The following is a 53533-nucleotide window of genomic DNA, read 5'->3' on the forward strand; positions in this document are numbered from 1 at the left end:
AAATCATGAGATTCTATTAATTTAAAAAACATTAAATCAATAGAAATTTCAAATCTACAAATTAATTAACAATTAATCAATTAGTTAATAATTAATTAATATTTTATTTAAATCTTATTTAATGAATATCTCTCCAATACCTTATAGTTTTATATTAATTTAATCAATCAAATTTAATTAAATAATATTAAATTAAAATATTAATTAATAACTAAATTAAATATCTTATATTTAACCTAAGTTAAATCTGAATCATATTCAAATGTAAATTTCTCTCGTAACCAATAATTTTAATATGAATCCAATTCACATTAAATTAATATTTGAACTCATTCAACTATTTTATCTCTCATAAATTAATTTTGAATCATATCCAAAATTAAATTTATACAATAAAGTTGGATAAACTTTATATTATAATGTATTATTATACATTATACTAATTCCTAAAGTAAATTTAAACATTTCAAATTATAACCATTATAAATAAATCTTATTACCCTTTACGAGCTAGGAAGGGGACTTAATGAACCTACAGATAAGAAGCTACAACGATATGAGATTAACTGTGTGTAGACTCCACTAAAACTCACAGTTGAACTCTTCTCACTCTAGATATATTTATGTGGCCACGGAGATGGACGATTAACAGTAAGTTGGTCTTTTACGAGTGTTCGTAATACCAGTTAGGTCAAATTACCGTATTAACCCTAGGTTACCTCTAATCCTTAAATACTAGTGCTCCTCTAATGAACAACCTGTTTACGATCCTACCAATAAATAAAAACCCTCTCGTGTCATAGAGAGGGTACGACATTTTGTTCAAGTCTTGGAGAAACCATTTAAGGAAACACTCATCTACTTACCTAAAGTAGGAAAAGAGTGAATTCCATCTTGTGTAATTATGTTTCCAGCTCCTCACTCGGTCTTGTCCCTAAAATGATAAACTTATTGAGTAAGTGATCTGGCCACTTTCACCCGTACAAATCAAAGGACAATCCATCACAAATAGAAGTTCATAATACACTCATAGGATTAAGACTAAGTTACCTAGGTCATCCTTGTGAAATAGAAACCTAACTAGTTAACGAGAGTTACGTCTAGTGGTTACTATTTTGTAGTCCGATTTTATGCAAACTCATTGCATAGGATATCCTCACTCGCATGTCAACTACACGAACGTGTTGGATCATTGCGTTTGTATTAAATACAAAGTGAGTAACATCCATAGTGTTACCAGGATAAGGTACCCATCCCTATCCTTATACTATAAACTCTTTAAGCTGATCTTGAATATTGATCCTTGTATGTCTCTACATACTGTTCAAGACTCATTAAACAACTTAGGATATTAGTTTATTGATTTGGGTTATATTTAAGACAAAACTAATAATATAATTAATAACAATTATTACAATAATAACACTTTATTAATATCGGTCAATAGATTATATTTACAATCTACGAGTTTGAGGACATAAATCCCAACAATATGTGGCATGTCACATCATCTCCAACTACCATTCTTGTCTTCTAGTGAATCTTCCTCGGATAATAACATAATTCCTCACCTAGAGATTTTGGTCGCCAAACAAGTTCCCATTGCGTAGCCTTTGCGCGAGATGTCTCCTGCGATTCACTAGTTTCTTCATTTCTAAACATCTTGCATTAAGACATAGAAATTGCGTAAAACAGACATGATGCTTATGTAAGATGTATTTCTAAGTATTTATGAATTTAGAATATAAGTTGCGCATTTTGGTCCTCTTCTTATGTGTTTTTGACCTCATTATTCTAATAAAAGAGGCTATAATAACGAGTGTTTATACACGTTATGATCTTCATTGGATATATGTTTTTAAAGATAGTTATGCAAAAGTCTCATGTCGGGAGTACTATTGTTACAAGATTCAAATAAAAGATTCTGACAAATCAATTCTTTTACAATTTGGTCGCCTTTTACAACAATACATAGTTGATATTGCAGAAAAAGGTAAGTGTTACCATTGTGGCCAAAACGGGCACTGGTTAAGAAACTGCCCAAAATACCTTGCAGAAAAAAAGGCAGAGAAGGAAACACAAGGTAAATATGATTTACTAGTTGTAGAAACATGTTTAGTGGAATATGAAAATTCTACCTGGATACTAGATTCAGGAGCCACTAACCATATTTGCTTCTCATTTCAGGAAAATAGTTCTTGGAAAAAGCTTTCAGAAGGCGAGATCACTCTCAAGGTTGGAACAGGAGAGATGGTCTCAGCTTCAGCAGTGGGAGATTTAAAGTTGTTTTTTAGAGATAGATATGTCATACTTAAGAATGTCTTATATGTACCTCAAATGAAAAGAAATTTAATATCTATCTCTTGTATTTTGGAACAAATGTATAGAATATCTTTTGAAATTAATGAAGCGTTCGTTTTCTATAAAGGTATTCTAGTTTGTTCTGCTATACTTGAAGACAACTTATATAAGTTAAGACCAACTAGAGCAAATTTTGTCTTAAATACTGAAATATTCAGAACAGCTGAAACTCAGAATAAAAGACAAAAAGTTTCTTCTAATGCCTATTTATGGCACTTAAGACTTGGTCACATAAATCTCAATAGGATTGGGAGATTGGTTAAAAGTGGGCTTCTAAGTCGTTAGAAGATAACTCTTTACCTCCTTGTGAATCTTGTCTTGAAGGAAAAATGACCAAGAGATCTTTTACTGGAAAAGGTCTAAGAGCCAAAGGACCCTTAGAGCTCGTACATTCGGACCTTTGTGGACCAATGAATGTCAAAGCTCGAGGTGGATATGAATATTTCATTAGCTTCATTGATGATTATTCAAGGTATGGTCATATTTACCTAATACATCATAAGTCTAATAGTCTTGAAAAGTTCAAAGAATATAAGGCTGAAGTAGAAAACGAATTAGGTAAAACAATAAAAATACTTCGATCAGATCGAGGTGGAGAGTATATGGACTTACGATTCCGAGACTATTTAATAGAAAATGGAATCCAGTCACAACTCTCTGCACCTAGTACACCTCAACAGAACGGTGTATCAGAAAGAAGAAACCGGACCTTGTTAGACATGGTTCGCTCTATGATAAGTTTTTCTCAGATGTCAGATTTTTTTTGGGATATGCTTTAGAAACAGCTGCTTATATTTTGAATAATGTTCCCTCTAAAAGTGTTTCAGAAACACCCTATGAGCTATGGAAAGGGCGTAAAGGCAGTTTACGTCATTTTAGAATTTGGGGTTGTCCAGCACACGTGTTGGTACAAAATCCAAAGAAATTGGAACATCGTTCAAAATTATGCTTTTTATAGGTTATCCAAAAGAATCAAGAGGTGGTTTGTTTTATGATCCTCAAGAAAATAAAATATTTGTGTCAACAAATGCCACATTCTTAGAGGAAGACCACATCAGGGATCATCAACCTCGTAGTAAACTAGTATTAAAAGAAATTTCCAAAAGTGCTATAGATAAACCTAGTTCATCCACTAAGGTAGTTGATAAGACTAGGAAATCTGGACAATCACATCCTTCTCAACAGTTGAGAGAGCCTCGACGTAGTGGGAGGGTTGTTCATCAGCCTGATCGCTATTTGGGTTTAATTGAAACTCAAGTCGTCATACCTGACGATGGCATAGAGGATCCATTAACCTATAAACAGGCAATGAAAGATGTAGATCGTGACCAATGGATCAAAGCCATGGACCTCGAAATGGAGTCTATGTACTTTAATTCTGTCTGGACTCTAGTAGATCAACCAAATGACGTAAAACCTATTGGTTGTAAATGGATCTACAAGAGAAAACGAGACCATGCCGGTAAAGTACAGACTTTCAAGGCTCGACTTGTGGCAAAGGGTTATACCCAGAGAGAGGGAGTAGACTATGAGGAAACTTTCTCTCCTGTTGCCATGTTAAAGTCAATTAGAATACTCTTATCCATCGCCACTTTTTATGATTATGAAATTTGGCAGATGGATGTCAAGACAGCTTTTTTGAATGGTAATCTTGAAGAGAGTATCTATATGTCTCAACCAGAGGGGTTTATAGAACAAGATCAAGAACAAAAGGTTTGTAAGCTTAAAAAATCCATTTATGGATTAAAACAAGCTTCTAGATCCTGGAATATAAGATTTGATACTGCGATCAAATCTTATGGCTTTGAACAAAATGTTGACGAGCCTTGTGTTTACAAAAAGGTCGTCAATTCCATTATAGCATTTTTAGTCTTATATGTAGATGATATTCTACTTATTGGAAATGACGTAGGATATCTTACTGATATCAAGAAATGGCTAGCTATGCAATTTCAAATGAAAGATCTGGGAGATGCACAATACGTTCTCGGAATCCAAATTGTTCGAAACCGTAAGAACAAAACACTAGCCATGTCTCAAGCATCTTACATAGACAAAATGTTGTCTAGATATAAAATGCAGAATTCCAAAAAGGGTCTGCTGCCGTACAGATATGGAATTCATTTGTCAAAGGAACAATGTCCTAAGACACCTCAAGAAGTTGAGGATATGAGAAATATTCCCTATGCTTCCGCTGTTGGAAGTTTAATGTATGCAATGTTATGTACTAGACCTGACATTTGCTACTCAGTAGGGATGGTCAGTAGGTATCAATCCAATCCTGGACGTGATCACTGGACAGCCGTTAAAAACATTCTAAAATATCTTCGAAGAACAAAAGACTACATGCTCATGTATGGTACAAAGGATCTGATCCTTACTGGATACACTGATTCAGATTTCCAAACTGATAAAGATGCTAGAAAGTCTACATCAGGATCAGTATTTACTCTAAATGGAGGAGCAGTAGTTTGGAGAAGCATAAAGCAAACTTGTATAGCTGATTCCACAATGGAAGCTGAATACGTAGCGGCTTGTGAAGCAGCAAAAGAAGCAGTATGGCTAAGAAAATTCTTGACAGATTTGGAAGTCGTTCCAAATATGCATCTACCAATCACTTTATACTGTGACAACAGTGGTGCAGTTGCAAATTCAAGAGAACCTAGAAGCCATAAAAGAGGAAAGCATATTGAACGCAAGTACCATCTTATCAGGGAAATTGTACATCGTGGTGACGTTGTAGTAACCCAGATTTCTTCTCAGCAAAACATTGCTGATCCTTTTACAAAAGCCTCACGGCTAAAGTGTTTGAGGGTCACCTACACAGTTTAGGTCTACGATGTTTGTAAACTAGGACAAGTGGGAGACTTATTGGCCATGTGCCCTAGTTTTATATTCTCTCACACCACATCTCTCATACCACTAGGAATTTTAGTCCAAGTGGGAGTTTGTTGGAAATTTTTGTCCTAAAACTCGTAGTTTGTAAATCATATTCTGTTCAATAAAGTTGTTTATTGAGAAATTAAATATTATAATCTTAAATCCAATAAATCAAGTTTCAAGGCTATTTTTGAATAAACTTGAACTTTATGTGTAAACATAAACGTGGATCAAGTTCGAGTATATAGCCTAAATAGTCTATAGTATATGAAATAAAGGTTGGGCGCCTTATTTAGAGAAACTATGGATGCGGCCCACTTTGTAGTACAAACGAGGTGATCCTAATCGTTCATGTAGAGACATGAAAGTGGGGGCATCCTATGTAAAATGTTTACATAAGACTGAACCATGAATTAGTCATTTTTACGTTATAACACCGTTTACTGTTTAAAACTGACTATCTCAATTATTGATGACCTAGGTAACTTAGTCTTAATCCTGAGTTAACTATGAACTCCTGTTCACACGAGATTATCCTTAGATCTGCATAGGTGAGGGCAGCTCATCAGCGTTGGCCCAATAAGCCTCCCATTTCAGGGGTAAGATCGGGTGGATAGCTGGGAACATAGGGTACAAGATGGAATTCACTCCTACCCGCTTTAGGGTTAGTAGATAGGTTGCTCTCTTAAGCACTGAATCCAAGTCTTGAACAAGGGGCCCCACCCTCTCATTGGCCCGAGAGGGATTAAGTTTATAGGTTGAACCTTAAACCAATTGTTCAATAGTGGATTAGTGGGACTTAAGGAGCAAGATGTAATCTTGGGGGTAAAACGGTATTTTGACCCAGCCAAGGTTACGAGCAACCTGTGAAGGATTAACTTACTGATTATGGTTTTATCAAATGGACACAAATATATCTATAGTGAGGGGAGTGCAACTACGGGACTTTAGTGGAATGACCCGTTAGTTAACGAATGTTGATTAACTCGGTTTAAAAGAGTTTAGCTAGTTAATCTTGAATCGTTGGAGCCCATGATCTATAGGTCCATTAGGTTCCTCTGCTAGCTCATATGGATTAAACTTAGAACAGTGTGATGAAATAAGTCGAATTGTTCGAATTGGGAGAAGAAAGGGAAACCGACAATATATAGTGATATAGTCGTCGGTCTTCTAATTAGAAATAGAGCTTTATGTTTTACATACTATAAGTATGAATGCGGATTCATACTAAGAAGCTCGATGGAATTGGTCAAAAATAGTAAAAAGTCAAAATGTTGACTTTTGACTTTGAAAAGTCAAACTTTGACCGGCCTTATATTCAAATGTGATTTGAATTTTGGAAAAATGAATGCGGATTCATGCTCGGGAGGTTGGAATTAGTCAAGACGGACAAAATGGTAAAAAGTCAAAATATTGACTTTTGACTTAGAAAAGTCAAAGTTTGACTTTTGACTAGAAAATCTAATGACCATTTTACCCTTGGACTAAGTTAGTGGGAAAATCCAACATTTTGTTGGATAATCCCACTAACTCTTAGTGGGATATGTGGCTATATGAGATATAGACACCTAGCCCACTAAGTTCCACTAATTGTTAGTGGAACATTAGGTGTTGAGATTTGGCAATTGAATTGCATGCATTTTTGCATGTAATTAGGCTATAAATAGGTGTTTTCAAATGTTGAAGGACTTTTGCCTCTTTTATCATTTCACATCTCAACAAAAGAAAAAAAAACTTCCAATCTCATTTTATCTCCATTTACTTTCTACACCAAAATTGGGTCCCACAACCCGGTTCTTTGTCTAGAGGATAGTAGTTGAGTACTAGTGGTGGTCTCGGTAGAATTGGTAAGAAGTATCAAATTTTGAAAGCTTCAAAGGTAATATTTCTTAAAACCCTAATTTGATTAGTTTAGGTTACATGTTAATTGTGGCAATTAGGGTAGAAATTCGATTTTTTTCCGCTGTGCATGACTTAGTTCTATCACCCCTAACTTGTAACATCATTTCTATTCTTTATATTTTTGTATTTTTTACATTGTATGTTGTTTATATTGTATAATGGTCAAAGGCCTACATTCTTTAATACAATGTATACTTATACCATTTTTTACCCATCCACGTCTTTGCTATTCACTTGTCTTTATGTTATTTGTAGTTCAGGTTTGTGATTAGTTATTGACAAGAAGCCTTGCTTATAACTCTTATCACGTTTAGCTGAGCTATGTTTATCATTTAACCAGTGTATATCGTCAACTACACAAAAGGACAAGTAGTAGGGATAAAGCTACCCTATGCAAAGAGGTGTTTGGAGACAAACCGCATCTTGGTGAGATAACTTCCATCATTTGTATCCCGACATTAGGCATGATAGGTTACTTCCCTTAAACATGGAGATTTATAAGTGTTATACGTGATTACTTTTAGATATGCCACGTTTAATTAGGCTTAGTCATTTGGATCCCGAAAGAAGACTAAGTGTGATGTTTAATGACTCCAAGAGGAGTGCGTTTTAATCATAAACTAATCAAGCAAGTTATATCGCGTCAAGGTTTTCATATAGCTTAGTTGCTTGATAGCACTAGACCTTCCTTCACCCATTCTTTCATACAAGTTAGTTCATCCACGCTTCAACCATGCATCCTCATTAAATCATCTTACAGATTCTCTAGGTGTACATTAGTAGGTATAGTCTTTCTTACATTCTTTTATACTATATATTTTATTTTTTTATACCACCTAATTGACAAGTAAACCCTAGAACTAAGCTTTGATATCAGTTTCCAAGTGTTCGACCGACCTAAATCACCCCAGAAAACTTATTATTTCGCTTACACTTGGACAAACAATAGAAAAACTTGTGTACAATGATGACTTAGATATATATGATGGAAGATATTGAGAGTATTTTGCATGCAATGATCATATCACTCGCATGATGAAGAGATTCATGAAGAGCATTTTGCATGCAATATAATGATCCTGAATCAATGTCATATCATATGGAATAAACTTAAAAGCACTATACCAACATAGGCAACATCACTATTTCTCATGACCCTATGTTGTCTAGAATTAAGAGTTATCACTAAGTCTGTGGAGTTGACCAACTAGGTCAAGTTGTAGGCATGGTTTAGTTGGATGGACTTGTACAAACCCACAAATCAAACATGCAAACAGACAAACTACAAACGAATCAAAATAGACTAGGTTGCGCAAGATCGACTCTCAACAAGCGTTGATCTTACCAGAATTGTGCAATATACTCCACCCTAAGTCTAAAAAAGTACTAAGCATAATGCTTCTCAGAAATTTAGACCCATCAAATGATCTTTGTAATGGGACAAGAATGGTGTGTCGAGACTTTGGAAAACATGTGATTTTTACTGAAATAGCAATGGGACAACATATTGGCAAACATGTCTTCATACCACATATACCTTTAAGTCTTACAAATGATGAAGGGTATCTATTCAAATTTAAGAGGAAACAGTTTCTAGTACGCTTTAGTTTTGTAATGATCATAACAAGGCATAAGGACAAACAATACCACATGTTGAAAATTACCTTCCACAAGATGTTTTTCTCACACGGACAATTATATGTTCCACTTTCCAGAGGCATCTCTAAGAAAATGACAAAAATTCTGTTGAACATAAATGTTGAAAATGTAACAAAAAAAAAATTGTATATAAAGTACTCATTTAAGCTTTATTATATGTCTTTAGTATTGTTATTTTTTAATTTAGCACTAAATACTATTTATTCATTTTAGCAAACATATATATTAACAAGGTTCTCACGTGCAATGCACGTTTTTAGTTATCTAGTGTACTTAAAAGACTTCCTAATATGCGTAAAGTCACTCCAAAGGACTTAAGAGAGACATAAATTCGATTTTGGAATGCAAAGTAAAGGTTTGGAATGTGCGAGATGTGTGCGAGATGATACATCTCGCACATTTTAAACTTTCACTATGAATTTTGAAATTAAATTTATGTCCCTCTTAAGCCTTTGGAGTGCTTTTACGAATGTTTAGGAAGCCTTTTAAGTATATATATATTATCTCACACACATCTCACACACATCTCACACATATTTAATTGTAAGGAAATTGTAACATATTTGAAGGACTTGTGTATTATCTCACACACATCAACAACATATTTTATGGTTCCTTTGGTCCTTCATGTTTTTTGCTCTTGTTTTTTTCCTGGTATATACTCACCAAGTGTGGTTGAAGAATCAAATAAAAAATTATAAAGTATACCTTTTGTGTTTGTATTAGAACTATCTGTGGTGACCTATCTAAAATGGGTCATGTGTTTATGAATCAGCTATTGGAAAAACAAAATTCTACTGTAAAAAAATGGTGCAGTTTTCAAATTGATTACAACCCAAATTAAGGCGGAAGCTGGCTTGGATAGGAGTTAGTTTTAGTTACTGATCTACTATAAAAAAAAAAACAGTACCAAATTTAAATGATTAAAGTCCCAAATTAATGCAGAATCTGTACATAAACTGGAATTTGAGGTCTATAAAAACATAAATTGGAACTTATATTCCATACAAAATTGGAAGCTGAAAATGAACTTATAAGTAAATTAATAATTAATGTATAATAGTAAAATATATTCTCCAGATCTGACTTATAAGCCCAAAAAATTTCAATGATATTCATTACAGATTCAACCCGACTTATGTACAGATTTTGCAACATATATGATATACAACTCCTAAAGATTTCACAAAATTGAATTCATAGTAGTGTTGGACTATAGTTGGAACACCGATTGTTTGCCCTAACACCAAATATCAAAGAATTAGTACTATCTCACAAATCTTGCATCAACTTATTACGCGATAGTTTACCCTCTTATGTGATCATTTAACTTTCTACCTTTAAACGATTGTTTACTTCTTATACGGTCGACTAATTTTTCATACGATTGATCGTTTAACAAAATACCTCTTCAAAACTGAAAACATGATAATGATTTTGAACAAATCATTTCAAATAAAGTGAAAATTATGCGGGAATAAGAATCTAGAATCTAAATTAATTATAATTATGTTTGGTTGTGAAGGAATTTTATCACGATCGTTAGCCCTACAACCTTCTACACGATCGTTTAGTTTTTCACATGATCGTTTAGCTTTCTATCTTCAAACGATCGTTTAACTTTCTACCTTCAAACGATCGTTTACTTAGCTTCTTACACGATCGGCTAACTTTTCATACGATTGTTTAACAAAAATTATTGCTAGTTTTAAGTATAAGTAGAACAGGAGAGCTTTCTTTTCATCTCAGACATATTTTTTTCATCTTCAAAGGCAAAAGCATGGCAAACCAACATACAGAAAATAGAAAAATTGTTATAATCAACAAACAATAAATCTAGTAAGCCATCCCATTTAACACAAAACCAGCATCCATGGACAAGCAAAATATATAAAATCCCTCACAAATAAAGAACAATAAAACAACTCCATAACCACGTGGATAGCCCGCCAAGACTTCAGTGATGACCAAGCCTAAACTACTGAAGCTAGAAATGAAAATTCTACAAATTACCAATAACTGCTTCTTTTAGAATTTTTAACAACATATGGTGTCCACAACAAATTATTCTATAACTGAACAATACCACCACAACCAATTAACATAACTTCCAAACATCATAATAAACAGATGAAAATGGTGGGGAAAGGGAATGAGGAGGTGTGGGGAAAGGGTAGGTAAAATGGTGGGTTTTTGTATGTAGAAGTTTGAACTGGAGTCATTGAAGATGAAAATGAGAAAACCTTGAAAAAGGTGGAAGGGGAAAATGAGTTTGAAATGGAGGTCACCGAAGATGGGAAACGAAAAGAACAAAGGATAAATTAATGAAAATGTGTAAAATGAGAAATTGCCTCACAGTTGCCGACGTTGCAAATGTTCACTGTTGATGTTTTAAGAAAATTTCGTTGAGGACAAAATTGACTAACAGTTTGTCTTAAAATTAAGTTTTTTTTTTTTTTTCAAACTCAATTGTAAAAGTTATTAATATCTCCAAAATTGCATATATTTTGCGATGCAGTTTTTACTTAGTGAAAAGTCCTCTTCTTGCTGCCTGCTTAACTAAAGTCTCCGTCCCTATCTCGGGCATTTCCCGCTAATGCAAAATATGCTTTAGGTCTGAACCAGTGGTGGGTTTGTTAACGCCATCGAAGAAGAAGGAGTATAGGGTCACCAACCGCCTTCAAGAAGGGAAAAGGCCTCTTTATGCTGTAGTTTTCAACTTCATCGACTCTCGATATTTCAATGTTTTTGCCACTGTTGGCGGCAATCGGGTCAGCCCTTCATTCATATCTTCTACATTTGTTTTCTTTCGATTTTGCAGTATTCAAGGGAAAATTCAAGAGTGACCCATCTTTTCTCTTTGAAGTTTTTGTTGCCTTTCGATTACTATTTCCTTCTTGGTGTCGGGTACTTCAGATCTTGTTTCTCTCTTGATGTCTTGCATTTCCAATTGTGATACTGCAAATCTGCTACTTCTATAATCCATTTATCATGATTCTTTAGTAAAAAATTGCCTTCACGGCTCCCCCCAAACTCTGGTGCTAATGCTATGAAATTGTCTCCATGAAAGTTTTGGTTGATGAATTTCAAACTTCGATGCTGTTTTTTTTTTTTTCTTTTTTTACATCCGTGGGTGTCCTGATCAGTTAGGCACTGAGTAATTTCAGGTGACTACCCGCCTGACCTTATAATTTGGTGCAGTTTTAGTGATGCTTAATACTCTTGCAGATTACAGTTTACCAATGTCTTGAAGGGGGTGTTATAGCGTGTTGCAATCTTACGTCGATGAAGATGTGAGTGACTGTGTTGTAGTTTAATCTCTGATCCGTTTATATTCTCAAGTTACATTGAGTTCTCCATGTACTTTGTAGATCAGAAGGATGAATCTTTTTACACTGTAAGCTGGGCTTACAACGTGGATGGCTCCCTTTTTTGTTGCTGGTGGAATCAATGGTATAATCCGTGTTATTGATGCTGGCAGTGAAAAATATATAAGGTATTGCTTTGGATCATAATCATCAGATTTTAGTATTTTCATTTTCCAACGAGAAGTTGGAATATAGTTTTACATACACTTAAAGAATGCATATGCATATCAGCATACGAATGAATGCCTTGTTAATTTAGTTATAGGAGATATCTTATTTTTCTCAGTTGTTATATGCATTTTAATGACAATAGTAATTATAGAAAAAGAGAGGGGGGGGGGTGTGTCAGGGGACCAGAAAAAAAAAATCGAAGAGGTTCCAGAGGTAGAGAAGAAATCCACTCACGGAGCAGCACAAACTGAGCATATTCAGAAAGTCAATAATTGAGATAGAGAAACAATTCACTCAATGAGCAGTATCCAATGCCAGTCTATATACATTAGGGAAGTGAATAATCCATCAAATTGCAAGCACCATCCAATTGGTAGCCAAGGGAAAGAGAGGATGGAAGGCTTATAAACATGAAAATGGTTGATGGTCATAAAAAAAAGTTGAAGTTGTCGAACATGATATTTGCTTATCTGTCAGCTAGGTGAACTTGCCATGGAGTTGAACGTGCATTGATTATTTGTAGTAGTTGTACATAAATTTAATTGTATGATTTACTCTCAGGTATTTAACTTGCTTCCATTCCAACTTTGATCTGCTCTTCTTTGCAGAGTTTTGTTGGTCATGGTGATTCAATAAATGAAATCAGGGACTCAGCCACTGAAGCCATCACTTGTGATCTCTGCAAGTAAAGTACGGTGCTGAATATGTTCTTAGATTTGTTTAGGATAAGATATATTTCTTACGATCTTTTCAAATTACCTTGATTAATGGTTTAATTGTCCAGGATGAGTCTGTTCGATTATGGAATGTTCATACAGGTATTTGCATTTTGGATTTGCTGGTGCAGGTGGTCATCGTAATGAGGTCTTAAGTGTGGTAAGGATTAGACTATATGCATTTTATCTCTTTTTAATTTTCTTAATTCCTACTTCGATCTTCCAATTCTGTGTTTTTTTTTCTTTTTGAAGAAATCTTCCAATTGTATGTTAAGTGAACTTTTTGCTTTGAAACCTAGGACATAAAGTGTACTGACGTTATATTTGCTTTAGGATTTTCATCCATCAGATATTTATCGCATTGCTAGCTGTGGAATGGACAACACTGAGTAAAAATTTGGTCAATGAAAGGTAGGGCATTGCCTGTTATGTATTTGTTTAAACCTATTGCCAATGTATATTCTATGAAGATTAAAGTATTGAGACTTGGTCTAATTTGAGTATTATTCATAGTTAACCCAATTGAACCTCAACATAATTTTATGGAATCCTCATTCTATCTTAGTAATCAATCTCGAGATATCTCTTTTCATGCCCTGTGGCATTTTTCCATTCAAATTCAGTGGTCATGAATTGTTCATTGTCCATGTTGTTCCACACTCTTGATTCCGAGCTTTTAATGTCCAAAGGCTAAGTTATGAGTTTTCATTGCATCAATTAAAATTTTTGTTTTTGTTTTATTTTTTATTTTTATTATGTCCAAAGGCTAAATTCCAGCTTCTGTTGACTAGCTCTTTATAATAATTTTTTCTCTCTATTAATGTTTGCTTCAGAGTTCTGGACATACGTGGAAAAATCTTTTACCTGGACAGATCTTCCATCAAAGTTTCCCACCAAGTATGTCCAATTTCCAGTAAGTATCACACCTCTTTATGTTTCAGATTGACATTTATCTTCTGAATCTAAATTTACTTTGTGAATTCAGGTGTTCATAGCATCAGTTCATTCAAATTATGTTGATTGCAGTAGGTGGCTTGGTGATTTTATTCTTTCAAAGGTGAACAAGCTTCTCTTTCCATTGATAATGTGTTTGACAGTTATTGGTTGATCATGAGAGTATGATGGGAATGGTTTTGCCATGGGTAAAGCACTACTGCCATACCCAAGCGTACATTTCTCTCAAGATCATCTTGTTTCATTTTTGGAAGTATTATAGAATTGATTTTGGATAAGGCTTAGATTACTCTATAAACTAGAAACCCCAACACATCCTGAATACGTTTTGCTTATTTGTTTAGTCAAAATCATATTTGTAATATAGGGAGTGCATATTTTGCAGTACCAATCAGAAAATATTTAACCTACCACGTTGGTGTGCACTCTTAGAAATTTCTGCACAAACACACACGTTTATGTATGTTTGTGATTGTTTGCCGTGGCCTCAACCTACCATTCCACAGAGATGCACATCCTCTAATGTCTACTTCGGGAGACATCTAGGATTTTCTAGTTTTCTACTAGAATAATGAATCTTAGGATTCTAAAACTTGGACACTCGACTCCCTGAACTGCAAGCCATAAGCCTGTGTGATTATTCCCTTGGCACCAAAAAGAAAGTGGATAAATTTTTTATCATGTTTTTTTTATAATTTTTAAAAACAAATTATCATCCGGAGTATAATAAGGACTATCTCTGTGCATTTCAGAGTGTTGACAATGAAATTGTGTTGTGGAACCTAAAATGAAGGAACAGTCACCTGGAGAGGTATGATCATCAACCTTATTTATTTCTGAAACATCAATTTATTATATTTCTTCCATTTGTGCTCAGCACGGCAATTTCTGTGGATCTAAGTTTACCAATGTTTTTTTTTGTTTAGGGTACTGTGGATATTCTTCAGAAGTACCCTGTTCCTGAATGTGATATTTGGTTTATCAAGTTTTCCTGTGATTTTCATTATAATGCAGCTGCTATAGGTAACTCCATCTCATGCTAGCGACCAATTCATGCCAAGCCTTTGCAACATAGTCCTTGTAAATCCTAACTACCAATTGATCAATTGAGATCTCACTGTTTCTATTCTTTGCACACCAGGAAACAGGGAAGGAAAAATTTTTGTTTGGGAACTTCAGTCAAGCCCCCAGTTCTCATCGCAAGGTTTGTTCAACATTTTATTATGTTTTTACAGTGGTTTCTTAATTATTCCTCTGACTCGAAGTTTTCTTGTTCATTTTCTCATCTAGGTTGTCTCATGCCCAGTCGAAGTCTCCTCGACAGACAGCCATGTCCTTTGATGGAAGGTTGGCAATTTGCGTGTTTATTATGAACCTCTCTCCATTTCCGTTGACATCAAACATGTAAAACTTAAAATGAATACATTGTTTTCATTGTTTCAGTATAATTTTGAGTTGCTGTGAAGATGGGACAATTTGGCGCTGGGATGCTATGACAACCACTTGAGCCATTTAGCGCATGTACAGATAACTTCATCAAATATTATTTTTCTTCTAATTAGTAATTAGTAATCAGTCATTTTCTTTCAGCATTACTATATCACATTATGGAAGCTAGAAACCCAACTAACCTGCTTATGAAATGAACAATTTGTAGTAAAACGTTATAGGTTGCTGAATGAGACAGAGGAACAGTTCAGTTTTTCTTGTCCTTTTCTTCTTCTATGTAGTTTAGGTTCATACTGGTAATTAGTCCATTTCTTCAGCTTATAGAGCTTACAAAGAACCAGTGAGGTAGTTCTTGCTTATCCCTTTTTATCTGAAACAAAACAAGCCGTGATAGCAATCTCACGTTATGGTCACAACTTTGGTTAGCAGTGAAAAGATGTTCCTATTAGAATTTTGATTTGAACAAGTGCATGACTTGTGATCAAATAAGTTGGATGCGTTTTGTAATTCTAGGTGATATTTGACATTATTCCTGCAACTTGTAGTTTATCTAAACATGTATACCTTGGATGTTGAAATTTGGAAAAAGAGACCAAAGTTGGAATTATTTGGCCAAAGAAAAAGGCTGAGAATCTGTACTAATCTTTTGAGGTTAGGAGTTGGGACTGCCAAAATAATCCCTTGCTAAGAATATAAGCATATATACAGATAAAGTTAGTCTAGTTCTTCTAAAATTTAAGTTCGATTGTGTCTATGTAATTGTTATTTATTTCATTATAGGTTTTTTTATTTACATTTACTTATTAAATATGATTAATGAAATTTAACAATGATGTGACTATGATAGTTTTTATTTTAACAAAATACATTTTTGGTACATGAGGTTTAAGGATCATATCTATTTGGTTTACGGAATTTAAAACAAGCACTTAGTTTTTTACCTTTGTAAAATACTTCGGATTTAATTTTAAATGAATGGAATGCTTATTAATCTAGATTGGAAGGTAATTGTACAATGACATGTTAATTTCTTTGATTAGTTGGCAAAAATAGATTATAAATTAATTTTAAAAAAGTTAAAATGTTAAAATATCTCCTAAACCATGTTCTGCCATGGCTTCCTCATACTCCCATTTTCTCTCGACTCCAAATTCCATTCTTGTTTTCCCTTGATCTTACCCACTTTCACGAACCATCACAAATTGCATTGAATTAGACCTTTCAATCTTCAGATTTCTTCCAAAAAAAAAAAAAAAAAAAAACTCATTGAATGTATTGGACTATCATGTACACCGAAGTTATCATCAGAGCACATCCGATTTTGATTCCAGCCACATAGCTTTCGAAAATCAGAAATCTATAATTAGTCGCCAATCCCATGGAAGCCAAAATCGCATAGAATAAAGTGAATTTGTTTTTTTTAGATTTTGGGCTTGGCTGAGTGTAGTAAGCTAATTGAATGTTTTGTCTGACGACAAATGGAAGGGTTGTTGTGTTAAGAGTGGAAATGGAGTTTGCTTGGATGGCATGACTAATATATTGTAAGGTTTGGTTCGAGTTGAAGAACATAAAAGAGGGATTCTTCACTATGATGATGATTGCCGGCTTTTAAGTTTTTAAAATTAATTTATAGTTTATTTTTGCCAATTAATCAAAGAAATTAACGTCATCCTACAATTAGCTTTCACATCATGACATGTCTGTTTGATATAAGTATTTCATTCCCTTCAACTTAAATCTAAATCAAATATCGTTTAGAAGTATTTTACAAATCAAATATCGTTTAGAAGTATTTTGCAAATGTGAGGGACTAAAGTATTTATTTTAAAATTTCGAGGGCTAAGTAGACGTAAACCTCAAACCTCGAGGAATCAATGTGCATTTTGCCCTTTTTATTTGAAGATATATATTTAAAAGTTCGGTAAATTTCTTGTTAGGTATAATTTTAGTATAAAGTCATTTTCAAATGCGGTTGTTGTCAATCACGTCATTTACCAAATTATTATAATTGGATTTAGAACTAATTAAAATTTGACATGTGTTTCAAATTGAAATTGAGGACGTAAATTAGCAAATCTTCATGAAGCCACGTGTTTCATCATAATTGTTTGATCAAGTTAATTATTTTTTGTACAATTAAATATTGTTTATTTGGACTAATGTTCAATTGAGCCAAAGATAAGTTTAATGTAGTCCAAATGTTAAATAATGCCCAAATCCATATGACTGAGCTTAGGAGTCTGGTCCGTGAACCAACTAAGCTCAAGCCCATAAAGTCCACCATTGAACCAATATAGTAGAGTTCTCTTAATTTATGGGGTTCATAAATTTTAATTCCAGAGAGCCTAGAGAGAATTCTCCCAACAACAAAAAGACTCAATAGCTCTTAAAGGCGACATCGTTCCTTGAAACTCAAGTTCTTTGGATCATAAATCTTCTTCCAAGACTCCAACTTCAAGAACATCAAACGCTCCGCTTTCATATATCAAGTATAAGTATTCAGTCAAGAGATAATTAGAGGATCAAGTACTAGTTTTGCTTCCATACATCAAGTGTAAGCACTCAGTCGAGAGAAAATCAGAGGATCGAGAACTAGAGATCGAACCACATCACATCAAATCAATACAAACACTGTATACACAAGTTTAACTCCACGAAACACATTTCTTCAGAAATCTCGTGCTTACAAATTGACATGTCTAGTGGAACATTTCTACCTCTCATCTCTCTCTTGAAATTCAAATCAACAAACCAACAATGATAAAAAAAAAAAAAAAAAAAGTTGCATCAAAATCTTCTGTTGCAAGCGACACTTATACAAGACTTGTCACCTGTAGTTGTTCAAAGGAGATCATCGTGCATAGCATCCTCAAGCAGTTGATGGAATCTCCTAAATTGTTGGGTTTGTCTTCAAGGAATATCCTTTGTATGATAACTTTGATTCTGCCTCTAACAGGTCAAAGAGTGAAACACTTCTGATGTGATGTCTATCACGATGGCTGATGTAACGCTCAAGACCGTCATGACGAAGATGTTGAGAAAATTAATCGCCTGATGAAAGCGCTCAAGGAGAGAGACCATGGAATCATAACTCTGAGAAAATAAATGCATACTCGTGAAACCACAAAGTTAAGTCAAACTCCTATTGTCAAAGCCATTAAAAGGGAAATAATGTGGTGTAGAAAAACCAACCACAACAACAATCCACTTGAAAGAACAACCCAAAGCAGCACATCGCCATCAATCAAGGTGAGGTGAAGTTGGCTTGGATTAAGGGTAAACAAAAGAGAATAAAATACACTAGAAATCCACTAAAAATAGAATACATGATTATGTTGTTGTTGATTTTTTTTCTCTCTTAGTACAACAATCGTGGGATGAGGGATCAAACTTCCAACCTCTAGAGTGGAAGACACCTTTAACCTTTGAACTATTACTTTTGTCATAAATTTAGATTCTCTTTGGACATTTGCAAGGTGTTGATGATGATAACGATTCTAATGATATATTGATATTGATTAATTATTGAAATAGTAAAGGTGTACATGAGGTTCAAGGAGGATTCGAGCTCCTATGGTTCCAATACAAACGACCAACAAAAACCAATACGGAAGAGAGTTGGTTTTACACAAATGACCAACAAAATACACAGTAGGGATGAACATCGGTCAGTCGGTCGGAGCTGGTTTAACCCAAGATAGTCTTCCCACTGTTCCTTGCATATGTTTTAGTCACTCAGATCAGAGGTTTTGTTCATCAATGATCACACGCATAAGTGACTTTTCCTTTCAAATGACTACAGGAACTTCCTACTTTAGGACTCATGCACAAAACTCCCTTGCCTTTCTTATCAAGTACTTCTAGCATTGTTTTGTTAGTTCCACTAACTGAATAATATCCACTAACTGAGAGCTTTGTCCCTAGCTAAGTGCTTCGTTCAAAGTATTCTTCCTTAGGTTCAAATCTCTCTTATGCGCGCATGGTCTGTATTTTTGTTTTTAAGAATATGTATATTCACTTCAAGTTAATTGAAGACACACATATATGTAGATATATATATTTACAAATGTCTCTTTATTATTCCTTCAAAGTGTTTGATCAATGTTTCTATGAAAAAAAAAGTGTTTGACCAATGCATGCTACTTAGTCGAGCCAAAAATCCACCTTATCATGAGTAGAGAGTTTGACTACTTGATGATCTGGTAGAAAAATCTGAATGTTAGTTCTCTCTGGTGCAACCAACCAAGATTGACATCTTGAACTTTGGCCTTCTACTTTTGAAAATTTGCTAAAGTTTCAGCCTTTTCAATTACATTTGTGCTAAATTACAAATAAATAAATAAATATATATACATACTTGTTAGAATATAATTTCTCACTCAACAAAAAGCCACCTTTAATAGTAATTTCAGCGCACAAGTAGGATAACCATAGAAAAAAAAACCAATACAAGAAAGAGTTAAATAAAGTAGTCCAATTTGTTTTTTTTTTTTTTCACCTTAACTTAGGTGGATTGAGAATACAAATAACCTTGTATTTTTTAGGCTGCTAAAAAGTGGCTTTGCTCAAAAACATCTGGGTTTGTTAACTATTTATTTTTTAGTTTTCTGTTTTTGAAACTTAAAAGTTTGTAACACTATTTGCTTTTACTTTTCCTTTTTGTCTATGTACTATTTTTTAAAAAAATTTAAGTCGACTTTTGAAGACTTCTTTTTCATCTGTTAAAAAATTAAGTTTGTTTTTTTTATTTGAATTAAAATATTAATTTAGAAAACAAAAAAATATAGTAAATTTGTATGAGAAAATAAGAGGTTGGAAATACTGTTAATATATTTCTTTTTTGTCAAGAGAGAAAAACAAATCTCATTGTGTCATAGTAGACTAGTCGTTTTCGCATTCTCTTATAGCTGTTTTATTTGTTAACTCTCTATGCGATAGATTGGTTTGTTTGGTCTTTTGTCTTTTTTTTTCTCTGTTTTTGAAAAAGGAAAACCATCGTTATTAAACAATAGTATACTTCCTTTTTTTCTCGAATTTTGAACAGATCCTTATCATTGGTCTAACATTCACGTTTGTGGATCACAACAATGAATAAATCATCTATCAGTTAGCAACTTAATTTGAAAATGAATACAACTCCATTTGGATTTCTAACAAATTGCAATAGTCCGCTATCTAAGTTATTTAATTCATAATTTGAAAATGAATACAACTCCCAAATTTCTTTAAAAACTGATAATCGTAAATATATATCAAAATGTTATTTAATTCATTGCACTTATAGGAAGTTAAACTAATGATTGATTAAAAAGCCAGGATTGCAAATATCATCCAAATTAAAGATGTATTTGGTTGACAATTTTTATTTTAAAATTAGAAATTTTCCCAAAAAATTAATGGCATTCCTAACTTGACCACGACTTCTGAAAAGACAGAACCAATTACCAAATCACTCACTTATTCACATTTACAATTACAATACTTAAGAAAAACAGGTAGGGTTCTTTCAAGTATCCAATGACAAATAACATAAGCAGCCCTCAAAAAATCAATTGACAGGCGAGCCTACTAACTAAAAAAACTAATATATATTAGTTGACAATGGCAGGTAAAAATGAAGGTCCAGGGAAAAATCCCAAGCAATCGCGTGCTGCCAATGGTTTTCTTTTGGCAACCTTGGTTGCCACCAGGTTAGGCAACAGGTGGCCGGAGTACGTGATCCTGTGACGTGTCCACCGCAGCAGGTGGCATGAATTGCCACATGGCAACACTAGGGTGGTAACCAATGAAAGGAACTAACTTATTGCCAGCTTGACCCTGAGCAGGAAATGTGGGTATTGGTGGAGGTAAGAAGCCAGGTTGTTGAGCAGGAATGGACTTTACTTGCTGCTCTAGCCTCTCCTTATCTGCCTTGAGCCTCTGCTTCTCGTCGCGAAGCTCGTTCTTCTCAGCCTACACAAGATTGAAAGAAATGAAATTATGATTTGGCGTTTTATATTTCTCCATGCAAATGCATAAAATGCAAACAAATTGGCAAAGAAATCCATGGAGACTTGCCTTCAACTCTTTGATCTTCTCCTGGAGACTTGAATTCGATTCCTTTAGTTTCTGCGTTTCACTACGTAGCTGATTCACCATTCGAACTGCATCAACTAAAATTGCAGCCTTGTCAGTTTTGGGTGGTCTTCCAGGATCCAAAATGGAGCCCAGTTCCAGAAACCTGTTTTGAGATTCATCATAAAAATTATGCTTTGCTGGGGCAACATATAATCCTTATGAACATAAATGAAGGGAAAATGTGTTGGTTGCACATTGGTTTGGGTCAGAGGAAGTACTTGTCATTGAGCCTATCCCTCCGCAATTTCTCCCTACATGCTTTGGAGCTTGATGCACTACATGAATCAGATCTAACCCTGTAACAGAAAACAAGGGTACTTATTCAATGGCATATGAAATTTTCCTTTCTAATTTCTAATCTGTTATTATTCTCTATCTAGGTTTACTTTAACCACCTCAATATCTTTAACATGTATAACCAAATTTCACACAGAGAACATACATGAAAGCAAACACAAATGGATCCACAGCATAATTATAAAAATTCTCATAAAATGTAAATAAAAATAAATGGGTTGAAGCTCAATTGGACAAACTATGAAGAATCGTGGCTGTCGCTAACTCCCCATCTAAGCCACAAAACCAAGTGCTCTCCACTCTACAGTTAACTCATAGCAAATAAGGAAACATCTATACCATGTGCTGTGCACGGGGCAAATGCCTTGCATCTCAGCAAAAAGATACTCAAATTCTGTTAGTCACGTAAACCAAAGCAATATCTACCTATCTTACCCCCAAACTTATTGTCATAGTAACTGACCTATAAGTAATTTTGAGCCCATCAAAACATAATACTAATGAAAATTTCAGGCAATTTTAAATTAAAGGAACTCAAAATTACAAGTGATGGCTAATTAAATGCTTCCTGAAAGTCCATAAAGAAATTCTGAAGTCTTGTAATTTATTCACACCATGCTGCTCTACTTGTGATAATAACACAGCCCCATGGGTTAGCTGTTCATACGGAAAGACATTCAAATCTGGCATATTATTTAGAGGCAAAATGCTGATCTTTCTTTGAGTTCAACATGTTGGGTTGAAGGAAGTAAGAGGATAATTTTGTCCAAACAAAAAAGATTAAAAGGTAACAATAAAGGTTCGTACCGCTTCTTTGAGCCTGATTCTAGACGGCCATCCAGATCTGCCAACGAACCATCAATTTCCACACTGCAATAACATGTCAAAGGAAAAAGAAATAAGTACACACAAAATTTATATCAACATGTCCATTGAAAGCAAACTAGAAAACATATTATTTCGCATACTAAAAGGATTAAAAATAACATCAGAGTTCTTTCCAAACGGTCAACTGACAAATACACATAAACATCGAAACCAAGATGCACAATGGTATGACGTTCTTTGTTCATCATCCTCACAATCTTAAAGTTTCTAAAATACAATAACAAATAGTTTTAGCCCAAAAAACAAAACTCTGGTTAACTACACCATCATCCCCGTGGATACTAAATTAATTAGGTCAACGACATGATAGTTCACCAAACACAATCAGAAGTATAGCATCTGTACAAAACATTTCCCACCCAAAATCTCCTAAACTTCCATTCATAAGTCGGACGTCTGAACCAATAACTAACTCAATCCAAAAATGTTCAAAACCAGGTTGAGATCTTGCTTAAAAGAAATCCTCTCGAAAATTAATCTGAGCAATGAGAGAAAGGGTCACCCACCTCCAACAATTCGGTATGAACAAGAAAATCCGGGAAGTATTATGTCTTCCCCAATAGATTCGATAAGAAGAAGGGGAAAAAAGCTTAAAAGAATAATTGAGAGAAATCTGAGATTACCCGGAATCATGGGCGCCGTTAAAGGGCTGAATAGGCCAAGAGAAGCTTGAGCTCGCGACCGGGAAATTCCCATCGGGTACAGGGATGTCTTCGATCAAACCATAATCGAACAACCAATTGGGATTTTCGGGGATACCATTTCTCAAACAGTTATTGAAAAAAAAGAACGCGAGATTGTCGGAAAATAATAAAATTTTCCGACCAGAAGAATTGGAAAAAAGATGGAAAGAAAATTGAAGAGAAATTGAGAAGAGGAGAGTTAGGGTTAGGGCTGGAAGGATTGAGGAGGGAGAAAATGGAGGAAGGTGGATTTTAGAGGACGACAAGAATCGAAGAAGATTAGGGATTTGAGGGTAGCGATGGCAGATGATCGATCATGTTAGGATCGAGTGGGAGAAACACGTCATCTAAACGCGTAGTTTTGGTCATGGGCTTTCAAGGTTGAAATTGGTAAAAGTCCTATTAAAATGAGGCAACTAGTTAAATACCAAACTAACTACTTTTGTTTGGATAAATACTAAAATAAATAAATAATTATACATATGCCAAAATCTCAAAATTCATTTAAAATGAATAATATAAATTCACAGAACCAATCTCACTTCAACTAAAAATCCAACCTTCAAATAAAGCTTCATGACACTTAAAAACTCACTCAAATACACCTTAATAAAACATATACCAACCCAAGTAATTAATATATTTATCAATCCTCAAATCAATCCAAATGGATAGATTTGGATTCCAATACACATTCCACCCAAATTTATTGTTCATGAAGCTTTTTGGTTGAAAATCTGTGAAGACATGAAGCTCTCTAATATCTATTCATTACAAATTTATCTGATATCTGTTCATTAGAAATACTCGCAGTGGAGAAAAAAAAATCTTTGATCAAAATTCGTGTAGCCGTGAAGATTTTCATTGACCATTTGTTCAAAATTCTTGCGGTGGAGAAGAAATTGTTTGGTTGAAATCCATGAAACTGTAAAGGTTGTGGAGGACAAACAAAATCTTGATGATGAATGATAGAATCTCCAAACTTTTCAAAGCAAACAATGGTAGTCTTCAAGCAAATGAGGTATCGGGCATTTAAAATAATGTGCATAGTTTAAAAGCTAGGGTTTTTTTTTTTTAAAAAAAAAGAATTAACAAATGGTTTAAAAGGCACTATTTTAAATCTATGATATACAAACCTACCACTTAAAAAATATTTTGTAAGGTTATAAAAAATAATATATCAAAAACATGAGAGAGAAAGTTGTTAGAACAAAAATAACTTAAATTAAACTTATGAAAAAATGAAAATTGTGCTATGTAGGCCGTATTAATGTGAAAAATGTCACTCGATGGATGGAAGACATTTAGAAGAGTGAATTTCATCACTTTCTTGATATTTGAAAATTCTATAATATATCAAAATACCTTATTTCAAAATAGATTTCAAATCTCAACAAGTTTATTGGAAAAATTATTATTTAAGAGAATAAGATATTACTGAAATGGTAGTAAATTACACTTCTTCTATTTTGAATTACACATAAATTATACATGATACATTAATTAATCAATATTGGTAAATGGTTATCACTGAAATGGTAGTAAAACAAAAAAGTCCGTGAATGAAGTTAGTACAACCATATAATCATATCCATTACTTGTAAACATTTTAAATTGGTAAATGATTCAACAACTTAGAAACAAATTTTGAATTTTAATTTACGAGCGTACTAGACACAAAGTTTAAAGTTTACGTTGAAACTTTTTTATAGTTGTGTTTCATTTTAGTATCCTTCGTCATTCTAATAATAATCAAAAGCCCCTCCCACTCTATCACACATTTCCTTTGGAAATGGACTTAGTACCACTTGTTACAAACTAGAATTAATATAAAGTAATAGTTTTATTTTAGATGGTACGTCAACCCGACCAATAGATTTCGATATTTTTATCGTAGTTTAAAATGAGGTTTAAAAATGCTAATAATAATAGAATAAAGAAAATTGATTGTATAGGTTTTCTGGGAGCTAATTAATAATCGAAATAATAATGCTATTAAGAGGTCGATCATCTTCAAATATATTTTACCGTGGCCAATCTAACATATATGTATCCATTTAAATGGCCCGAGTTTGATATTTAAGTCGCGCTTATATAGCGAGACGAAGAAAGCAAATCAAATTCGACTAGAGTTAGCAGTGAACATAAAGAATAAAATTAAATAGAGAAGCCCTTAAATTAAATAGTCATTCACGTACAATATAATGTTTGAAGGCTAGAAGGCAAGAAAGTTACAACACACGTAGAACTCTCAGGCTTAATAGAAATGATAATCATCAAAGGAAAGGAAAAGACAATATAGCCTTTGATTTTTGTTGTGTCGTATATAAATGAATATTCAAATATGTCCATTGTAACATATCAAACATGGTGCAGAGGGTTTTGTTTTTAGTTGTGTGGAATGGGGCATAATAATTAAGAGAAAGGCAAATTCTTTGGAAGAGTAGATAAAAGTTAATGTGGGAGGATGGGCAACTCAGGTAACTTAGGGAGTTCTGGTTTAGGCAGATTTGGCAATTTTGGCAATTTAGGAATCTGGGGTTTAGACAAGTCATCAGAAAGTTTACGCTTTTCCAAAGGTGGAAGGTGGGGCAGTGAAGGTAACTCAACCTTTGGTAGGGGAAGAAGCTCGGACATTGGCAAAATAGGTATTTGTGGTTTTGGAAGCTCCTTCGGTTCAATTGCAGCTCTAAGAGATGCCTTGCGCTCGCTTTCGTGATCAAAAACTCAAAATTCATCAACATAACGGCACCAAGGATCAGAGGAATTGCAGAGATTGAGAAGCGATGAGTGGCCATTGAATTTTGAAAGTCAGGTAAAGGAATTGACACTAGATTATAGATGATTGATACAAATTTAGGTTAATTTGATTGTGCAAGTGTTGATGATCTCCCTTTATAGCATGCAAAAACTATTTATAGGTTAAAGGAGAGGGGTGGAGGAAAGCATATATGGGCTGTTAGATGAGAAATGATTGGTACAAAAAGTGTTAGTTCGGCTTTCCCACCGATGCATATGATTATTCAAAGCTAGTTGCAACTAAAGTTACCCCCCAAACCTGTACGTACACACTACGGATGTGCAAACCTTTGTCCAACCTGATGAATCGGGTCGAATTGACATGTTCAGTCTTTTCTTTTCTTCTTAATTTACTTGTTTTCTTTGTTTTGGGCATGAAAGTCGTTGACTTATCGTGCAACTCTCCCACTGCGTTGAAGACGCATCTTGTTTGATCCTAAATGCATTTGATGTTCAAATGATTAACAACGTTTGCCAACTATTTAGTGGATTTACTTGGACCCAAAAGATCAAATTTATTTAATCTATGTAAAGGTCTGTAGTCTTCTATTTGACGTTCCTTAACGACGAAGGATGTTTTTCATACAAATACCTCACTTTGTTATGGATAGTATAAAAACGACGACCGTTTCCATTCCTCTTCCAGGACGACCTACTCTTAGGCATATCTTTGAACATATATATATATATATATATATTCCTTCTGCATGCACATCTTCACATACTCAAATCAAGAAATTTTGTAAACTTGTTCAACACCATTTCTATAGTCTGTTGGTTTTACAACAAAGGATCTGTAAAATCTCACGCACTCTTCTTGAAGAAAACAAAGATAAATACTTTGTAAGATATATTGCCAAGAGGGAGAGAAAATTAAATGGAACTTCTTGCTTTTATTCAATTTGATGGACTAATATCTATAGTCTAAAAAGAAGCAAAAATTAGTAACCCACTAACTTAGTGCTTGGCTAAAACTTTGGAGATAATTAAAAAACTAAATAACCAAAACAATAAATAGAAAACCAACTTAATTCTTCCACCTATTTAGGAAGATCATGGCAAATTAATAGCCCACATAGTCCACAATTCTCTCCCAAGCAGTTTCGAAGGGAACAATGTTTCCAGTGCTATCTCTGTTGCATGTCTCAACCAAAGTTCGACACCGACCTAGGAATTAATTTCCTACGAGTTTCCTTGAAACCAAATATTATAGGGTCAAAAAAGTTGTCTCGTGCGGTTAGTCCAAGGTGAACGCAATTCTTTGAAATGGACTAGTAGAAAGTATATTCAAGGTAACAACCAAAGTTGATTTTAAACAACAAAATCGTCGTTTTAAAAATTATATTGATGAGTGGTGTTTCGAATCGTTGACTAATTGTAATTGATGTTTCGGAACAAACGACGAGGGAAATAGGTTATCCAAGACGAAAAAACAAAACAAAAACTTTGAAGTTGATTAATTTGATAGTTTGTCAAAAGAATTGTTTCTTATACATATATACGAATGAATGTAGAGTTACTTTTTTCTTTAATCCCCAGTCTCTAACGTTCGGGGCACAAACTAGAAGTCGGTGAATGAAGTTATTACAACCGATGTATAATCATATCCATTACTTGTAAACATTTTAAATTGGTAAATGATTCAACAACTTAGAAACAAATTTTGAATTTTAATTTACGAGCGTACTAGACACAAAGTTTAAAGTTTACGTTGAAACTTTTTTATAGTTGTGTTTCATTTTAGTATCCTTCGTCATTCTAATAATAATCAAAAGCCCCTCCCACTCTATCACACATTTCCTTTGGAAATGGACTTAGTACCACTTGTTACAAACTAGAATTAATATAAAGTAATAGTTTTATTTTAGATGGTACGTCAACCCGACCAATAGATTTCGATATTTTTATCGTAGTTTAAAATGAGGTTTAAAAATGCTAATAATAATAGAATAAAGAAAATTGATTGTATAGGTTTTCTGGGAGCTAATTAATAATCGAAATAATAATGCTATTAAGAGGTCGATCATCTTCAAATATATTTTACCGTGGCCAATCTAACATATATGTATCCATTTAAATGGCCCGAGTTTGATATTTAAGTCGCGCTTATATAGCGAGACGAAGAAAGCAAATCAAATTCGACTAGAGTTAGCAGTGAACATAAAGAATAAAATTAAATAGAGAAGCCCTTAAATTAAATAGTCATTCACGTACAATATAATGTTTGAAGGCTAGAAGGCAAGAAAGTTACAACACACGTAGAACTCTCAGGCTTAATAGAAATGATAATCATCAAAGGAAAGGAAAAGACAATATAGCCTTTGATTTTTGTTGTGTCGTATATAAATGAATATTCAAATATGTCCATTGTAACATATCAAACATGGTGCAGAGGGTTTTGTTTTTAGTTGTGTGGAATGGGGCATAATAATTAAGAGAAAGGCAAATTCTTTGGAAGAGTAGATAAAAGTTAATGTGGGAGGATGGGCAACTCAGGTAACTTAGGGAGTTCTGGTTTAGGCAGATTTGGCAATTTTGGCAATTTAGGAATCTGGGGTTTAGACAAGTCATCAGAAAGTTTACGCTTTTCCAAAGGTGGAAGGTGGGGCAGTGAAGGTAACTCAACCTTTGGTAGGGGAAGAAGCTCGGACATTGGCAAAATAGGTATTTGTGGTTTTGGAAGCTCCTTCGGTTCCTTAGGCAATTGCAGCTCTAAGAGATGCCTTGCGCTCGCTTTCGTGATCAAAAACTCAAAATTCATCAACATAACGGCACCAAGGATCAGAGGAATTGCAGAGATTGAGAAGCGATGAGTGGCCATTGAATTTTGAAAGTCAGGTAAAGGAATTGACACTAGATTATAGATGATTGATACAAATTTAGGTTAATTTGATTGTGCAAGTGTTGATGATCTCCCTTTATAGCATGCAAAAACTATTTATAGGTTAAAGGAGAGGGGTGGAGGAAAGCATATATGGGCTGTTAGATGAGAAATGATTGGTACAAAAAGTGTTAGTTCGGCTTTCCCACCGATGCATATGATTATTCAAAGCTAGTTGCAACTAAAGTTACCCCCCAAACCTGTACGTACACACTACACGATGTGCAAACCTTTGTCCAACCTGATGAATCGGGTCGAATTGACATGTTCAGTCTTTTCTTTTCTTCTTAATTTACTTGTTTTCTTTGTTTTGGGCATGAAAGTCGTTGACTTATCGTGCAACTCTCCCACTGCGTTGAAGACGCATCTTGTTTGATCCTAAATGCATTTGATGTTCAAATGATTAACAACGTTTGCCAACTATTTAGTGGATTTACTTGGACCCAAAAGATCAAATTTATTTAATCTATGTAAAGGTCCGTAGTCTTCTATTTGACGTTCCTTAACGACGAAGGATGTTTTTCATACAAATACCTCATTTTGTTATGGATAGTATAAAAAAGACGGTCGTTTCCATTCTTCTTCCAGGACGACCGACTCTTAGGCATATCTTCTTTGAACACATATATATATTCCTCCCGCATGCACATCTTCACATACTCAAATCAAGAAATTTTGTAAACTTGTTCTACAGCATTTCTATAGTCCAAAATTCTCTCCCAAGCAGTTTCGAAGGGAACGACGTTTGCAGTGCTATCTCTGTTGCATGTCTCAACCAAAGTTCGACACCGACCTAGGAATTAATTTCCTACGAGTTTCCTTGAAACCAAATATTATAGGGTCAAAAAAGTTGTCTCGTGCGGTTAGTCCAAGGTGAACGCAATTCTTTGAAATGGACTAGTAGAAAGTATATTCAAGGTAACAACCAAAGTTGATTTTAAACAACAAAATCGTCGTTTTAAAAATTATATTGATGAGTGGTGTTTCGAATCGTTGACTAATTGTAATTGATGTTTCGGAACAAACGACGAGGGAAATAGGTTATCCAAGACGAAAAAACAAAACAAAAACTTTGAAGTTGATTAATTTGATAGTTTGTCAAAAGAATTGTTTCTTATACATATATACGAATGAATGTAGAGTTACTTTTTTCTTTAATCCCCAGTCTCTAACGTTCGGGGCACAAACTAGAAGTCGGTGAATGAAGTTATTACAACCGATGTATAATCATATCCATTACTTGTAAACATTTTAAATTGGTAAATGATTCAACAACTTAGAAACAAATTTTGAATTTTAATTTACGAGCGTACTAGACACAAAGTTTAAAGTTTACGTTGAAACTTTTTTATAGTTGTGTTTCATTTTAGTATCCTTCGTCATTCTAATAATAATCAAAAGCCCCTCCCACTCTATCACACATTTCCTTTGGAAATGGACTTAGTACCACTTGTTACAAACTAGAATTAATATAAAGTAATAGTTTTATTTTAGATGGTACGTCAACCCGACCAATAGATTTCGATATTTTTATCGTAGTTTAAAATGAGGTTTAAAAATGCTAATAATAATAGAATAAAGAAAATTGATTGTATAGGTTTTCTGGGAGCTAATTAATAATCGAAATAATAATGCTATTAAGAGGTCGATCATCTTCAAATATATTTTACCGTGGCCAATCTAACATATATGTATCCATTTAAATGGCCCGAGTTTGATATTTAAGTCGCGCTTATATAGCGAGACGAAGAAAGCAAATCAAATTCGACTAGAGTTAGCAGTGAACATAAAGAATAAAATTAAATAGAGAAGCCCTTAAATTAAATAGTCATTCACGTACAATATAATGTTTGAAGGCTAGAAGGCAAGAAAGTTACAACACACGTAGAACTCTCAGGCTTAATAGAAATGATAATCATCAAAGGAAAGGAAAAGACAATATAGCCTTTGATTTTTGTTGTGTCGTATATAAATGAATATTCAAATATGTCCATTGTAACATATCAAACATGGTGCAGAGGGTTTTGTTTTTAGTTGTGTGGAATGGGGCATAATAATTAAGAGAAAGGCAAATTCTTTGGAAGAGTAGATAAAAGTTAATGTGGGAGGATGGGCAACTCAGGTAACTTAGGGAGTTCTGGTTTAGGCAGATTTGGCAATTTTGGCAATTTAGGAATCTGGGGTTTAGACAAGTCATCAGAAAGTTTACGCTTTTCCAAAGGTGGAAGGTGGGGCAGTGAAGGTAACTCAACCTTTGGTAGGGGAAGAAGCTCGGACATTGGCAAAATAGGTATTTGTGGTTTTGGAAGCTCCTTCGGTTCCTTAGGCAATTGCAGCTCTAAGAGATGCCTTGCGCTCGCTTTCGTGATCAAAAACTCAAAATTCATCAACATAACGGCACCAAGGATCAGAGGAATTGCAGAGATTGAGAAGCGATGAGTGGCCATTGAATTTTGAAAGTCAGGTAAAGGAATTGACACTAGATTATAGATGATTGATACAAATTTAGGTTAATTTGATTGTGCAAGTGTTGATGATCTCCCTTTATAGCATGCAAAAACTATTTATAGGTTAAAGGAGAGGGGTGGAGGAAAGCATATATGGGCTGTTAGATGAGAAATGATTGGTACAAAAAGTGTTAGTTCGGCTTTCCCACCGATGCATATGATTATTCAAAGCTAGTTGCAACTAAAGTTACCCCCCAAACCTGTACGTACACACTACACGATGTGCAAACCTTTGTCCAACCTGATGAATCGGGTCGAATTGACATGTTCAGTCTTTTCTTTTCTTCTTAATTTACTTGTTTTCTTTGTTTTGGGCATGAAAGTCGTTGACTTATCGTGCAACTCTCCCACTGCGTTGAAGACGCATCTTGTTTGATCCTAAATGCATTTGATGTTCAAATGATTAACAACGTTTGCCAACTATTTAGTGGATTTACTTGGACCCAAAAGATCAAATTTATTTAATCTATGTAAAGGTCCGTAGTCTTCTATTTGACGTTCCTTAACGACGAAGGATGTTTTTCATACAAATACCTCATTTTGTTATGGATAGTATAAAAAAGACGGTCGTTTCCATTCTTCTTCCAGGACGACCGACTCTTAGGCATATCTTCTTTGAACACATATATATATTCCTCCCGCATGCACATCTTCACATACTCAAATCAAGAAATTTTGTAAACTTGTTCTACAGCATTTCTATAGTCCAAAATTCTCTCCCAAGCAGTTTCGAAGGGAACGACGTTTGCAGTGCTATCTCTGTTGCATGTCTCAACCAAAGTTCGACACCGACCTAGGAATTAATTTCCTACGAGTTTCCTTGAAACCAAATATTATAGGGTCAAAAAAGTTGTCTCGTGCGGTTAGTCCAAGGTGAACGCAATTCTTTGAAATGGACTAGTAGAAAGTATATTCAAGGTAACAACCAAAGTTGATTTTAAACAACAAAATCGTCGTTTTAAAAATTATATTGATGAGTGGTGTTTCGAATCGTTGACTAATTGTAATTGATGTTTCGGAACAAACGACGAGGGAAATAGGTTATCCAAGACGAAAAAACAAAACAAAAACTTTGAAGTTGATTAATTTGATAGTTTGTCAAAAGAATTGTTTCTTATACATATATACGAATGAATGTAGAGTTACTTTTTTCTTTAATCCCCAGTCTCTAACGTTCGGGGCACAAACTAGAAGTCGGTGAATGAAGTTATTACAACCGATGTATAATCATATCCATTACTTGTAAACATTTTAAATTGGTAAATGATTCAACAACTTAGAAACAAATTTTGAATTTTAATTTACGAGCGTACTAGACACAAAGTTTAAAGTTTACGTTGAAACTTTTTTATAGTTGTGTTTCATTTTAGTATCCTTCGTCATTCTAATAATAATCAAAAGCCCCTCCCACTCTATCACACATTTCCTTTGGAAATGGACTTAGTACCACTTGTTACAAACTAGAATTAATATAAAGTAATAGTTTTATTTTAGATGGTACGTCAACCCGACCAATAGATTTCGATATTTTTATCGTAGTTTAAAATGAGGTTTAAAAATGCTAATAATAATAGAATAAAGAAAATTGATTGTATAGGTTTTCTGGGAGCTAATTAATAATCGAAATAATAATGCTATTAAGAGGTCGATCATCTTCAAATATATTTTACCGTGGCCAATCTAACATATATGTATCCATTTAAATGGCCCGAGTTTGATATTTAAGTCGCGCTTATATAGCGAGACGAAGAAAGCAAATCAAATTCGACTAGAGTTAGCAGTGAACATAAAGAATAAAATTAAATAGAGAAGCCCTTAAATTAAATAGTCATTCACGTACAATATAATGTTTGAAGGCTAGAAGGCAAGAAAGTTACAACACACGTAGAACTCTCAGGCTTAATAGAAATGATAATCATCAAAGGAAAGGAAAAGACAATATAGCCTTTGATTTTTGTTGTGTCGTATATAAATGAATATTCAAATATGTCCATTGTAACATATCAAACATGGTGCAGAGGGTTTTGTTTTTAGTTGTGTGGAATGGGGCATAATAATTAAGAGAAAGGCAAATTCTTTGGAAGAGTAGATAAAAGTTAATGTGGGAGGATGGGCAACTCAGGTAACTTAGGGAGTTCTGGTTTAGGCAGATTTGGCAATTTTGGCAATTTAGGAATCTGGGGTTTAGACAAGTCATCAGAAAGTTTACGCTTTTCCAAAGGTGGAAGGTGGGGCAGTGAAGGTAACTCAACCTTTGGTAGGGGAAGAAGCTCGGACATTGGCAAAATAGGTATTTGTGGTTTTGGAAGCTCCTTCGGTTCCTTAGGCAATTGCAGCTCTAAGAGATGCCTTGCGCTCGCTTTCGTGATCAAAAACTCAAAATTCATCAACATAACGGCACCAAGGATCAGAGGAATTGCAGAGATTGAGAAGCGATGAGTGGCCATTGAATTTTGAAAGTCAGGTAAAGGAATTGACACTAGATTATAGATGATTGATACAAATTTAGGTTAATTTGATTGTGCAAGTGTTGATGATCTCCCTTTATAGCATGCAAAAACTATTTATAGGTTAAAGGAGAGGGGTGGAGGAAAGCATATATGGGCTGTTAGATGAGAAATGATTGGTACAAAAAGTGTTAGTTCGGCTTTCCCACCGATGCATATGATTATTCAAAGCTAGTTGCAACTAAAGTTACCCCCAAACCTGTACGTACACACTACACGATGTGCAAACCTTTGTCCAACCTGATGAATCGGGTCGAATTGACATGTTCAGTCTTTTCTTTTCTTCTTAATTTACTTGTTTTCTTTGTTTTGGGCATGAAAGTCGTTGACTTATCGTGCAACTCTCCCACTGCGTTGAAGACGCATCTTGTTTGATCCTAAATGCATTTGATGTTCAAATGATTAACAACGTTTGCCAACTATTTAGTGGATTTACTTGGACCCAAAAGATCAAATTTATTTAATCTATGTAAAGGTCCGTAGTCTTCTATTTGACGTTCCTTAACGACGAAGGATGTTTTTCATACAAATACCTCATTTTGTTATGGATAGTATAAAAAAGACGGTCGTTTCCATTCTTCTTCCAGGACGACCGACTCTTAGGCATATCTTCTTTGAACACATATATATATTCCTCCCGCATGCACATCTTCACATACTCAAATCAAGAAATTTTGTAAACTTGTTCTACAGCATTTCTATAGTCCAAAATTCTCTCCCAAGCAGTTTCGAAGGGAACGACGTTTGCAGTGCTATCTCTGTTGCATGTCTCAACCAAAGTTCGACACCGACCTAGGAATTAATTTCCTACGAGTTTCCTTGAAACCAAATATTATAGGGTCAAAAAAGTTGTCTCGTGCGGTTAGTCCAAGGTGAACGCAATTCTTTGAAATGGACTAGTAGAAAGTATATTCAAGGTAACAACCAAAGTTTTTGTTTTGTTTTTTCGTCTTGGATAACCTATTTCCCTCGTCGTTTGTTCCGAAACATCAATTACAATTAGTCAACGATTCGAAACACCACTCATCAATATAATTTTTAAAACGACGATTTTGTTGTTTAAAATCAACTTTGGTTGTTACCTTGAATATACTTTCTACTAGTCCATTTCAAAGAATTGCGTTCACCTTGGACTAACCGCACGAGACAACTTTTTTGACCCTATAATATTTGGTTTCAAGGAAACTCGTAGGAAATTAATTCCTAGGTCGGTGTCGAACTTTGGTTGAGACATGCAACAGAGATAGCACTGCAAACGTCGTTCCCTTCGAAACTGCTTGGGAGAGAATTTTGGACTATAGAAATGCTGTAGAACAAGTTTACAAAATTTCTTGATTTGAGTATGTGAAGATGTGCATGCGGGAGGAATATATATATGTGTTCAAAGAAGATATGCCTAAGAGTCGGTCGTCCTGGAAGAAGAATGGAAACGACCGTCTTTTTATACTATCCATAACAAAATGAGGTATTTGTATGAAAAACATCCTTCGTCGTTAAGGAACGTCAAATAGAAGACTACGGACCTTTACATAGATTAAATAAATTTGATCTTTTGGGTCCAAGTAAATCCACTAAATAGTTGGCAAACGTTGTTAATCATTTGAACATCAAATGCATTTAGGATCAAACAAGATGCGTCTTCAACGCAGTGGGAGAGTTGCACGATAAGTCAACGACTTTCATGCCCAAAACAAAGAAAACAAGTAAATTAAGAAGAAAAGAAAAGACTGAACATGTCAATTCGACCCGATTCATCAGGTTGGACAAAGGTTTGCACATCGTGTAGTGTGTACGTACAGGTTTGGGGGGTAACTTTAGTTGCAACTAGCTTTGAATAATCATATGCATCGGTGGGAAAGCCGAACTAACACTTTTTGTACCAATCATTTCTCATCTAACAGCCCATATATGCTTTCCTCCACCCCTCTCCTTTAACCTATAAATAGTTTTTGCATGCTATAAAGGGAGATCATCAACACTTGCACAATCAAATTAACCTAAATTTGTATCAATCATCTATAATCTAGTGTCAATTCCTTTACCTGACTTTCAAAATTCAATGGCCACTCATCGCTTCTCAATCTCTGCAATTCCTCTGATCCTTGGTGCCGTTATGTTGATGAATTTTGAGTTTTTGATCACGAAAGCGAGCGCAAGGCATCTCTTAGAGCTGCAATTGCCTAAGGAACCGAAGGAGCTTCCAAAACCACAAATACCTATTTTGCCAATGTCCGAGCTTCTTCCCCTACCAAAGGTTGAGTTACCTTCACTGCCCCACCTTCCACCTTTGGAAAAGCGTAAACTTTCTGATGACTTGTCTAAACCCCAGATTCCTAAATTGCCAAAATTGCCAAATCTGCCTAAACCAGAACTCCCTAAGTTACCTGAGTTGCCCATCCTCCCACATTAACTTTTATCTACTCTTCCAAAGAATTTGCCTTTCTCTTAATTATTATGCCCCATTCCACACAACTAAAAACAAAACCCTCTGCACCATGTTTGATATGTTACAATGGACATATTTGAATATTCATTTATATACGACACAACAAAAATCAAAGGCTATATTGTCTTTTCCTTTCCTTTGATGATTATCATTTCTATTAAGCCTGAGAGTTCTACGTGTGTTGTAACTTTCTTGCCTTCTAGCCTTCAAACATTATATTGTACGTGAATGACTATTTAATTTAAGGGCTTCTCTATTTAATTTTATTCTTTATGTTCACTGCTAACTCTAGTCGAATTTGATTTGCTTTCTTCGTCTCGCTATATAAGCGCGACTTAAATATCAAACTCGGGCCATTTAAATGGATACATATATGTTAGATTGGCCACGGTAAAATATATTTGAAGATGATCGACCTCTTAATAGCATTATTATTTCGATTATTAATTAGCTCCCAGAAAACCTATACAATCAATTTTCTTTATTCTATTATTATTAGCATTTTTAAACCTCATTTTAAACTACGATAAAAATATCGAAATCTATTGGTCGGGTTGACGTACCATCTAAAATAAAACTATTACTTTATATTAATTCTAGTTTGTAACAAGTGGTACTAAGTCCATTTCCAAAGGAAATGTGTGATAGAGTGGGAGGGGCTTTTGATTATTATTAGAATGACGAAGGATACTAAAATGAAACACAACTATAAAAAGTTTCAACGTAAACTTTAAACTTTGTGTCTAGTACGCTCGTAAATTAAAATTCAAAATTTGTTTCTAAGTTGTTGAATCATTTACCAATTTAAAATGTTTACAAGTAATGGATATGATTATACATCGGTTGTAATAACTTCATTCACCGACTTCTAGTTTGTGCCCCGAACGTTAGAGACTGGGGATTAAAGAAAAAAGTAACTCTACATTCATTCGTATATATGTATAAGAAACAATTCTTTTGACAAACTATCAAATTAATCAACTTCAAAGTTTTTGTTTTGTTTTTTCGTCTTGGATAACCTATTTCCCTCGTCGTTTGTTCCGAAACATCAATTACAATTAGTCAACGATTCGAAACACCACTCATCAATATAATTTTTAAAACGACGATTTTGTTGTTTAAAATCAACTTTGGTTGTTACCTTGAATATACTTTCTACTAGTCCATTTCAAAGAATTGCGTTCACCTTGGACTAACCGCACGAGACAACTTTTTTGACCCTATAATATTTGGTTTCAAGGAAACTCGTAGGAAATTAATTCCTAGGTCGGTGTCGAACTTTGGTTGAGACATGCAACAGAGATAGCACTGCAAACGTCGTTCCCTTCGAAACTGCTTGGGAGAGAATTTTGGACTATAGAAATGCTGTAGAACAAGTTTACAAAATTTCTTGATTTGAGTATGTGAAGATGTGCATGCGGGAGGAATATATATATGTGTTCAAAGAAGATATGCCTAAGAGTCGGTCGTCCTGGAAGAAGAATGGAAACGACCGTCTTTTTTATACTATCCATAACAAAATGAGGTATTTGTATGAAAAACATCCTTCGTCGTTAAGGAACGTCAAATAGAAGACTACGGACCTTTACATAGATTAAATAAATTTGATCTTTTGGGTCCAAGTAAATCCACTAAATAGTTGGCAAACGTTGTTAATCATTTGAACATCAAATGCATTTAGGATCAAACAAGATGCGTCTTCAACGCAGTGGGAGAGTTGCACGATAAGTCAACGACTTTCATGCCCAAAACAAAGAAAACAAGTAAATTAAGAAGAAAAGAAAAGACTGAACATGTCAATTCGACCCGATTCATCAGGTTGGACAAAGGTTTGCACATCGTGTAGTGTGTACGTACAGGTTTGGGGGGTAACTTTAGTTGCAACTAGCTTTGAATAATCATATGCATCGGTGGGAAAGCCGAACTAACACTTTTTGTACAATCATTTCTCATCTAACAGCCCATATATGCTTTCCTCCACCCCTCTCCTTTAACCTATAAATAGTTTTTGCATGCTATAAAGGGAGATCATCAACACTTGCACAATCAAATTAACCTAAATTTGTATCAATCATCTATAATCTAGTGTCAATTCCTTTACCTGACTTTCAAAATTCAATGGCCACTCATCGCTTCTCAATCTCTGCAATTCTCTGTCCTTGGTGCGTTATGTTGATGAATTTTGAGTTTTTGATCACGAAAGCGAGCGCAAGGCATCTCTTAGAGCTGCAATTGCCTAAGGAACCGAAGGAGCTTCCAAAACCACAAATACCTATTTTGCCAATGTCCGAGCTTCTTCCCCTACCAAAGGTTGAGTTACCTTCACTGCCCCACCTTCCACCTTTGGAAAAGCGTAAACTTTCTGATGACTTGTCTAAACCCCAGATTCCTAAATTGCCAAAATTGCCAAATCTGCCTAAACCAGAACTCCCTAAGTTACCTGAGTTGCCCATCCTCCCACATTAACTTTTATCTACTCTTCCAAAGAATTTGCCTTTCTCTTAATTATTATGCCCCATTCCACACAACTAAAAACAAAACCCTCTGCACCATGTTTGATATGTTACAATGGACATATTTGAATATTCATTTATATACGACACAACAAAAATCAAAGGCTATATTGTCTTTTCCTTTCCTTTGATGATTATCATTTCTATTAAGCCTGAGAGTTCTACGTGTGTGTTGTAACTTTCTTGCCTTCTAGCCTTCAAACATTATATTGTACGTGAATGACTATTTAATTTAAGGGCTTCTCTATTTAATTTTATTCTTTATGTTCACTGCTAACTCTAGTCGAATTTGATTTGCTTTCTTCGTCTCGCTATATAAGCGCGACTTAAATATCAAACTCGGGCCATTTAAATGGATACATATATGTTAGATTGGCCACGGTAAAATATATTTGAAGATGATCGACCTCTTAATAGCATTATTATTTCGATTATTAATTAGCTCCCAGAAAACCTATACAATCAATTTTCTTTATTCTATTATTATTAGCATTTTTAAACCTCATTTTAAACTACGATAAAAATATCGAAATCTATTGGTCGGGTTGACGTACCATCTAAAATAAAACTATTACTTTATATTAATTCTAGTTTGTAACAAGTGGTACTAAGTCCATTTCCAAAGGAAATGTGTGATAGAGTGGGAGGGGCTTTTGATTATTATTAGAATGACGAAGGATACTAAAATGAAACACAACTATAAAAAAGTTTCAACGTAAACTTTAAACTTTGTGTCTAGTACGCTCGTAAATTAAAATTCAAAATTTGTTTCTAAGTTGTTGAATCATTTACCAATTTAAATGTTTACAAGTAATGGATATGATTATACATCGGTTGTAATAACTTCATTCACCGACTTCTAGTTTGTGCCCCGAACGTTAGAGACTGGGGATTAAAGAAAAAAGTAACTCTACATTCATTCGTATATATGTATAAGAAACAATTCTTTTGACAAACTATCAAATTAATCAACTTCAAAGTTTTTGTTTTGTTTTTTCGTCTTGGATAACCTATTTCCCTCGTCGTTTGTTCCGAAACATCAATTACAATTAGTCAACGATTCGAAACACCACTCATCAATATAATTTTTAAAACGACGATTTTGTTGTTTAAAATCAACTTTGGTTGTTACCTTGAATATACTTTCTACTAGTCCATTTCAAAGAATTGCGTTCACCTTGGACTAACCGCACGAGACAACTTTTTTGACCCTATAATATTTGGTTTCAAGGAAACTCGTAGGAAATTAATTCCTAGGTCGGTGTCGAACTTTGGTTGAGACATGCAACAGAGATAGCACTGCAAACGTCGTTCCCTTCGAAACTGCTTGGGAGAGAATTTTGGACTATAGAAATGCTGTAGAACAAGTTTACAAAATTTCTTGATTTGAGTATGTGAAGATGTGCATGCGGGAGGAATATATATATGTGTTCAAAGAAGATATGCCTAAGAGTCGGTCGTCCTGGAAGAAGAATGGAAACGACCGTCTTTTTTATACTATCCATAACAAAATGAGGTATTTGTATGAAAAACATCCTTCGTCGTTAAGGAACGTCAAATAGAAGACTACGGACCTTTACATAGATTAAATAAATTTGATCTTTTGGGTCCAAGTAAATCCACTAAATAGTTGGCAAACGTTGTTAATCATTTGAACATCAAATGCATTTAGGATCAAACAAGATGCGTCTTCAACGCAGTGGGAGAGTTGCACGATAAGTCAACGACTTTCATGCCCAAAACAAAGAAAACAAGTAAATTAAGAAGAAAAGAAAAGACTGAACATGTCAATTCGACCGATTCATCAGGTTGGACAAAGGTTTGCACATCGTGTAGTGTGTACGTACAGGTTTGGGGGTAACTTTAGTTGCAACTAGCTTTGAATAATCATATGCATCGGTGGGAAAGCCGAACTAACACTTTTTGTACCAATCATTTCTCATCTAACAGCCCATATATGCTTTCCTCCACCCCTCTCCTTTAACCTATAAATAGTTTTTGCATGCTATAAAGGGAGATCATCAACACTTGCACAATCAAATTAACCTAAATTTGTATCAATCATCTATAATCTAGTGTCAATTCCTTTACCTGACTTTCAAAATTCAATGGCCACTCATCGCTTCTCAATCTCTGCAATTCCTCTGATCCTTGGTGCCGTTATGTTGATGAATTTTGAGTTTTTGATCACGAAAGCGAGCGCAAGGCATCTCTTAGAGCTGCAATTGCCTAAGGAACCGAAGGAGCTTCCAAAACCACAAATACCTATTTTGCCAATGTCCGAGCTTCTTCCCCTACCAAAGGTTGAGTTACCTTCACTGCCCCACCTTCCACCTTTGGAAAAGCGTAAACTTTCTGATGACTTGTCTAAACCCCAGATTCCTAAATTGCCAAAATTGCCAAATCTGCCTAAACCAGAACTCCCTAAGTTACCTGAGTTGCCCATCCTCCCACATTAACTTTTATCTACTCTTCCAAAGAATTTGCCTTTCTCTTAATTATTATGCCCCATTCCACACAACTAAAAACAAAACCCTCTGCACCATGTTTGATATGTTACAATGGACATATTTGAATATTCATTTATATACGACACAACAAAAATCAAAGGCTATATTGTCTTTTCCTTTCCTTTGATGATTATCATTTCTATTAAGCCTGAGAGTTCTACGTGTGTTGTAACTTTCTTGCCTTCTAGCCTTCAAACATTATATTGTACGTGAATGACTATTTAATTTAAGGGCTTCTCTATTTAATTTTATTCTTTATGTTCACTGCTAACTCTAGTCGAATTTGATTTGCTTTCTTCGTCTCGCTATATAAGCGCGACTTAAATATCAAACTCGGGCCATTTAAATGGATACATATATGTTAGATTGGCCACGGTAAAATATATTTGAAGATGATCGACCTCTTAATAGCATTATTATTTCGATTATTAATTAGCTCCCAGAAAACCTATACAATCAATTTTCTTTATTCTATTATTATTAGCATTTTTAAACCTCATTTTAAACTACGATAAAAATATCGAAATCTATTGGTCGGGTTGACGTACCATCTAAAATAAAACTATTACTTTATATTAATTCTAGTTTGTAACAAGTGGTACTAAGTCCATTTCCAAAGGAAATGTGTGATAGAGTGGGAGGGGCTTTTGATTATTATTAGAATGACGAAGGATACTAAAATGAAACACAACTATAAAAAGTTTCAACGTAAACTTTAAACTTTGTGTCTAGTACGCTCGTAAATTAAAATTCAAAATTTGTTTCTAAGTTGTTGAATCATTTACCAATTTAAAATGTTTACAAGTAATGGATATGATTATACATCGGTTGTAATAACTTCATTCACCGACTTCTAGTTTGTGCCCGAACGTTAGAGACTGGGGATTAAAGAAAAAAGTAACTCTACATTCATTCGTATATATGTATAAGAAACAATTCTTTTGACAAACTATCAAATTAATCAACTTCAAAGTTTTTGTTTTGTTTTTTCGTCTTGGATAACCTATTTCCCTCGTCGTTTGTTCCGAAACATCAATTACAATTAGTCAACGATTCGAAACACCACTCATCAATATAATTTTTAAAACGACGATTTTGTTGTTTAAAATCAACTTTGGTTGTTACCTTGAATATACTTTCTACTAGTCCATTTCAAAGAATTGCGTTCACCTTGGACTAACCGCACGAGACAACTTTTTTGACCCTATAATATTTGGTTTCAAGGAAACTCGTAGGAAATTAATTCCTAGGTCGGTGTCGAACAGACATGCAACAGAGATAGCACTGCAAACGTCGTTCCCTTCGAAACTGCTTGGGAGAGAATTTTGGACTATAGAAATGCTGTAGAACAAGTTTACAAAATTTCTTGATTTGAGTATGTGAAGATGTGCATGCGGGAGGAATATATATATGTGTTCAAAGAAGATATGCCTAAGAGTCGGTCGTCCTGGAAGAAGAATGGAAACGACCGTCTTTTTTATACTATCCATAACAAAATGAGGTATTTGTATGAAAAACATCCTTCGTCGTTAAGGAACGTCAAATAGAAGACTACGGACCTTTACATAGATTAAATAAATTTGATCTTTTGGGTCCAAGTAAATCCACTAAATAGTTGGCAAACGTTGTTAATCATTTGAACATCAAATGCATTTAGGATCAAACAAGATGCGTCTTCAACGCAGTGGGAGAGTTGCACGATAAGTCAACGACTTTCATGCCCAAAACAAAGAAAACAAGTAAATTAAGAAGAAAAGAAAAGACTGAACATGTCAATTCGACCCGATTCATCAGGTTGGACAAAGGTTTGCACATCGTGTAGTGTGTACGTACAGGTTTGGGGGTAACTTTAGTTGCAACTAGCTTTGAATAATCATATGCATCGGTGGGAAAGCCGAACTAACACTTTTTGTACCAATCATTTCTCATCTAACAGCCCATATATGCTTTCCTCCACCCCTCTCCTTTAACCTATAAATAGTTTTTGCATGCTATAAAGGGAGATCATCAACACTTGCACAATCAAATTAACCTAAATTTGTATCAATCATCTATAATCTAGTGTCAATTCCTTTACCTGACTTTCAAAATTCAATGGCCACTCATCGCTTCTCAATCTCTGCAATTCCTCTGATCCTTGGTGCCGTTATGTTGATGAATTTTGAGTTTTTGATCACGAAAGCGAGCGCAAGGCATCTCTTAGAGCTGCAATTGCCTAAGGAACCGAAGGAGCTTCCAAAACCACAAATACCTATTTTGCCAATGTCCGAGCTTCTTCCCCTACCAAAGGTTGAGTTACCTTCACTGCCCCACCTTCCACCTTTGGAAAAGCGTAAACTTTCTGATGACTTGTCTAAACCCCAGATTCCTAAATTGCCAAAATTGCCAAATCTGCCTAAACCAGAACTCCCTAAGTTACCTGAGTTGCCCATCCTCCCACATTAACTTTTATCTACTCTTCCAAAGAATTTGCCTTTCTCTTAATTATTATGCCCCATTCCACACAACTAAAAACAAAACCCTCTGCACCATGTTTGATATGTTACAATGGACATATTTGAATATTCATTTATATACGACACAACAAAAATCAAAGGCTATATTGTCTTTTCCTTTCCTTTGATGATTATCATTTCTATTAAGCCTGAGAGTTCTACGTGTGTTGTAACTTTCTTGCCTTCTAGCCTTCAAACATTATATTGTACGTGAATGACTATTTAATTTAAGGGCTTCTCTATTTAATTTTATTCTTTATGTTCACTGCTAACTCTAGTCGAATTTGATTTGCTTTCTTCGTCTCGCTATATAAGCGCGACTTAAATATCAAACTCGGGCCATTTAAATGGATACATATATGTTAGATTGGCCACGGTAAAATATATTTGAAGATGATCGACCTCTTAATAGCATTATTATTTCGATTATTAATTAGCTCCCAGAAAACCTATACAATCAATTTTCTTTATTCTATTATTATTAGCATTTTTAAACCTCATTTTAAACTACGATAAAAATATCGAAATCTATTGGTCGGGTTGACGTACCATCTAAAATAAAACTATTACTTTATATTAATTCTAGTTTGTAACAAGTGGTACTAAGTCCATTTCCAAAGGAAATGTGTGATAGAGTGGGAGGGGCTTTTGATTATTATTAGAATGACGAAGGATACTAAAATGAAACACAACTATAAAAAAGTTTCAACGTAAACTTTAAACTTTGTGTCTAGTACGCTCGTAAATTAAAATTCAAAATTTGTTTCTAAGTTGTTGAATCATTTACCAATTTAAAATGTTTACAAGTAATGGATATGATTATACATCGGTTGTAATAACTTCATTCACCGACTTCTAGTTTGTGCCCCGAACGTTAGAGACTGGGGATTAAAGAAAAAAGTAACTCTACATTCATTCGTATATATGTATAAGAAACAATTCTTTTGACAAACTATCAAATTAATCAACTTCAAAGTTTTTGTTTTGTTTTTTCGTCTTGGATAACCTATTTCCCTCGTCGTTTGTTCCGAAACATCAATTACAATTAGTCAACGATTCGAAACACCACTCATCAATATAATTTTTAAAACGACGATTTTGTTGTTTAAAATCAACTTTGGTTGTTACCTTGAATATACTTTCTACTAGTCCATTTCAAAGAATTGCGTTCACCTTGGACTAACCGCACGAGACAACTTTTTTGACCCTATAATATTTGGTTTCAAGGAAACTCGTAGGAAATTAATTCCTAGGTCGGTGTCGAACTTTGGTTGAGACATGCAACAGAGATAGCACTGCAAACGTCGTTCCCTTCGAAACTGCTTGGGAGAGAATTTTGGACTATAGAAATGCTGTAGAACAAGTTTACAAAATTTCTTGATTTGAGTATGTGAAGATGTGCATGCGGGAGGAATATATATATGTGTTCAAAGAAGATATGCCTAAGAGTCGGTCGTCCTGGAAGAAGAATGGAAACGACCGTCTTTTTTATACTATCCATAACAAAATGAGGTATTTGTATGAAAAACATCCTTCGTCGTTAAGGAACGTCAAATAGAAGACTACGGACCTTTACATAGATTAAATAAATTTGATCTTTTGGGTCCAAGTAAATCCACTAAATAGTTGGCAAACGTTGTTAATCATTTGAACATCAAATGCATTTAGGATCAAACAAGATGCGTCTTCAACGCAGTGGGAGAGTTGCACGATAAGTCAACGACTTTCATGCCCAAAACAAAGAAAACAAGTAAATTAAGAAGAAAAGAAAAGACTGAACATGTCAATTCGACCCGATTCATCAGGTTGGACAAAGGTTTGCACATCGTGTAGTGTGTACGTACAGGTTTGGGGGGTAACTTTAGTTGCAACTAGCTTTGAATAATCATATGCATCGGTGGGAAAGCCGAACTAACACTTTTTGTACCAATCATTTCTCATCTAACAGCCCATATATGCTTTCCTCCACCCCTCTCCTTTAACCTATAAATAGTTTTTGCATGCTATAAAGGGAGATCATCAACACTTGCACAATCAAATTAACCTAAATTTGTATCAATCATCTATAATCTAGTGTCAATTCCTTTACCTGACTTTCAAAATTCAATGGCCACTCATCGCTTCTCAATCTCTGCAATTCCTCTGATCCTTGGTGCCGTTATGTTGATGAATTTTGAGTTTTTGATCACGAAAGCGAGCGCAAGGCATCTCTTAGAGCTGCAATTGCCTAAGGAACCGAAGGAGCTTCCAAAACCACAAATACCTATTTTGCCAATGTCCGAGCTTCTTCCCCTACCAAAGGTTGAGTTACCTTCACTGCCCCACCTTCCACCTTTGGAAAAGCGTAAACTTTCTGATGACTTGTCTAAACCCCAGATTCCTAAATTGCCAAAATTGCCAAATCTGCCTAAACCAGAACTCCCTAAGTTACCTGAGTTGCCCATCCTCCCACATTAACTTTTATCTACTCTTCCAAAGAATTTGCCTTTCTCTTAATTATTATGCCCCATTCCACACAACTAAAAACAAAACCCTCTGCACCATGTTTGATATGTTACAATGGACATATTTGAATATTCATTTATATACGACACAACAAAAATCAAAGGCTATATTGTCTTTTCCTTTCCTTTGATGATTATCATTTCTATTAAGCCTGAGAGTTCTACGTGTGTTGTAACTTTCTTGCCTTCTAGCCTTCAAACATTATATTGTACGTGAATGACTATTTAATTTAAGGGCTTCTCTATTTAATTTTATTCTTTATGTTCACTGCTAACTCTAGTCGAATTTGATTTGCTTTCTTCGTCTCGCTATATAAGCGCGACTTAAATATCAAACTCGGGCCATTTAAATGGATACATATATGTTAGATTGGCCACGGTAAAATATATTTGAAGATGATCGACCTCTTAATAGCATTATTATTTCGATTATTAATTAGCTCCCAGAAAACCTATACAATCAATTTTCTTTATTCTATTATTATTAGCATTTTTAAACCTCATTTTAAACTACGATAAAAATATCGAAATCTATTGGTCGGGTTGACGTACCATCTAAAATAAAACTATTACTTTATATTAATTCTAGTTTGTAACAAGTGGTACTAAGTCCATTTCCAAAGGAAATGTGTGATAGAGTGGGAGGGGCTTTTGATTATTATTAGAATGACGAAGGATACTAAAATGAAACACAACTATAAAAAAGTTTCAACGTAAACTTTAAACTTTGTGTCTAGTACGCTCGTAAATTAAAATTCAAAATTTGTTTCTAAGTTGTTGAATCATTTACCAATTTAAAATGTTTACAAGTAATGGATATGATTATACATCGGTTGTAATAACTTCATTCACCGACTTCTAGTTTGTGCCCCGAACGTTAGAGACTGGGGATTAAAGAAAAAAGTAACTCTACATTCATTCGTATATATGTATAAGAAACAATTCTTTTGACAAACTATCAAATTAATCAACTTCAAAGTTTTTGTTTTGTTTTTTCGTCTTGGATAACCTATTTCCCTCGTCGTTTGTTCCGAAACATCAATTACAATTAGTCAACGATTCGAAACACCACTCATCAATATAATTTTTAAAACGACGATTTTGTTGTTTAAAATCAACTTTGGTTGTTACCTTGAATATACTTTCTACTAGTCCATTTCAAAGAATTGCGTTCACCTTGGACTAACCGCACGAGACAACTTTTTTGACCCTATAATATTTGGTTTCAAGGAAACTCGTAGGAAATTAATTCCTAGGTCGGTGTCGAACTTTGGTTGAGACATGCAACAGAGATAGCACTGCAAACGTCGTTCCCTTCGAAACTGCTTGGGAGAGAATTTTGGACTATAGAAATGCTGTAGAACAAGTTTACAAAATTTCTTGATTTGAGTATGTGAAGATGTGCATGCGGGAGGAATATATATATGTGTTCAAAGAAGATATGCCTAAGAGTCGGTCGTCCTGGAAGAAGAATGGAAACGACCGTCTTTTTTATACTATCCATAACAAAATGAGGTATTTGTATGAAAAACATCCTTCGTCGTTAAGGAACGTCAAATAGAAGACTACGGACCTTTACATAGATTAAATAAATTTGATCTTTTGGGTCCAAGTAAATCCACTAAATAGTTGGCAAACGTTGTTAATCATTTGAACATCAAATGCATTTAGGATCAAACAAGATGCGTCTTCAACGCAGTGGGAGAGTTGCACGATAAGTCAACGACTTTCATGCCCAAAACAAAGAAAACAAGTAAATTAAGAAGAAAAGAAAAGACTGAACATGTCAATTCGACCCGATTCATCAGGTTGGACAAAGGTTTGCACATCGTGTAGTGTGTACGTACAGGTTTGGGGGTAACTTTAGTTGCAACTAGCTTTGAATAATCATATGCATCGGTGGGAAAGCCGAACTAACACTTTTTGTACCAATCATTTCTCATCTAACAGCCCATATATGCTTTCCTCCACCCCTCTCCTTTAACCTATAAATAGTTTTTGCATGCTATAAAGGGAGATCATCAACACTTGCACAATCAAATTAACCTAAATTTGTATCAATCATCTATAATCTAGTGTCAATTCCTTTACCTGACTTTCAAAATTCAATGGCCACTCATCGCTTCTCAATCTCTGCAATTCCTCTGATCCTTGGTGCCGTTATGTTGATGAATTTTGAGTTTTTGATCACGAAAGCGAGCGCAAGGCATCTCTTAGAGCTGCAATTGCCTAAGGAACCGAAGGAGCTTCCAAAACCACAAATACCTATTTTGCCAATGTCCGAGCTTCTTCCCCTACCAAAGGTTGAGTTACCTTCACTGCCCCACCTTCCACCTTTGGAAAAGCGTAAACTTTCTGATGACTTGTCTAAACCCCAGATTCCTAAATTGCCAAAATTGCCAAATCTGCCTAAACCAGAACTCCCTAAGTTACCTGAGTTGCCCATCCTCCCACATTAACTTTTATCTACTCTTCCAAAGAATTTGCCTTTCTCTTAATTATTATGCCCCATTCCACACAACTAAAAACAAAACCCTCTGCACCATGTTTGATATGTTACAATGGACATATTTGAATATTCATTTATATACGACACAACAAAAATCAAAGGCTATATTGTCTTTTCCTTTCCTTTGATGATTATCATTTCTATTAAGCCTGAGAGTTCTACGTGTGTTGTAACTTTCTTGCCTTCTAGCCTTCAAACATTATATTGTACGTGAATGACTATTTAATTTAAGGGCTTCTCTATTTAATTTTATTCTTTATGTTCACTGCTAACTCTAGTCGAATTTGATTTGCTTTCTTCGTCTCGCTATATAAGCGCGACTTAAATATCAAACTCGGGCCATTTAAATGGATACATATATGTTAGATTGGCCACGGTAAAATATATTTGAAGATGATCGACCTCTTAATAGCATTATTATTTCGATTATTAATTAGCTCCCAGAAAACCTATACAATCAATTTTCTTTATTCTATTATTATTAGCATTTTTAAACCTCATTTTAAACTACGATAAAAATATCGAAATCTATTGGTCGGGTTGACGTACCATCTAAAATAAAACTATTACTTTATATTAATTCTAGTTTGTAACAAGTGGTACTAAGTCCATTTCCAAAGGAAATGTGTGATAGAGTGGGAGGGGCTTTTGATTATTATTAGAATGACGAAGGATACTAAAATGAAACACAACTATAAAAAAGTTTCAACGTAAACTTTAAACTTTGTGTCTAGTACGCTCGTAAATTAAAATTCAAAATTTGTTTCTAAGTTGTTGAATCATTTACCAATTTAAAATGTTTACAAGTAATGGATATGATTATACATCGGTTGTAATAACTTCATTCACCGACTTCTAGTTTGTGCCCCGAACGTTAGAGACTGGGGATTAAAGAAAAAAGTAACTCTACATTCATTCGTATATATGTATAAGAAACAATTCTTTTGACAAACTATCAAATTAATCAACTTCAAAGTTTTTGTTTTGTTTTTTCGTCTTGGATAACCTATTTCCCTCGTCGTTTGTTCCGAAACATCAATTACAATTAGTCAACGATTCGAAACACCACTCATCAATATAATTTTTAAAACGACGATTTTGTTGTTTAAAATCAACTTTGGTTGTTACCTTGAATATACTTTCTACTAGTCCATTTCAAAGAATTGCGTTCACCTTGGACTAACCGCACGAGACAACTTTTTTGACCCTATAATATTTGGTTTCAAGGAAACTCGTAGGAAATTAATTCCTAGGTCGGTGTCGAACTTTGGTTGAGACATGCAACAGAGATAGCACTGCAAACGTCGTTCCCTTCGAAACTGCTTGGGAGAGAATTTTGGACTATAGAAATGCTGTAGAACAAGTTTACAAAATTTCTTGATTTGAGTATGTGAAGATGTGCATGCGGGAGGAATATATATATGTGTTCAAAGAAGATATGCCTAAGAGTCGGTCGTCCTGGAAGAAGAATGGAAACGACCGTTTTTTTATACTATCCATAACAAAATGAGGTATTTGTATGAAAAACATCCTTCGTCGTTAAGGAACGTCAAATAGAAGACTACGGACCTTTACATAGATTAAATAAATTTGATCTTTTGGGTCCAAGTAAATCCACTAAATAGTTGGCAAACGTTGTTAATCATTTGAACATCAAATGCATTTAGGATCAAACAAGATGCGTCTTCAACGCAGTGGGAGAGTTGCACGATAAGTCAACGACTTTCATGCCCAAAACAAAGAAAACAAGTAAATTAAGAAGAAAAGAAAAGACTGAACATGTCAATTCGACCCGATTCATCAGGTTGGACAAAGGTTTGCACATCGTGTAGTGTGTACGTACAGGTTTGGGGGGTAACTTTAGTTGCAACTAGCTTTGAATAATCATATGCATCGGTGGGAAAGCCGAACTAACACTTTTTGTACCAATCATTTCTCATCTAACAGCCCATATATGCTTTCCTCCACCCCTCTCCTTTAACCTATAAATAGTTTTTGCATGCTATAAAGGGAGATCATCAACACTTGCACAATCAAATTAACCTAAATTTGTATCAATCATCTATAATCTAGTGTCAATTCCTTTACCTGACTTTCAAAATTCAATGGCCACTCATCGCTTCTCAATCTCTGCAATTCCTCTGATCCTTGGTGCCGTTATGTTGATGAATTTTGAGTTTTTGATCACGAAAGCGAGCGCAAGGCATCTCTTAGAGCTGCAATTGCCTAAGGAACCGAAGGAGCTTCCAAAACCACAAATACCTATTTTGCCAATGTCCGAGCTTCTTCCCCTACCAAAGGTTGAGTTACCTTCACTGCCCCACCTTCCACCTTTGGAAAAGCGTAAACTTTCTGATGACTTGTCTAAACCCCAGATTCCTAAATTGCCAAAATTGCCAAATCTGCCTAAACCAGAACTCCCTAAGTTACCTGAGTTGCCCATCCTCCCACATTAACTTTTATCTACTCTTCCAAAGAATTTGCCTTTCTCTTAATTATTATGCCCCATTCCACACAACTAAAAACAAAACCCTCTGCACCATGTTTGATATGTTACAATGGACATATTTGAATATTCATTTATATACGACACAACAAAAATCAAAGGCTATATTGTCTTTTCCTTTCCTTTGATGATTATCATTTCTATTAAGCCTGAGAGTTCTACGTGTGTTGTAACTTTCTTGCCTTCTAGCCTTCAAACATTATATTGTACGTGAATGACTATTTAATTTAAGGGCTTCTCTATTTAATTTTATTCTTTATGTTCACTGCTAACTCTAGTCGAATTTGATTTGCTTTCTTCGTCTCGCTATATAAGCGCGACTTAAATATCAAACTCGGGCCATTTAAATGGATACATATATGTTAGATTGGCCAGGTAAAATATATTTGAAGATGATCGACCTCTTAATAGCATTATTATTTCGATTATTAATTAGCTCCCAGAAAACCTATACAATCAATTTTCTTTATTCTATTATTATTAGCATTTTTAAACCTCATTTTAAACTACGATAAAAATATCGAAATCTATTGGTCGGGTTGACGTACCATCTAAAATAAAACTATTACTTTATATTAATTCTAGTTTGTAACAAGTGGTACTAAGTCCATTTCCAAAGGAAATGTGTGATAGAGTGGGAGGGGCTTTTGATTATTATTAGAATGACGAAGGATACTAAAATGAAACACAACTATAAAAAAGTTTCAACGTAAACTTTAAACTTTGTGTCTAGTACGCTCGTAAATTAAAATTCAAAATTTGTTTCTAAGTTGTTGAATCATTTACCAATTTAAAATGTTTACAAGTAATGGATATGATTATACATCGGTTGTAATAACTTCATTCACCGACTTCTAGTTTGTGCCCCGAACGTTAGAGACTGGGGATTAAAGAAAAAAGTAACTCTACATTCATTCGTATATATGTATAAGAAACAATTCTTTTGACAAACTATCAAATTAATCAACTTCAAAGTTTTTTGTTTTGTTTTTTCGTCTTGGATAACCTATTTCCCTCGTCGTTTGTTCCGAAACATCAATTACAATTAGTCAACGATTCGAAACACCACTCATCAATATAATTTTTAAAACGACGATTTTGTTGTTTAAAATCAACTTTGGTTGTTACCTTGAATATACTTTCTACTAGTCCATTTCAAAGAATTGCGTTCACCTTGGACTAACCGCACGAGACAACTTTTTTGACCCTATAATATTTGGTTTCAAGGAAACTCGTAGGAAATTAATTCCTAGGTCGGTGTCGAACTTTGGTTGAGACATGCAACAGAGATAGCACTGCAAACGTCGTTCCCTTCGAAACTGCTTGGGAGAGAATTTTGGACTATAGAAATGCTGTAGAACAAGTTTACAAAATTTCTTGATTTGAGTATGTGAAGATGTGCATGCGGGAGGAATATATATATGTGTTCAAAGAAGATATGCCTAAGAGTCGGTCGTCCTGGAAGAAGAATGGAACGACCGTCTTTTTTATACTATCCATAACAAAATGAGGTATTTGTATGAAAAACATCCTTCGTCGTTAAGGAACGTCAAATAGAAGACTACGGACCTTTACATAGATTAAATAAATTTGATCTTTTGGGTCCAAGTAAATCCACTAAATAGTTGGCAAACGTTGTTAATCATTTGAACATCAAATGCATTTAGGATCAAACAAGATGCGTCTTCAACGCAGTGGGAGAGTTGCACGATAAGTCAACGACTTTCATGCCCAAAACAAAGAAAACAAGTAAATTAAGAAGAAAAGAAAAGACTGAACATGTCAATTCGACCCGATTCATCAGGTTGGACAAAGGTTTGCACATCGTGTAGTGTGTACGTACAGGTTTGGGGGTAACTTTAGTTGCAACTAGCTTTGAATAATCATATGCATCGGTGGGAAAGCCGAACT

The 53533-nt window shown here is 34.6% G+C and overlaps 2 protein-coding genes and 1 pseudogene across 2 annotated transcripts; 2 read left to right on the forward strand and 1 right to left on the reverse strand.

The window, feature by feature from the left end:
• Positions 1-12221: 12221 nt before the first annotated feature.
• On the forward strand, positions 12222-15926 carry LOC116405529 (annotated as a pseudogene).
• A 4881-nt stretch (positions 15927-20807) lies between these two features.
• Positions 20808-23759, reverse strand: LOC116405530 (transcription factor ILR3-like; the record flags this gene model as incomplete). The annotated part of the gene is made up of 5 exons (XM_031889497.1): positions 20808-21412; positions 21518-21680; positions 21796-21873; positions 22682-22744; positions 23386-23759. Coding segments are annotated over 5 exons (939 nt in total), but the record flags the coding sequence as incomplete, so codon positions are not given.
• A 14944-nt stretch (positions 23760-38703) lies between these two features.
• LOC116405531 (protein PELPK2-like) lies at positions 38704-39051 on the forward strand. Its single transcript, XM_031889498.1, has one exon. It carries the CDS (start codon positions 38704-38706, stop codon positions 39049-39051), a length of 348 nt encoding a protein of 115 aa, XP_031745358.1.
• Positions 39052-53533: the final 14482 nt, after the last annotated feature.

The sequence above is a fragment of the Cucumis sativus genome, unplaced genomic scaffold, assembly GCF_000004075.3.
Source record: "Cucumis sativus cultivar 9930 unplaced genomic scaffold, Cucumber_9930_V3 scaffold115, whole genome shotgun sequence".
NCBI classification, from domain to species: domain Eukaryota; kingdom Viridiplantae; phylum Streptophyta; class Magnoliopsida; order Cucurbitales; family Cucurbitaceae; genus Cucumis; species Cucumis sativus.

Excerpts from the sequence above, each read along its gene's own strand:
- LOC116405531 (XM_031889498.1), top strand. The coding sequence starts at position 38,704 with ATGGCCACTCATCGCTTCTCAATCTCTGCAATTCTCTGTCCTTGGTGC.